The 56,729-nt window shown below is 39.9% G+C and overlaps 3 protein-coding genes and 1 pseudogene across 3 annotated transcripts; 1 reads left to right on the top strand and 3 right to left on the bottom strand.

Moving 5' to 3' along the window:
* Nucleotides 1-3,750: 3,750 nt before the first annotated feature.
* LOC122115418 (olfactory receptor 52D1-like) lies at nt 3,751-4,701 on the bottom strand. Its single transcript, XM_042688877.1, has one exon. It carries the CDS (start codon nt 4,699-4,701, stop codon nt 3,751-3,753), a length of 951 nt encoding a protein of 316 aa, XP_042544811.1.
* Nucleotides 4,702-16,759: 12,058 nt separating this feature from the next.
* LOC122115412 (olfactory receptor 52H1-like) lies at nt 16,760-18,308 on the bottom strand. The gene has a single exon (XM_042688865.1). The coding sequence runs from the start codon at nt 18,306-18,308 to the stop codon at nt 17,343-17,345; it is 966 nt and encodes a 321-aa protein (XP_042544799.1). The 3' UTR covers nt 16,760-17,342.
* Nucleotides 18,309-29,689: 11,381 nt separating this feature from the next.
* Nucleotides 29,690-47,620, top strand: LOC122114980 (tripartite motif-containing protein 5-like). Its single transcript, XM_042688253.1, has 8 exons — nt 29,690-29,794; nt 41,658-42,136; nt 43,140-43,244; nt 43,803-44,033; nt 44,711-44,733; nt 45,939-46,039; nt 46,174-46,200; nt 46,457-47,620. Exons 2-8 carry the CDS (start codon nt 41,660-41,662, stop codon nt 47,098-47,100), a joined length of 1,608 nt encoding a protein of 535 aa, XP_042544187.1. The 5' UTR covers nt 29,690-29,794; nt 41,658-41,659; the 3' UTR covers nt 47,101-47,620.
* Nucleotides 34,663-35,037, bottom strand: LOC122115004 (annotated as a pseudogene).
* Nucleotides 47,621-56,729: the final 9,109 nt, after the last annotated feature.

Here is a 56,729-nt window from a genome sequence, read left to right as displayed (position 1 = left end):
GTGAGACTCTTATCTCCAATAAACTACTCAGATAAAGCCAGAAGTGGTGCGGTGACTCAAGTGGTAGAATGCTAGCCTTGAGTACAAAGAGGCTTAGGGACAGTGGCCAAGGCCCTGAGTTCAAGCCCCAGGACTAGAGGAGGAGTGAGGAAGCTTGCTTGCTACCAGGAAGCAAAAAAATATGTTTTGGGAGGGAAGACAAAGGAGGAGGGGCATAAATGGTGGGAGAAAGAGTGAACAAATGCAGTCATTTATATTTAATGTACAGTATATAAAAATTGAACAACGTAACATGAGGGTAAGGATGGAAAAGAGAATGAAGGAGAATGATGGGAAGGTGACATTGATCAAAATGCATTGCATTTACAACCTGACTTGTGGAATTGTAACTTCTTTGTACAACTACTTAATAGAATTTTTTAAAAATTAAAAAGGTAGACTGGGAATGTGATTCAGTGGTAAGGTGCTTACCTAGCAAGCATGAAGCACTGGGTTTGATTCCTCAGTACCACATACACAGAAAAAGCTGGAAGTGGTGCTGTGGCTCAAGTGGTAGAGTGCTAGCCTTGAGCAAAAGAAGCTCAGGGACAGTGTCCAGGCTCTGAGTTCAAGCGCTAAGACTGGCAAAAAAAAAATTAAAAAGGTAACTTGCTAGAAGTACTGTAAAATTCACACAGGAAAAACAAAGCAAATGCAAAATCACTGAAATAACAGGTCTCACTCCTGTACAATTTATCAAAGGAATCTAAGTCAGCATACAATAGAAATGTCTGAACATCTTTGGTCACTATGGCACTATTCATTATAGTCAAGTTATGGAATCAGCCTAGAGGCCCACTGAACAATTAATAGATTCAGAAATTATGAAATATTTACACAGTTGAGTATTACTCAGAATAGCTAAAGCAAAAAAAAGCTAGGATTATTATTCATGTGGTAGAGTACTTTCCTACTAAGACTGAAACCATGAATTTAAATCCCAGTGCCATCAAAAAAAAGTATTTAAATAAACAAATGGGTCTTATTGCACATTTTTTCATACATGTATATAACATACTTTGATTATAATAGCCCCCCATTATCTTCCCTAGCCTTCCCAACAACTGTTCTTTTTCTTTTTCCAAATAGTACTACCCTCTTAATTTTGTGTATTTTTAACATCTTGATCCTGAGTATGTGATATTTCTTTCCTTGCTCTGGCTTATTTGTCTTAACTGATGCTCTCCAGTTCCATCCTTTTGCTTGTGAACACCATGATCTTGTTCTTCCCTGTGGCTGAATACTACATCATGTATCTGCATACCACATTTTCTTCATCCGTTCATCCCCTGATGGCTAGCTAGGCTGAGTAGAGGGATTACTAAGGAAGAATAAGTAGACTAGGAGAGGAAGAATAGTGAGGGACTAATAGAGGACAGTGGAAGGGATGGATTTGATCAAACCATGATGTATGTACATGTGAAAACGTTACAGTGAAACTCATTAATGTGCACAATTAATAAAACACAACATATGTGTAATCAGTTACTATGTGTTAATAAATTACTAAAAAAACTAACAAAAATAAAATACTAAGCCAAACATAAACTCCTCCTCAGTGACTCAGATATGTGGCCATTTTTTTCCCTTTTCATTTTCCTTTTAGATACAATAGAAATGTCTGAACATCTTTGGTCACTATGGCACTATTCATTATAGTCAAGTTATGGAATCAGCCTAGAAGCCCACTGAACAATTAATAGATTCAGAAATTATGAAATATTTACACAGTTGAGTATTACTCAGAATAGCTAAAGCAAAAAAAAGCTAGGATTATTATTCATGTGGTAGAGTACTTTCCTACTAAGACTGAAACCATGAATTTAAATATCAATGTATCAAATGTTTTATGTTTTTATACTTTTACTTTATATATATGTATATTTTATATTGCATTTATATTATATGTATGTTATATATTTATAATGTTTGTATACTTATATTCATATATTCTAAAATAAATATAGAGCACATTTTTATGCTTTATATAAATGATAAGTCATGTCATTCTTCTGCATTTTGAGTTTTGTTCAGCATTACATCTCTGAAACATATCTCTGTTCACATACATAGATCTGATCATATATTACTTCTATGAAGAATATTACACATTTTGGTTATGTCAGTTATAACTTCTTAAGATTATAAATTCAAACAATATAGACATTGTTTTATTTAATATATTGATAGTCTAAGCTAAAGTTGATAGATCTAAATTTATAATTTTATCATATATTTGTATGGTTTTATATATCTGTTTTTCTAAATACACATTTCTACTTGTATAAATGTATATTAAAATAATTTTGGTCAATTAATAATAAAGAAAATGATTTCATGATTAGAACGTATGGATCTTTAAAGATAGAGCTAGAAATATCAAGGGTATTATATATCTAGGTATCAATAGACAGATAGAGCCAGATTTATCTAGGTACATATGTGTCTATATAGAGATAGATATATATAGAGATATCTTTCTAAGTGGTACTAGAAAGTTTGGATGCAGAGCTTTGTGTTTGCTATACCTTCTAATACTTGAGCAATAGTCCCAATACATCTTGTTGTGTGTGTGGTCCCTGGGCTTGCTTGTTTGATCAGCTGGTTTCAAACCAAGATCCTCCAGAGCTCAGCATTTTGAGTAGTTAGGAGCACAGGTGTGAGCCACCAGCACCTGACTGACTTTATTTAGACCCCATCTCCTTAGGTAGAATAGGCTCCTCTTGCCTTAGGCTTCTAATGCTGAGTTTACAGACATGTATCGCTATCCCTGCCTTCTGTTTTTCTCTATTTAAATGCTGATTGACATAGTAAACTAACCAGAGATTTTTAGATTATAACCAAGAGGCCAAGTTCACTTTTTCTTTCCTTACTACCTGTTTGTCTACCAAATAGCCTTACAAGGAAGGACTTGGATACATTACAACTCCATAAGAACTCCCAGTTTAAGCTTTCAATGGCTGTGAATGTAATAGTTTTCACTTGAAAAGGGATAATGACAATATGTACAAGAATAAATTTCTTGGAGCCTAGCTGATTATTACAATACCAAAGAAATCTTCTTCAGTGAGGACCAAGAACAAGCTTTGTTTGGAAGTCAGAAGCCACAAACAATGGCTTTTGAAGTAACTGCATGAGAAACTTGTTCTGTGATTTTCCTACGCAATTGTCCTTGCAGATATCTCTGAATAGATCACCTAGCGGTCAGCCTCATCTATTTCAAACCTAATCCTACGTCCCAGAGGCCTGCATCTCACTGAGCTGTGGCTGACAGTCAGTGAAGACACTCTTGGTCTAAGAAAATGCTGGTATGAATGAGTGAATAGATGAATGAATGAATGTGTGTTTATTCTCAGTTCCTTGAGGTGAGAAGTTAAGAGTTGTTTTCTTCAGACATATCTCCTACTTTGACCACATGAGATTTCTGTACATGGAAAGAATAAATCTCCGTGGTTCTCACATTGCCACTGGACTTTGTCCTTTCAAGACTTTGCAGGTCCCTTAACGGGCTATATGGTAATATGACAGGAAAGTGGAATTCTGTAGACATAACATGTTTGAGTGCATTGCTCTAAATACTTAAAAATCTCAGATAATACACTATCCTGGCTTTTTGGGATTAGCTCCAGTACAAGGACAAGAGATACAGAAGAAGGTAAAATGTAAATTGTAACTTTTCCCTCTTGTTCCTTGAGTATGTGTGGAGTATGGTTATCTCCTCCTTGTAAGGCAGTCCAATATTCTCAGGCGGATCTGTTTGGTATTGATCCCATAGACCATGGGGTTGAGCACAGGAGGTACAAGCAGATAAAGATTCGCAAGTATAATGTGGACCTGAGGAGGTACGTGGTGGCCAAAACGGTGGGTGAAGAAGGAAAAAAAGGCAGGGATATAGAAGACAAGAATCACACAAATGTGGGCTCCACATGTGCTAAATGCTCGGAACTGGGCGTCCTTGGAGGGCAATCGCAACACAGCCTGCAAGATCAGGATATAGGAGGTAGCGATGAGAACCACATCCATGCCAGTGACAGAAAGCGCGACAGTAAGACCGTAAATGGTGTTGGGCTTGATGTTAGCACAGGCCAGTTTGGCTATGCCCATATGCTCACAGTAGGTATGGGGGATGACTTGATGCCCACAGAAAGGTAGCCGTTCGATGAGAATGACAAAGGGAAAAACAAAGACAAGGCCACGAATCACACATACCAGGCCAATCTTCCCAATCATGGTGGCATTGAGGATGGATGTGTAATGAAGTGGACGGCAGATAGCCACGTAGCGGTCGAAAGCCATGGCCAGCAGCACAGCTGACTCGGTAGCAAAGACTGCATGAACAAAAAACATCTGGGTGAGGCAGCCATGGTAGGAAATGACATGAGACTTAAGCCAGAATATTGTTAGCATTTTGGGCAGCGTTGTGGAACAGAGTACCAGGTCAGTAATGGAGAGCAGGCACAGGAAGAGGTACATAGGCTCGTGCAGAGATCGGTCTGTTACGATGATGTACAGGATGGTGCCATTGCCAACCAGAGCAAGGAGGTACATGGAGCAGAAGGGGATGGCGATCCACACGTGCTGGTCTTGCATGCCAGGGATTCCAAGTAAAATGAACGTGGAGGGATGGAAGGCCGTGTGGTTGGGGACAGAGGCAGAGAGCATGCTGAATGTAGAAGAGAGGTCTCTGTCTTCCTGAAAGTGGACAGAACATGAAATCGTGTCACTCAAAAAGCCATTCCTTTCCCCTTAATATCTGTTCAATGTCTTGTCTATCCTCTACACTCGTCAATTCTACTCAAATCCATGTCTTCTTCACTTCTTGTTTAGGTTATTAAAATGTTGTGTAATTAATAGTATTTATCTGTATATGTCTTCTGGTGGAGATTTTTCATTGCTTCCCAAAGAGTCTAACTGTATATCATCAACTGTAATACAGCAGTCTGATTTTTTTTTTTTAGCCTATGCTTTATAGAATAGTTTAAATTTAAGTCCTGTAGTCTATACCACTTTATATCATGTGTTGGATTCCACAACACTGACCTCTATAGATCCCACATCCACAAACTCCCTCACCCCATCACTGCCAATGGATTTGACAATAAGAAATACCAATGGGAAGTTAAATGGGGTGGACAGAAGGGTGAAGTCCGATGTTTATTCCTCCAGTTCCTTTTGAACAAAGTTGTTGGAAGTCCTGCATCCCTTTCTGAATAGGTTTTCTGGCTCTATTTTCTTGTCCTGATTTTATCTTCCCCCTGTCCCTTTAGTCCATGCATTTCAGAAGTGACTGCTTCACCTAGGGAACTTCACAAGCACTTGTGACTTCTTTACACATGCCCAATCCTTTTGCAAATGGTTTCCATATTACATTCTCAACAAATGATCTAAATTAAATCTGTTGCCTTATGAATGGAGCCATATCATTCTTTCTGACAGAAGCATAGAATTCCATTGTGTATATATACCACATTTTCCTGATCCTCCGTCAAGCCCCAGGATGGGCAGAAAGGAAAAAAAAAAAATGCAACATTAAATTCAAGCCCAAGTAACAACACCAAAAACAAAAGGAAATTTTCTCTTGGGAGATTTTCTTATAAATTAGGTGATATCTTACCTTGTGAGGACATGTTCTTTTCATTGTATTAAATACTCCAAGAGGTAATGTGGAATTGCATGCTTAATATTAATAAATTAATCATATACACCTTAGAAACTAGATTGAAAGGGGGGATCTTGGGAAAGAAGTAGATGAATGAAAATGAGAACAGGGGATAAATAGCTAAAATACTATGTGATAAAGGAAGTGGGAAATGGCTAATGAGTCTGGGGGAGGAAACAGATGGGATAGGCAGAATGATGGAAGGAGTGACTCTGATCAAGAAGGTCTAAACACTGAGATGGATATTGTAATCCCCTTGTATAAGCTCTTGAAGTTCAGAAAAGAAGGAGGAGGAGGAGGAGGAGGAGGAGGAGGAGGAGGAGGAGGAGGAGGAGGAGGAGGAGGAAGAGGAAGAGGAGTCATCGTCTACACAATGCATTTCTTCCTTAGTTTGATCATAAAACATCTCTGCCTTATTCTACTTTTCTGGCTTTAGAGTTTGGTACTTTAGAACAGTCAGTTCAGAGCCAGGAAGGTATGTGCTTCAGGAAATTGCCAAAAAGACAAAAAAAAAGTGTGTGTGTGGGGGGGGGGGGTAACAATGCTCAATAGGAAATGTACTCATTACCCTACTCATGTAACTGTAAACCCTCTGTACGGTATCTTTACAATAAAAATATATATTTTAAAAAGACATGGAGCTGGGAAGGTGGCTCAGTGGTAGTGCTTGCCTTGTATGCATGAGGCCCTGGGTTTGATTCCTCAGCACCACATAAGCAGAAAAAGCTGGAAGTGGTGCTGTGGCTAAAGGTGTAGAGTGCTAGCCTTGAGCTGAAGAGCTGAGGGACAGCACCCAGGCCCAGAGTTCTGGCCCCACAACTGGCAAAAATAAATAAATAAATAACCAAAAAAATGTCATGGGCAGTGACTGGGAGCCTTTCAGGGATGCATTAAATCAGAGATTCCTCAGAATACCTGTGGTATCCTTACATGGGGAGACCTCAGTATGTAAAACCCGAACAATGATTCTTACCTTGTCTCAGTCCAGCTTTAAGAGTCAAAAATTCTCATTATTTAGAATAATCCACATCAAGTTCATCCAGTCATTCTTCCCTGCAAAGAATTTTAGAATGTGGAACCACATACAGGATCAAATGCCTCTACGATAATATCAAAGAATGCTATTTTCCTTTAGTCTTTTGCTTATCTAAGACTGCATTTTAGAAGAGCACTATGGATCTTCCTAATTTGTAAGTGTCACATGTATTTTTTCATCTGCTAACTCAACTTTGTTCTGTCACTGTCGATTATATAGGTAATAATGTTATTCCAAGCTTTCATTTGTATTTTAAAATCATAATAATTGTTTTAATGCAGAGTTTACTGAAGTAGTGCATAGTCTTAAAAATTCAAAGGTTCAGTTACAATGAAAAATAAATAATTATAAACATATGAATGCCAATATTGGAAATGTATAAATGTTTGTTCTTTTATCTTAGTAATACAAACAAATGAAATCAACATGAATAATCTTGTTGAGAAGGTAAGTTACAAAGTATTTATGGTTCAATAAGTATATGATCCCTAACACCCAAATGTCTTAATCTGAAAACAATCTCAGGATAATTCTCTGTAGTAAGTGGCAACTTGTTTTCTAGAAGCAACCACTATTAACTTCAGTTGTGCTATGCTTGGCAATGTTTACCTTTTCATTTAGATAATGTCTATAATCACTATTATATATTATATATCACTATATAATGTCTATAAACATTATTATTTGTCTTCAATGTCTTATGTCCAATTTTACAAACATTTATTATTATATATTCTTTCTCAGGCTGCTCTTTTATTTCATTTTTGTCAAAAATATTTTTACTGACAGTCTACTATTTAGCAGTTATAGAAGAGAAGAACACGTTTGATGACATATTAAGCTTATGGACTAAAAAGAGAACATAATTAATCAAAGGCTCTCCAATATATGTGAAACTGCTGTATGGATGAATTCTATGAAAAGACACATGAGCCAGTATCTACTCACAGAAGGCCTTGTAGAGGAAATGATATTTAGTCTCCAAATCCAAGTTTTCCTCAAATGCTTCAAACATTTTTTGTACAACTAGACACCCAGTATTGGCACCCTGCTGAAGTTCTCCTTCCCGGTTATGGTCTGAAAAATGAGAGATCATGACCTAGATTTAGGCTGTCTGAGTTCATAACATGGCTGTATTTCAATTACTCCCCAACTATATGACCTTGAATAATTTTGATATTCCTCTCCATTCTAACATAAATTTCAGATGGTCATACTTTCCAGGATGCATGGTTAATTTAGAAAAGGCACATAAAACATACAATGAATAGTATTCCTAAGATTCTGATATCTCTAACCATCTACATATCTAACCATCTACATATATACTTCTAAAAGAAGGAAGAAATTCCATTTAGAAACCCTTAAGTTGAAAGACATATTGGCCTTTATTGAATCTATAATCAGAAGGTGAGAACACTGGGATTTCACCTGTTCTCAAGTACTGTCTTTGAAGATATCTTAGACTGGTCATCAATTAAATATATGTTTTGTGTGTGTGTGTGTGTGTGTGTCTGTGTGTGTGCGTGCACACGCGCATGCATGCACACACACACTACAGCTTAGTGATTCTAAAGCCTATGCAGGGATATCTACGAGAAGGAAGTTAACTTGGAGGTGTTTGTCAGCTGTGATGAGACACTTTGGAGACAGGAAGTCAGCTAACTTCCTATATTTCTGGGAGGTACTGTGCATGCTAGATATTCAGGAACAATGTCACTCCCTAATTAGTATACAGAGCTTCACTCATGCCTGCTTCATTTGACAAATTGGAAAGATGCAACTACTGTGCTTACTCTATTGGCTGTTTGACTATCAGTATCTTCATACCGTCATGTTCATACCTTAAATATGTTTGACTATCAATATCTTCACATCATCATGTTCATACCTTAAATACTATACTATGAAACTTATTTTTAAAACTCTTTTCCTTTATTTGTATTTTGGTGATGTCACTCCATAATAATATATATGAGAGACATTCACAAAAAAGTTTACAATATTTATTCAGATTAGGGTAGAAGTAGAGAGAGATAGATAACCCTTGAGAAAGACAATACTGATCAGGATTATACATATAAAATTATTATCATATATGCTAATATTTTAATTTTTATTGTTATTATAAAGTTGATGTACAGAGGGGTTGGAGTTACATAAGTCAGGTAATGAGTACATTTCTTTTTGTATAAAGACACCCCTTCCCTTGCTCTCGCCCAGTTTTTCCCTACCGTCCCCACCCACAAGTTGTGTAGTTCATTTTCAATAGTGTCTAGTGAGTACCACTGCTGCATTTGTTCACTCTTTGTCCCTCCATTTCTGTGTTTCCCCTTCCCCTCCCAAATGCAAGTAAATGAACAAACAAGACAAAAATAAAAGAAAAACAGCAACAAAGAAATAAAAACATTTGTTTTTATTTCCTTCAGTCCATTTCAATACATAGTATTTTATAGGATCAGATGAAATAATAATTTTTATTTTTAGTTGTATAGTAGGGTATATGGTGGTACTTATACACATGCACATAATATGCTTTGATCATTTTCACCACTAGTTTTATTTTTTTACCCACTTCCTTTTATTCTACAATTTTTGAAATCTAATTACTCTATTTTCCAAAGAAATGCTTACTTATTTATTTTGAGAAAGGCTGCTTCTAGAAATCTATCTGGCTTATCACAAGTCCACAAGGAAAATAACAAGAGACTAAGACCTCAGACTGCAACAAGGAGGGGTCAGCGATAGACAGAAAAGGTTATACCTGTGATAAATTCTGATATGCATTAAGGCTGACCAAACACCTGCAAGATCTGAGGAACCCTAGTTTCTCAGCAGAATGAAACAACCCCCACATTATTGATATTTTCAACTACCAATATCTCTTTTACTTTCATCTCTATTTCCTCTACATTTCTTTGTGGCTTTATAGAACTGTCTTTAACCTTATTTTTTTTTTTCCATCTTGGCCATTTAACACTCACCCTCGTCTCAGTGGCCAGAAGCAGTTGAGAAGACTTGACCCAGCCAGCACAAGTAGAACAGCTCCTGGATGGAGAAGTGAGCTCCCATTTATCACTACCATGTGACTGAGCTTTTGTCCAGAGAGACAGTGGTTAGCTCAGAGCACCAATGGTCTCCGCTGCTAAATATAGAGGTCAATCTTTACATATGATCTCTGGGGAAACATGACATTCCTGCCAGGACCTTCTGTTAAAGGTTGATCATATTCAATACAGGAGAGAGAATCATGAGGGCCCTGACTTAAGAGATTAATAGCAACAAGATTTCTTTTGTTGGGGGGGAGGGCAGGGAGAAACCAAATTTTCTTAGTCTTGTCAGAGAAAGCAATTAAGGAAGAAAGGAAGAGATATATAATAAGATGTACCTTGAATTGAATTTGTACAACTTCCTTAAGGTTTCTAATTTAGTACCACACATGTGATATGCATTATTTTACCATAATCCACTAACAAGTTAACATATTGGCAGTTGCTAATCCACAAGTCAGGAGTCTTCAGAAATGGTCCACAGTGAAGATATATATATTTATATATATTAACATATATGTTAATAATCATCATCGAGGGTGTCTTTTGACTCTATGAGGTTAAGTAGGCAAAAAGAAATAGATGTGTATGAAGAACATCAGAGATCATTTTATGTTATAAGTGATGAGGAAGAACCAGGGAAAGTCTAAGCACTTTCTAAAGTAAGCAGAGCATATCTTAGAAAGGAGGAAATATACATCAAATAATATAAAATGCTGCCAGCAGATTTCTAAAAGTAAGTGGATGCTGTTTTCATAGGCACATTCTAATTATTACAAATGAAGGAAACCAGGCAGCCTATGTTTCTTTGGGTCTAGCTTCCTTTGCTTAATACTTTTTCCAAGTCTTTCCATACTCTTACAAATGGGGCAATGCCATTCTTTCTGATGGGAGCATAGAATTCCATTATATATAATATATATATACATATATATATCACATTTTCTCATTCTCTTCACCCACTGAGAGGCATCTGGGTTAATTCCATAACTTAGCGATGGTAAACAATGCTGCACTGAACATGGTCATGCTTGTGGCTTCAGTATGGCCTGGTTTGTGGACATTTGGATAAATGCTCAGGAGTGAGATTGCTAGGTCATAGGAGAGCTCTATGTTTAGTCTTTTGAAGAACCTCCATAGTACTTTCCAGAGTGGTTGAACAAGTTTATGTTCCCACCAACAATGTAGTAGTGTTCCCTTTTGGTCACATCCCCACCAGCATCAAGTAAACCAAAAAAAAATTATACTGGAAAATGATTAATTCAACAGAACTCTAAACATTCACACAATGAGACCAAAGGAGAATATACTTAGGAGAGGGTCACAGCTCTGTGCATGTGATCATTAAAAAATGATGCTTATTGAAATGAACTCCAAGAAATAGAAACAAGAAGGGGTTTTAATTGTACTGTTTGTGGTCCTTTTTTCTTTTTTTTCTTGATTTCTCAGTTTATCTTTTTATTATTGAGTTGTAAGAGTTCTTTACATATTCTAGCTACAAGTCCATAATCAAGTCTGTAGAATTGTCTTTTTTCTCTTTGATTGTATCATTGGAAGCACAAAGTGTTGACAGTTTTTCTCCTTCAGTTTTATTCTGTTTTATTTTCTCCTTGTCACTTTTGCTTTCGGTGAAAGACAGCACTGCCTAATTCTAGGTCACAAGGTTTACAGCTATTTTCTTCTTCTTTTATATTTTTAGCATCTGTGTTTAAGTTTTTGACTCAATTTCAGTTCGTATTTATATAATTGCAAGCTGGGATCTAACTTCATTCTTTTGCATGTAGATATCAAATTGTTCCTAGAAGTTGCTGAAGGGACTGGATATTTTTTTGTTTTTGTTTTTGTTTTGTTTTGTTTTTTGGTCGTGGGGCCTGAATGAACTCTGGTCCTGGGCACTGTCCCTCAGCTCTTCAGCTCAAGGCTAGTCCTCTACCACTTAAGCCACAGTGCCACTTTGGGCGTTTTCTGTTTATGTAGTGCTGAGGAATTGAACCAGGGCCTCGTGCATGCAAGGCAAACACTCTACCACTGAGCCACCTTCCCGCCCTAGGGACTGGGGTTTTTTTTGTGATAAATGGTCTTGGCATTCTGTCAAAAACCAACTAAGGCCGGGTGCTGTTGGCTCATGCCTGTAATCCTAGCTACTCAGGAGGCTGAGATCTGAGGATCTTGACTCAAAGCCATCCTGGGTGGGAAAGTCCATGAGACCATTATCACCAATAAACCACTCAGAAAACCAGAAGTGGTACTGTGGCTCAAGTGGTAGAGTGCTCGCTCGCCTTGAGCTGAGGTTCTGAGGGACAGTACCCAGGCTCAGAGTTCAAGCCTCATGATGGACAAAAAATAAATAAATTAAGTGTGGATACATAGATTATTTTGGCACTCTCAATCTTATTCCATTTATTTCTGTATCTTTATTATAGTAACACATAATCTTGCTTATTGTCGATTTGTAGTATGTTTGAAATTGGGAAGTGGGAGCTCTTCAACTTTGTTCTTCTTTTCAAGATTATTTTTTTTTATTTACTTATTTTTTTAGTCAGTCATGGGGCCTGAACTCTGGGCTGGGCACTGTCCCTCAGCTCTTCAGCTCAAGACTAGTGCTCTACCACTTGAGCCACAGCGGCACTTCTGGTTTTTTCTGCTTATGTGGTGCTGAGGAATTGAACCCAGGGCCTCATGCATGCAAGGCAAGCACTCTACCACTGAGCCACCTTCTCAGCCCTCAAGATTATTTTTTATTCTTCTGTGTCATGAGTTTTACAGCAAGCTAGTCAATTTCTACAAAAATAAAGAAGGCAAGTAAATTTTTTTGTGGAAGGTGCACTGGATCAGTAGGTCATTTTGAGTAGTATTACATCATAACAATATTAATTTTTCTAACTCAGGAACATTGTATTCCCTTCCATGCATTTTGATCTTTAATTCCATTCAGTAATACTTCCTTTTTTCAGTATAGAAACTTGAGCTTCTTTTCTTAAATTTACCCCCAAATACTTTATTCTGTTTACAATAATTCTATTAGAAATGGAATTGTGTTCTTAATTTTACCTATGGATTATTTCTAGTGCATAGAAATACAACTGAGGGCTGGGAAGGTGGCTCAGTGGTAAAGTGCTTGCCCTGCATGCTTGAGGCCCTGGGTTCGATTCCTCAGCACCACATAAGCAAAAAAGAAAAAAGCCAGAAGTGGCACTGTGGCTCAAGTGGTAGAGCACTAGCCTTGAGCTGAAGAGCTGAGGGACAGCGCCCAGGCCCAGAATTCAGGCCCCACGACCAGACCCAAAAAAACCAAAAACTAGAAATACAACTTAATTCTTTATGTTGCTTTTGTATCCTGTGACTTTGCTGAGCTTTCTTGTTAGTTTTAATGGCTTTTTGTGTGGAGTTATGAAGTTTTTTTGTTTTTTGTTTTAGCATGGTATGTTACGTCATCTTCAAAGATAAACAGCTTCACTTCTACCTTTCCAATCTTTCATTTCTTTTCTTTACCTAGTTGCCCAATTAGCACCTCCACCATAGTATACACAGAAGGGGTAAAAATAGACATCATTGTCTTGTTTGTGTATGCAGGAAGATGCTTTATTTAGGATATTAATTATTATCCTATTAACTATAAATTTCTTGTAGACGTCCCTTACCAGCTTGAGGATGGTTCCTTATATTTCCAGATTTTTTTTTTTTTTATCACCAAAGGGGGTTGGATTTTGTCATATGCTTTCCTTTGAGATGATCATGTGATGTCTGTTTTATACTCTACTAACACCACATATTATATTGATTTTCAGATGTTAACCCAACTTTGCATTCTTACAATAAATCCCACTTGGTAAATCACATTGTAGATTGTTTTTCAGTACATAGGAACTCAGCCTAGGTACATACTAGGTAAGGGCTCTACTACTTGAACCTCATTAACTTTGTTCAGATCAGCTTCAAACTCATAATTTTCTTGAACCTATCTCCCAAGATACTGGGATTAAAGGTATATATCTCTGAACCTGGTCCTGTATAATTCTTTTTATCTGTTGCAAGATTTAGTTGGCAGCATTTTGTTGTTAAGTAAAGCATTCCTATGTAGACCAAGCTGAACTTCAGCTAGCATTCTCCTGCTGCAGCCTCCTGAGGACTTGTGATTACAAATGAATATCACCAAGACAGAAAGTTCACTGGAATTCTTTTTTTTTCTTTTTTATTATATTTTATTAACTTCAAGTAGTTCAACAAACCAATTTATAAGTGCAATGTATCTTGATCAATGTCATAATCAAAGGTAATTCTTTAAAAACAATCTGGGCTATCGTGTTAGTGTTGAAATTTGTAAAAACTGTATTATAATAAGTTCACTGGAATTATATTGAAGATTTTATTGCCAATATTCTTTTTTTAATGGCAATATTCTTTAGTTATTGTGTTCCATTTGTGGGGCATTAGGTCAACATAGGAATGCTAATATTTGATAAATGTTATCATATGTTCATATTGCATTGAGAAAGAACTAAAACCAAAAAGTGATCATTCAAGAATGAGGAGAGAACTGCTGGACTCATCACTACAGGTGCCATGTAGGTTTGGGGTTAACTTTAGAAGATTTTTGTGGCACCAAAAAATAATAAAATAATGAAATAAATGAAATAATAAAAATGCACATTAGGGAGAGTGAAGGGGGAGAGGAAGAGAATTTTTGTGTTAAAGATAGCTATAAGAATGAACTATAAAATTTATTCTGTCAAAGAGGAAAATTTAGAAATGAGAACAATGAATAAGTGTGAAAAGGCAATAAGAGAAATTTATTACTGAGGCCTTAGTATTCAAAGACATATTGTAATTCCAGAGAAAGGGATCTGGAAAATAAGAGGTGATGGACCAGAGACAAAATGCCTGGAATTTACAATAGTAATGATTTGTATATATTTGTGTAAGCATGTTAAGGCATTTCTAAGGACTTAAATAGCTGGAAGAGCACAGTCCAGATATTTGGAAGGAGGTTTAGAGTGTTGAAAACAAAATGAAGTCATCTACTGGTATAAACCGTTATCCCCAAGAGTAATGGCTTTAAAGAATCTATTATCATTTCTTACAATTCTAGGATCAAGTGGGAATTTCTGCTTTGTTTATCTTGCTCAGATGGCTGCAACCAGAGTTTTCATAGAGTTCTAGTAGTCTCTAAGCTTGATCAACATTTATGCGGTAGATGCTGATTGTTAACTAGAAGTTCAGCCAGGACTGTCCAACACATGACATGTGACTTGGAATTCTCAGTGTAGTGAGTAGATACTAGGAAGTATCCAAAAAGTAAATATTCAAAGATACCAATGAGGAAACTGTAAGGTCTCTTATAGCATTGCTTCAAATATTGTAAAATATCATTTCTATTTTTCAAGGAAATCAGGAAGGTTACTTCAGAAAAAAAAGAGAGACTATACTATAGCTATATGAGGCAATTAATTAATTAATTAATTAATTAATATAATTCTGAAATCCAGGCAGAAATAGGTCCTCATATTTAAAGGCCAGTGACTGCATGGTGGACTCCTGTCTCAAAGACCAGCAGCCACAAATATGATGCCAGAGAAGAAAGAAAGAACAAAAACAATACCGACAAACCAATTCACCTCCAATGGAGAGCTGAATTGGGACACCATGGTGACCAGAGAATAACCAGGAGACAGGACACGAACACGGAGACCTGTGGCAGGACATAATGGCACTGAGCTGGTATGGGCCTGAATAGAGTCAGGTCAGGGGGCAGGGTCACAAGAAACTCCCAGTCCCAGGCACTGGACTGACAGGTTTACTAACCAATCACCAAGTCCCTGTTCCTGCCTCCAGGGATTCAGGCAGGCCTATTAGCTGGGGAGGTGGGGGCTTTACCTTCCTGCACCATGAAGACAAGATACCAAGCCCTACCATCCACCATGTGGCCAAGATGGCACAGGCCAGACCTGACACCCCTATTTCAAAACCACCATCCTTATACCAAAAAAGAACTAATAAGAGAACTATAACAAATTTATCTAATCCAAGTTTCGCGTGACACAGAAGACTTCAGAAATCAAGAGCCAAAGATCCAAAGAAACCTGTAAATTTTTAAGCTTAGGTTTTGTGAAAAGAGTGAATGGCCATGTAGAAATGTGATTAAATGGTAAAAATATGATCTAATGGTAATAAGCTGAGGGGAATGCTACCAGGTCTGTTTGTTGAAATTCTTCTTAGATTCTCTGTGCAGTATTCTTTTCCCTTGGGTAATTGATAGGACCTCTCTAAAACTGATGGTCTTAAGGTCTACTTTTTTAATTTAAATTTTCGATTCCCTGAAATGATCTCAAGGAAGACCAGTATTTCTGCACTCAGTGGAGAATTTCAAGCTGAAAAGTAGCACAACTCTTTGTGATTTGCAAAATGTTCCCACTGGTTTTACAAAAGCCTTGAAGTAGAAGGAGAGAGGTTTCAACTCCAAGATGATTTTGAAGTAGCTGAGGGTATGTGGTACAAGTGGTAGAGTACTTGGCCCTGAGCTTAACCCCTAGTACTACCAAGAAGGAAATTACTTTGAGGTACTCTCAGAGAGAGAAAAAATAGATTATTACCTGCTCAAATTCAATTCCATAATAAAGGCAAGAATAGAAAGTATAGATCTACTGGAATGACTTATAAGCACCTTAAATTCAAATATTCAGTTCAAGTGCTGAGTCTATTTTGTTGAAAGGTAGCATAGAAGGAAAGAAAAGCTATGGGTTCAAAGCAATTCATGTTTTATTAATGTCACTAGCCACAAGAAAGAAAAAAAAACATTGTTTACAGAGAAAAATAGTTCGTTGCATGTCATATTTGAATAAATTAATTTATAGCAGTCATTTGTGGATAAAGATCTCTATGAAGAAATTGAACATAGAGTTCTGAGATCAGAATCATACACATTTGTGGTGAAATTCTTCATCTCAATTGTATTTCTGCTTTTGTTTATAATCTGAATTAACTAATATTATTCTCAATAGCTTAAGTAGATGTGGAAACAATGATAAAATTCACTTCAATTGGGATATATAAATAAGCAGTTTAGATTCTTCTCAGAGCATGCATTTGCAACCTGAAGGTCAGGAAAAGGCTGCAGGAAGAGACCACTGCAAAGTCTAGACTGCCTGCAGATGTGTGAGCCATGAGCTGGCAGCGGTAGTGGGAAGAACCCATAACCACTTGACAAAGAAAGCAGAGAACACTGGGATTCATCCAGACGCTGAGAAACACAAGGCAGGGTGAGTTCTATGTTAGAAAATATCTGTTCTTGAAACATCTGAAAAATTAGCAGTCACCAGAATTTTTAAAAATCTTAGTTTTGCCAGTTTTCTGTATTTATTATTAATATTCTCTTAACACAAATGTGATTAACACAAAACCAAGAAAACCCTGGATTTGTTTTTTCAGACATCTAGGAGATTATTTTCTTCCTCATCTTGGCCTATGCTACTTACATGGTACAAATGCTTGAGTTATCAACGAACACAGCTTAATTTTCTGTCTCTGTGTCTTATATAAAATGTTACCAGAGTGATATGACCTAAATGTCTCCTTCCATTTCCAGTCTCTGCATCTTTTTCAAAGAGATGAGAAGAAGAAATTTCTCCTGGATCTGCTTGGTCTTCACCCCATAAACCACGGGGTTCAGTGCAGGGGGGATGGCTACATAGAAGTTGGCAAAGAGGATGAGAACGTTCTTGGGGACCCTGTGCCCAAAGCGATGAGCCAGGATGGAGAAGAAGGCTGGGGTGTAAAACATGAGGATCACACAGACATGGGAGCCGCAGGTGCTCAGGGCCTTTTGGCGGGCACCCTGGGATGACAGGCGAAAGACAGCACACAAGATGAACACGTAGGAGACGGCGATGAGGATGACATCTGAGATGACAGTCATGAGAGGCACAGAAAACCCGTACCAGATGTTGATGGAGATGTCAGCAGAGGCCAGCCGAGCCACGCCTATGTGCTCACAGTAGGTGTGCGGGATGCTGTGTGTTCCACAAAACGGTAACCGCTTCAGCAGGAAAACATCTGGCAGGATGACAGAGAAGCTCCTTACCACGATGCTCACCACCAGCTTGACGATCACCTGTGGGGTGAGGATGGTGTTGTACCTCAGGGGGAGACAGATGGCCACATAGCGATCAAAGGCCATGGCCAGCAGGATAGCTGAGTCCACTACAAAGCTGAAGTGGAGGAAAAACATCTGAGCGAGACAGCCAGAGAAGGTGATTTCTTGGGAGCCAAGCCAGAGGTTAGCCAGCAGCTTAGGCACTGTGGTAGTGGATAAGATGAGGTCGGTGGAGGCCAGCAGAGAGAGGAAGAAGAACATGGGCTCGTGGAGGCTGTGCTCGGATGCAATGAGGTAGAGGAGGGTGCAGTTGCCCACGAGGGACACGGCATAGATGACACAGAAGGGAATTCCAATCCAGATGTGGAACTTTTCCAAGCCAGGGATCCCAACCAAGGTGAAGGAACTCGGGTTGTAACAGCTCAAGTTGTGCATGGTCTCTTCAGTCCGGGACCCACCAGGTCTTGATCCCTGGGGAAAAGCCCCTGTCAGAATTCACTGTGAAAGCACACATTTCCAGTGTGCTCCTGCTGAGCTGTGTAGGAGACAGCAGCTGCCACCCTCAGGACTTCTACTTTAGGAGCCTCCCAGGATTCCCCACTCCTCTTCTCTTAATGAGCTGAGTGGTATCGGACTAACTTGTTTCTGCCTCTTCCCCTGGACCTTGGCCCCATTCACGTCTTTGATATATTTACTAATCAACTATGTGAAGTGGTGACTCTTGCTAGTCAATAAATGTCTTGTGGAAAAAACAGTCGTAGTTCTTATTAGTTATTTAGAGTAGCCTCAGTTTCCTAAGAAGTCATGAAAGCATTTAAGTATGATAAGAGAAAGGATTGGGGGAAGTTAGTAAGAGAAAAAGCCTAATAAAATATTTCTAAAAATATTATATAGGGGAAGATGAACTATAAAGAAAGCAGAACTTGTCATTTTATAGAATACATATTATGAAAAAGAAGAGTAAATATTCCCTGGAAAACAAATGTGATCATTAACCTGAAGAATTTGACTAAAGGAAGAGAAACAAGAATGAAAGAGGGAGAGAAAAGAAAGGGCAGCTTGCAGTGCTCAGGCGAGTAGAGATTTTTGTTGCACTGTGATTAAAATATTGATTAGAACAGGATTTATCCTGTGTTTAGTTGATATGAATATAACAGGTAGCATTTATCAGAAAATACACAGGGTCAAGTGAACAACATTACTCTATATTCAGTGAACATAGAGGGTGATCTGGGAGAAAAGGTTAAACCCCAGAGGTTCTGAATTCTCTATTCTTACCAGGGGAGCTAACTCCACCTAGAGTCCGAATGTCACCATAAAAATAAACAAAAAAAAGTACAATTTGTCCTCACAAGTGCAATTTCATCCTGTAGAGATAAAATAAGGAATAATAATAATACACCTCTATCTCAAAGTTTTGACAAGATTTGGAGCCATCTATAGGAACCTCCTCTCAGTTTACAGTAAATACAGCTTGCTTTGGAGATGGGTTTTGTTTGAAATACTCTTTGAATTTTAACTCCACTTGTTAGAGTACTTTTGAAAGAAGGAAAGAGACCTAGGCACACTAATATCAGGATGCATTGGAGAATGGCCTCCTAGATTATGAGCCATCCTTAAATTTGTTTCAAAGAAACTTGGTTATTTTCTTCTCTAAAAAATTTATAAAGTCAGTCAAAAACGCTTTTTTGAGGGATGGGGATATTGGCTGAAGAGTTGGTGTTTGCCTAGCCTGCACTAGGCTCTCAGTTTGAGCCCCACTGCCTAGAGAAGGAAGGAAAGAGGAAGGAAAGAAGGAAAGGAAGGAAAAGAGGGAGGAAGGGAGGGAGGGAGGGAGGGAGGGAGGGAGGGAAGGAGGGAGGAAGGGAAGAAAAGAAGGAAGGAAGGAAGGAGGGAAGGAAGAAGGGAGGGAGAGGAGGAAGGAGGGGAGGAAGGAAGGAAGGAAGGAAGGAAAAGGAAGGAGGGAAGGAAGGAAGGTGGGAAGGAAAGAAGGAAGGAAGGGAAGGAAGGAAAGAAGGAAGGAAAGAGAGAAAGAAAGAGAGAAAAAAGAAAGAGAGAAAGAGAGAGGGAGGGAAGGAGGGAAGAAAGGAGAGAGGGAAACAGAAAGAGAAGAAAGATAAAGGAAGAATAAGAAGAGAAGGGAAGAGAAAGAGTGGAAGGAAGTAGAGAAGAAGGAGAAAGAGGGGGGAAAGAGGGGTATAGGTTAGAAAGAAGGGAGGGGAGAAAGGAAGGAAGGAAGGAAGGAAAGAATGAAAGAGATTTTTAAATGGGAAGTGGGCTTTCCAAACAAACTTGTATTTTGGTACATTTGACAGAAATCTGTAGTCTTGTGCACAAAAAAGAGTGAGTAGAGCCAAATAACATTTTCTATCTCTTCCAGGCCTCAGTCACAGCTTTATATAAGGACAATTTAAATATTTAGCTCTGTGAAAGTGCCTACCACATTTAGAAGGTTTACAGTTTCCATATATTTAACATTCCTGGCTATATAACAGACATTTGTCTTCTAATGCTTTTCTAATCCTTTAAAATAAAACATTGGGTGTTTATATTTAAAAAAAAATAAAAAAGAACACACATTTCCTCAACATCACAAGAAATACATCCCAATGAGAGAAAAGTAACCTCTAATTAGTAAAACTACAAATGACAGTCAAAAGAAAATATTCTAGCTGGATACTAGTTGCTTATACCTATAAATCCTAGCTACAGGAGTCATGAATCTGAGGATCACAGTTCAAAATCAGCACAGGCAAGAGACTCTTATCTCCACTCAATCACCAAAAAACAAAACAAACACACACACACACACAAAAAAAAAAAAAAAAAAACAGAAAAGGAGCTGTGGCTGAAGTGGTAGTGATAGCCTTGAGTGGAAAAAACTCAGAGAGATCACTCAGGCACTGAGTTCAAGCCCTAGGACTGGCACCAAAAAGAAAAAGAAGGAAAGCAGGAAGGAAGGAAGGAAAGCAGAAAGTGAGGAAGGGAGAGAGGAGGGAGAGAAGGAAGGAAAGAAGGAAGGAAGGAAGGAAGGAAGGAAGGAAGGAAGGAAGGAAGGAAGGAAGGAAGGAAGGAAGGAAGGAAAGAAGGAAGGAAGGAAGGAAGGAAGGGAGGGAGGAAGGAAAGAAGGAAGGAAGGAAGGGAGGGAGGGAGGGAGGGAGGGAGGAAGGAAGGGAGGGAGGGAGGGAGGGAGGGAAGGAGGGCAGGAGGGAAGGAGGGAAGGAGGGAAGGAGAGAAAGAAGGCAGACAAGCAAGAAAATATTCCGGAAGGGATGTGAAGGGTGAACAAAGGAGGAGGCTGCAATGCTTGGTAAGAAATGTATGCATTATCCTGCCCATGTAATTGTAACCCCTCTGTACAGTATGTTCACAAATAAAATAAAATAAAATAAAAAAAGAAAATATTCCAGGTAATAGGTACTTCTGTGCAAATGTTCTTTGGTCTTATTTCTTTTACCAGAAGAGCTCTTCTCTTCTTAATTCCTGGCTGTGTTGCTGGTCGTATCAGCTGGTCTGCACTTGAAATCAGTAGCCTCCAGACAGACTATATCCTGGTCATAAAATCATTAGTGCCAGGATTCCTGTCTCCCATGCACATGTCCTTCAGAGCACAATGCCTACTTTAGACACTGCTGAAAGAAACTAGAGGCTGCATTGCTTAAGAAAATCCCAGAGTCAGTGAAGTGTTTTCTGCCTCACTTATTGCCTGCAGTGTCTTACTTACCAGACTGTCTTCTGTCTCTAGGTGGACAAAGTTAGTGGCAAGTGTCCATTTGGGAGGAAGTGAATGTAATATCAGAGTGGAAAACAGTCTAGTAAGGGATAAAGGAAAACATTTATGTATTGCCCTGTATTCCCGGGAGGTAGTTCAGGTTAGATGAAGCCTTCAATGTCCATTTTCTTATGAGAGATGGGGCCGATCAGATTACATCATTTCTCCTGGGATGGAATATAATTTGGGGTGTTTAATGGCCTGCAGAGACTGGATCCCTGAGATACTAAGCCTTTGACAAGTTACATTGAGTAGAGGCACAAAGCCTAAGAATGTTCCTGTAGTTTCAGTGTTCTTAAGTCTACTTACATCCATTTGCACTAATACAACGCAAACTCAATTTAAATTTGCATGTTCTTCATACTAGAGCATAAGTTCTGCTGTTTTTGTCTTCAAAATTTTCTTAGTGATTCTCAATACTTTAATATGAAACTTACAGTTTTTCAGTTTACAAACATACACATAGACACATGCACATAATCACATACACATACAAACATAACTGTAAACAAACATTTGTCTACATTAAATCTATGTACCATAAGTTATATATTATAAATATTATGTAGCTCCTCATTAATGTAACTTCTTTAAATTTTCCAAATAATGGATTAAAATGTGTATATGTACTTAGAATACAAATATACAGTTTTGGATGAATAATATATTAGTGTCCTTTAGGCACTATTTAAAAAATTCCACAAACCATAGCTTTCAACAACAAAATTATGTTATGTGACAGTTTTGTTGTTCAGATATCCAAGCCACATAGGGATAAAAAGCCAAGTTAGTAAGAGATCTACATTTCCTTTGAGAAACTCTAGAGAGAAGCATTTCCTTGCTTTTCCAGATGCATAATTCTCCTTCTTGTCTTAGAATTCAAGGATATTATTTCTGCCTCTTTGCCATCATCACATTTTTTCTGTTCTATCTTCTTGTTCCACTTTTAAGAATGCTTGTGACTGCAATTGAGCTATCAGGATGTACCAAGACGACTTCCCTAGTTCAGCATCTATTGACTTTTTTTTTGGGGGGGGTGGGGGTCCGGTCGTGGGGCCTGAACTCTGGGCCTGGGTGCTGTCCCTCAGCTCTTCAGCTCAAGGCTAGCACTCTACCACTTGAGCCACAGCGCCACTTCCGGCTTTTTTCTTATGTGGTCCTGAGGAATCGAACCCAGGGCCTCTAGCATGCAAGGCAAGTGCTCTACCACTGAGCCACCTTCCCAGCCCCTGACTATTTTTTGTATATATTTTTTACTGTAAAGATATTGTACAGAGGGGTTACAGTTACGTGAGTAAGGTAATGAGTGTATTTCCTATAGAGCATTGTTACCTCCTCCTTTGTTTTCCCCCTACTATCCCTTCCCTCCCCACCTCCCCAACTCCTCCTCCCCGCCCCAAGTTGTAAAGTTCATTTTCAACATAGTGTCTTGCACATCTCATTGTTACAATGGGTTAACCTGTATCTTTGTTTCAGTATCTTGTTATTTCCCTTCCCCTCCCCAAATTAGAAAAATGTATATACAAGAGACAGTGCAACAGAGGTTATACCATGGGGGAAGAACATACAAAAGAAACAAAAAACACATAGTACATTATATATACACTAGAAGCAACAGCAAGAAAAATTGAACCTCTTATGCTCCTATCTTGGGGTTCATTTTGCTTAGAATCATCTTATCTAGTCATACGTACATAGCTTTTGACCTTTTCTGCTTGTCCTAGATATATACTAGTTATTGCAAATAAAGGAAACCATAGGACCTATGTTTCTTTGGGTCTGGTTTACTTCACTTAATATGATTTTTTTCCAAGTCTTTCCATTTCCTAACAAATATGGCAGTGTCATTCTTTCTGTGGAGGCATAGAATTCCATTGTGTGTGGGGGGGGGGGGGTGAGTGTGTGTGTATGTGTGTATGTATCACATTTTCTTTTTTTGGGGGGGGGGGGTCCGGTTGTTCGGTCATGGGGCCTGAACTCTGGGCCTGGGCGCTGTCCTTCAGCTCTTCAGCTCAAGGCTAGCACTCTACCACTTGAGCCACAGCACCACTTCTGGCTTTTTTCTTTTTGCTTATGTGGTGCTGAGGAATCGAACCCAGGGCCTCAGGCATGCAAGGCAAGCAGTCTACCACCGAGCCACCTTCCCAGCCCGTATCACATTTTCTTGATCCATTCATCTACTGAGGGGCATCTGGGTTGGTTCCATATCTTAGCTATAGTAAATAATGCTGCGATAAACATAATTGTGCTGGTAGCTTTAGTATGGCCTTGTTTGTGATTGTTTGGGTAAATGTCCAAAAGTGGGATTGCTGGGTCATAGGGGAACTCTATCTAGAGTCTTTTGAGGAACCTCCATACTGCTTTCCAAAGTGATTGAACAAGTTTACACTCTCACCAACAATGCAGTAGGGCTCCCTTTTGGCTACATCCCTTCCAGCATCTGTTGTTATTAGAGTTCTTGATTATAGCCATTCTAACTGGGGTGAGGTGGAATCTCAACATTGTTTTAATTTGCATTTCTTTTATGGCCAGAGATGTCGAGCATTTGTTCATGTGTCTATTGGCCATTCTTAGTTCCTCTTCAGAGAAGTTTCTCTTTAAGTCTTTAGCCCACTTATTAATTGGGCAGTTGTTTCTTTGAGGATTTGTTTTGGGGGGCGGACAAGGGTCTCATATCTAAAATACACTTGAAACTATTGACTAGTTTTATTAAATTATATTGAAAACTAAATTCCTTCCGTCATTGAACTTAACATTATCACAAGTTCTAGACTTTACTATGTAGAATATCCTTGGCAGAGCCATTCTTCTGCCTAGCACATAGCTTCATGATTTGTGTAAGTCATAAAAGGTGGACTTACTACTTCATTTTTGTGTGTATGCACATTTTTTGTAGGTGCATACTATACCACTGAGCCCCTGAACCGCTAAGCTTTACCTGCAGCCAGTTCACCACTCTTGATTAGTACTAATATGCTAGACAAATTAATAATAAAGTATGCATTTTTTTTTGGCTGGGGCTTGAACTCTGGGACTGGACACTGTCCTTGAGCATCTTTTGCTCAAGGCTAGCACTCTACCACTTGAGCCACAGCACCAACTTCTGGGTTTTTCTGTAATGAATTGGAGATTAGAGTTTCATGGACTTTGTTCAAGCTGGCTTCAAAATATGAGGCTCAGATCTCAACCTCCTGAGTAGTTAGGATTACAGGAGTGAGCCACCAGCAACTGGCAAGGGATGTATTTAAATGACTTTTTTTTTTATTTTTGTCAGTCATGGGCCTGAACTGTGGGCCTGGGCACTGTCCCTCAGCTCTTCAGCTCAAGGCTAGCACTCTACAACTTGAGCCATAGCACCACTTCCGGCTTTTTCTGCTTATGTGGTGCTGAGGAGTTAAACCCAGGGCCTCATGGATACAAGGCAAGCACTCTACCACTGAGCCACCTTCCCAGCCCTTAAATGACTTATTTTGTCCCTGCAGAGTGTAGCTCACGTAGTAATGTGTTTGATTAGTAAACACAAGACATAGCATCAATCTCTAGTACCAGGAAAAGCATTTTCTAAACAAGTGTCTCATTTTGTTTTTGTTAATTTCTCTTTGCTTCTTAGTGTTTTATAGATGAATTTTATACACACACATTATCTGCTTTCACGTATTCTAGTGGTTTTCAGATGGCTGATGAGTGGAAGACTAGCTTCCTGATGGTTCCACTGTATCCATACAGTCGGCTCTCCTTGGTGCTCTGACGTCAGGAGGCCAGAGTGGTCTACTTCAGGCAGGCATAATGAGCCACATGGACAATTTCAATGTCTTAGATCTGAGAGGAGGTTGTTTTAATAACGAAGAAACTCATGGTGCTTGTAGAAGGGAGTGATACACATCTCAATTTTATGCAGATTTCAGTATGAGAGATAGAATTTTCTCTTTATTGTTTTTGCTGCCATATAACACTGTCCAAGAGAATTCATAAGGTCCTTAACCATGCCTTAGTGGAATGTAAATTTTACTATAGCAGGAGACTTTGTCTATGTTGTTCTGTATTGTCTCTGACCTATTGTAAACACTTGCATGACACTTAAGCAGATAGACATACAATTACACAGCTATTGATTGATATAATGGTTTTTTTCTTTAATCTGAGATCCAGTCTTGAACTTGGTATCTGATGGTTTCACTTCTTGTCTAATACTCTACCACCTGAGTCATACCTCCAACCCTAATACAATCTTAATTGCTTAGAACATAGTGAAGATCTTTTCTAATGCTGGTGTTATAGTTAATATTATTGATGTGGGTTAGAAAACTATTCTGCTGTTAATCTGATATTAACATTGGCATGACCCCCTTTGTTAATAGTTTCCAATCCTTTATGTATGCTTTGAGAAGTTAGATCACCCTTGTAGATCACTTCTTAAATTTTCTTAGTTTCCTGCTATGTGCAATCTTTCATTTAACCTATTTAATAGTTTAAAGCTGCATTTATTGCACTTTATACTTACAGAATTTTTTTTATTATTGTTACTGGGGTAAGTTGGAATCTCAATGGTTTGATTTAAGCAGTTATACCTAGGGGTCTCAATTCAACATGTCAGTTTAGGAGTATAACGCGTTATCAATGTCACCCCTACCCTCACTCTCCCTCATCTCTCCCATCCCATCAATTTTCCTAGTTCAACTTTCATATATTTACATTGAATATTATGTCTATATTCTCTCACCCTTCCTCTCTCCATTCCACTATTCCCTCCCCCTCCTCTTGACACCACCTTCTCCGTAACAGCTCAGGTTCTAGATTCCTGCTATTCATTTTATTATACCATAGGTGAGTTGTTGAAAAGAGTTACATCACTGGGATTCATATGGACATTTAATCCATTACTGGGGAAATTTAACAGAAGCTACATTTATGAGGAGATATATAATATTTAAACATAAATATTCAATACCATAAATATTTCACTAGTTCCATATTGGTATATAGATTCATAGTCAAATATCCCAAAAGGGATATGTGTAAATTGAGAAATAACTTATAAAATTACAAAATTCATGTCAATGCAAAGTGCTGAGATTTTGAAAAATTTAAAGAAAAAATGGCAGAACTTACACCCTAGTATGAAGAACATAAAAATATACATTGAATTTGCCTTGCATTAGTACAAATATATACAAGTAGATTTAAGAACACTGAGACTACAGGAACATTCTTAGGCTTTGTGCCTCTATTGAATGTCTTACTTTTCTAGGGCTCAGTCTCTCAGAAGTCTGTGGCTATAAGCTATTAAATGCCCCAAACTACATTCCATCCCGGGAGAAATGATTATCTGATTGGCCCCATCCCTCATGAGGAAATGGACATCTTCATCTAACCTGAACTACCTCTTGGGAATACAGGGAAATGCATAAATGTTTCCATTTCTCTTACTAGAATGCTTCCCACTCTGATATTACATTCACTTCCTTCTAAATGAACATTTACCACTAACTTTGTCCAACTAGAGACAGAAGACAGGAAATATTTACATATGTAAAGATTATTATTTGAAAGTAATAATAATAGTCAATAATATTAGTAATATTAATGGGCATTATATTTTTTAAAAAAAGAAAAATTTCTAAAGACCACAGAAATACAATTAATAGAAACCTAGATTTCCAATGCAGGTGTGTATGATTCTGAACTCTCAGCTCTATATCCAATTTCTTCTTGGAAGTCTGTATCCACAAATGGCTTACAAATTACTGTAAACTAATTTCTCCAAATCTGTTGTAAAACTCACTATCTCTATAAGAAGTGTTCTTACTTGTGTTTTATTTTATCTGTCTTTTTTAAATGTCTAATTACACCAATAAAAGCATGGATGGGAAAGCCATAAACCTAGTTTCTCATTCATTCTCCTATATTACCTTCCAAAAAAATTAATCCAACACTTGAATATTTAAATTTGAAGTGCATATAAGTCATTCCTGTATATGCAGATATATACATATATGTATATATGCATAGATAGATAGATAGATAGATAGATAGATATAGAGAGAGAGCTATCTTGCCTTTACTATAGCATTGGCCTTGAACAGGTCTTAATCTATTTCCTGTCTCTCTGAGAGTATTTCAAAGTCATTTCTCTATTGAACTCAGGGCCAAGCTCTCTTCCACTTGAACCACACCTTCAACCACTTCAAAGTCATTGTGAAAGAGTTTTTAGTCTTTCTTCTCTAGTCCAGTTTTTGTGTACAATCCAAAGTGGACATTTTCCCAATCATATAGAATTGCTTCATGTTTCACTGTGAAATTCTTCAGTGATTCTATTGCCCTCAGGATCATACAAAAATCCTTTTCTTCCTTAGGCTCATTGAAGGAAATGGCAAACCTGAAATGAACTTCTCAGGACAGCTAAGAACCTTGAATTTTGTTCTTTTATCATTCATTACCACTTTCTTGATTATTTGAACAATAAATGTCACACTTATTGACCTGCTATTTTATGTAAGATAAACCATTGGTGTGTTTGCAATATGTGTTAGATGGAATTGTGTTAGAGGTATCCATACTCCTGTTAAGAAAGAGTCTTACCTTCTCCACTGAAATAATGTCATATATTGAATAACACTGAACATAACAAACAACCTGGGATTAAGCAAGAGTAAAATTAGCATTGTGACACAAACCCCCAAGTCAAGACTCAGAAAGCTGTTGCAGCTCTCCAAGGATCACTAACTTTTCTCATGTCTCCTACTCAAAAGCAGAACCTAGCCAACAGATGGGACGCACCTTTTCTGACTTGGTCGGGTGAAATGGACATTTCAGAAGAAGTGGTGTAACAATAAAATTCTGAGACACGTGAAGGTGCTCCTTTTTTCACTTAATAAGTTTTACTTACTTTTTTTCTTTCTTTAAAACAATTTTTAGTGGTTAATTTGTTCTTTAATTCATTTTTTGTGTATATAGTACCTGAAGGATCGACCCCCACCCTGTTTTCCCAGGCACACACGAACATCAGGCAAGCCACCAAAGATCTGTGCAGAGTGCCTGACAGCAGGCAAGACAATCTGAGCCTGGTTGTAAACATTCCATTGTGGGCCTAACCTGTAAGGCGCTGAGGCCAAGGTGTGAACCTGGAGAGGGTTAAGAGGTTGGAAGACAGAACTAGACCCTGTAAAGGTCAAACCATTTAGGCAAGACAGATGTAGAGCTGTCTGACTATTAAGAAAGCTTGAGACCTTGGATAAGGGATTCTCTGCCTGCATCTACAGTCACCTCCTACCTCTCCACCCCTATACTAAACTCAAGCAACCTCTGACTCCTTGCTCAGACTCCATAAAACCTTGACTCCGGCCCCACCCCTTGGACACAGCTCCCAAGCCCATAGAAAGGCTGTGTGGCTCGCTGTTCCTCAATAAACAATACTAGTCTGTGGAAGATCAAGTCCAGATTGTTTCCTTCCTTTCTCTTCCCTTTTCCTAACAGTACCAATGAATCAAACCCAGGGCCTCATGCATCCTAAGCAAGCACTCTATCACTGAGCCACATTCCCCTCCTGTATTTACTTATTTCTGAGGAAGAGTTACATCACCCAGAATGGCTTAGAGCCCACTATGTCCCATGCTTGCCTCAAATTCCTGATCCACCTTACCACTGCCTCCTGGATGCTGAAATAAAGACATAGTTAAGAGTAAATTCTCGCTGGGCACAGATGGCTCACACCTGTAATCCTAGCTACTCAGGAGGCTGAGATCTGAGGACTGCAGCTCAAAGCCAGCCAGAGCAGGAAAGTCCATGAGACTCTTTAATCTCCAATAAACCACCAGAAAACCAGAAGTAGTGCTGTGGTTCAAGTGGTAGAGCGCTCACCTTGAGCTGAAGAGCTGAGGGACAGCGCCCAGGCCCAGAGTTCAAGCCCCACGACTGACAAAAAAAAAAAAAAGTAAATTCTCAGTAACAGCTCTCCTGTGAAAGAAATATGTGAGTCTCTAGCCCATTGATCTGTGGTTTCTCTTTCCCTTCCTTCTTTGCTCAAAGTGGACTTTGATTCTGAAGAGCAAATACTGACTTCCTGGAACCCTTCACTTCCCTCCATGGCATCTGAAAGCAACTGGAAGAGTCAGAGTTTGGGAAACTGTAGAAGAAAGGCACTGAAGCTTGGGTGAGTTTAATTATTTGTCAGGCCAGTTGCTCTGAAGAGAGGGGGAGCCCAGCCAGCAGGCTTCCTGTGAGAGCGCAGACTGTGAGCAGTGCCTGTGGAGGGGAGGCCTGGGGAGAAAAAGGGGGTTAAAGGTGGCCAAAGGCTGCTTCCTGAGGGGAGAGCGACTTTCCCAGATGCAGTCTTCTGCCATCTCTTCTGTACTCTGTAATTCTGAATTGCTCCTTGGTGAAGGGAGTCCGCGTGATCTCTCCCTGCCAGCAACAGGTGCCAAGCCAGAAGGATCTTTGAAAAGGAATGAAGGGCTGGGAAGGTGGCTCAGTGGTAGAGCGCTTGCCTTGCATGCCTGAGGCCCTGGGTTTGATTCCTCAGCACTACATAAACAAAAAGAAAAAAGCTGGAAGTGGCACTGTGGCTCAAGTGGTAGAGCGCTTGCCTTGCATGCCTGAGGCCCTGGGTTTGATTCATAGCACCACATGAACAAAAAGAAAAAAGCCGGAAGTGGCGCTGTGGCTCAAGTGGTAGAGCACTAGCTTTGAGCTGAAGAGCTGAGGGACAGCGCTGTCAGGCACTCTGCACAGATCTTTGGTGGCTTGCCTGATGTTCGTGTGTGCCTGGGAAAACAGGGTGGGGGTCGATCCTTCAGGTACCACATACACAAAAAATGAATTAAAGAACAAATTAACCACTAAAAATTGTTTTAAAGAAAGAAAAAAAGTAAGTAAAACTTATTAAGTGAAAAAGGAGCACCTTCACGTGTCTCAGAATTTTATTGTTACACCACTTCTTCTGAAATGTCCATTTCACCCGACCAAGTCAGAAAAGGTGCGTCCCATCTGTTGGCTAGGTTCTGCTTTCGAGTAGGAGACATGAGAAAAGTTAGTGATCCTTGGAGAGCTGCAACAGCTTTCTGAGTCTTGACTTGGCCCAGAGTTCAGGCCCCACGACCGGACCCAAAATAAATAAATAAATAAATAAAACTTACCTATTGAAGGATTTATTACAGGTGGATTTTGACCAATCCCCCCCATTCAAATAAACAAATGAAAGTTAAGAAGGATCAAACTCAGAAGTGTACCCTTTGCACAGTTCAATACTTGGAGAGAAGCTCCCAGTCGGTGTGGCTTTGTAGTCACTTGTGTTTAAATCGTTATCAAACTTGCCAAATGTTTTCCTGCTCTTAATTTTGTGACAATATGCCTTTCAAAGAGCAAGTGTCCCTTCCCCCGCCTCCCACCCCCCCATGAACCGAAAGTTTAAAAGTCCTTAAGGGAAGTGGAAAGTGAAACTTAGATTTGTCTTTACGGGAAATTGAGCAACCTTTCTGGAAAGCACCCATGATTCTCCAGATAAAGAGCAAGAGAAAGATTTTGTTTTGGGTGAGCAATATTAATGTGTTCAGCAGCAATTTCCTGACAACTATATGACCAATCCATTCAGTTTCAATTTCTGGATATTCCTGTACACAGGGAATAGGTAAATTGGAGTAACTCCAGTGCTGCACTCGAACCTGAGCATTGCTAGTTTTTCCTCAAAGACATTCTCCATGGATATTGGAGTCTGCTCTGTGCCTCCTGCCCCACCCACAGAAGAGAACAGCTGATGTCCCACTTTATTAAATTTTGTTTTTAAAAAATTACTTGTGCCTAGGGGCACTAATAGGTCATACTTGTAATCCTAGCTGCTCAGGAAGCTGAAATCTGAGGACCCAGGTTTGAACCCATGCTGGGCAGGAAAGTCTGTGAGACTCTTCCCTGCAGTTATTCACCAAAAAGTTGAAAGAGAAGAGTCAGCGCCAAAGCCCTGAGTTCAAGCCCCAGGACCAGCACACACACACACACACACACACACACACAGACACACACACACAGAATCCTGCACATACTCACTAGGAGTAAAGTAAAACAATGTTATCTGTTACAAGAAAGATGAGCTTAGACCAAATCTCTTTTCTTTCCCTCAATTTTTTCACAACATATTAATTGTATAAATGAATGTCATTTTAAGATTTCTAAAAGACCTACAAGCAAATAATAATAATAATAAATTACTTCATTGTTGTTCATTCTGTTTCCTTGCATCCCTCCTTTTGAACAAATACTAGTGGGTTTGTATTCATCTGTTTTCACATATGCATATGAAGTACTAGATCATACTCTCCTCCTTCCTTTCACCCTCTTCTTCCACCCTCCCCCTCCCCATAGCATTAGTTCCTATCTCCAAATAGTCCTTCCTCTCCCATTTCATAATGTTGGCATTATTTTTTAGGTTTAGATTTGTATTCTCAGTGTGCCTTATTTCTTTAGACATGATACTCCATCCTAGCAATTTTCCTTACCATATAGAAGTTATGTTTTCTCAGCCCAATTTTCTGAAGAGATTGTCCTAGTGTCTTTGTAGTGTCTTAGCCAAAAATTACTTCAGTATATGTTTTAGGTTTATTTCTACTCTGTGTCTGTTTTCATGTCAGTATTGTTTTCTTTAACAGTGCTTTTCAACTTAGCCAGTGTGATACTTCTAGGCTTGCTTTTTTAGAATTACTTTGGCCACTTGCAAGGTTTTGTTATTTTATTTTATTTTATTTGTCGGTCGTGGGGCTTGAACTCTGGGCCTGAGCACTGTCCCTCTTCAGCTCAAGGCTAGCCCTCTACCACTTCAGCTACAGTGCCACTTCCGGTTTTCTGGTGGTTTATTGGAGATAAGATTTCACGGACTTTCCTGCCCGGGCTGGCTTTGAACTGCGATCCTCAGATTTCAGCCTCCTGAGTAGCTAGGATTACAGGCATGAGCCACCGGCTAGGTTTTGTCATTTTTAACAACGCTTTTCTTATTGTGTAAAGAGTATCACTGGAATTGACAAGAATTACACTGAATCTGTAACTGGCTTTGGACACATAAGGGTATTTTAACAATGGCAATTCTTTCAATCCATGAACATGGGGCGTATGCTATCTTTACATATATTTATGATCTCTTTAATTTCTTTCTTTTCATTAGTTATAGTTTCAGTGTGCAGATCACTTATCTATTTTGTTGAACTTATTCTCAACTATCTTTGTTTTGGATCTCTTTCTCTCCCTCCCTTCTTCCCTCTCTTCTTTCACAGCAACATACTGTATATTCCAGGCTGGCTTTTAACTCAAAATTCTCCTGCCTCAACCTCCCCAGTGCTGAGCCCTATCATGCCCATCTCTGGAATAGTTTTCTTTAATTCTTTCTCAAGTTGTTCATTATTTGTGTACAAAAATGTATGTAGGGGTTGGGGATTTAGGTCAGTGGAAGAGTACTTGCCTAGCAAGGGCAAGGCTCTGAGTTCGATCCTCAGCTCTGAAAAACAAACAAAGAAAAAGGTACTTAATTTTTCTATTTATTTATGTATTTATTTTTCTAGTCCTGGGGCTTGAACTCAGGGCCTGAGCACTGTCCCTGAGCTTATTTTGCTCAAGGCTAGCACTCTACCACCTGAGCCAAAGGGCCACTTCTGGCTTTTCCTGTTTATGCGATACTGAAGAATTGAACCACATTTCCAACCCTCTATTTTTATTTTCTTTTTTTTTTTTTTGAGAGATCATTCACATAACTTTTATTAAGTATCTTGCTCTAGTCTCTGCTGTACTATTGTTAATCTTCCTGTGCCTGTTTATAAACTGTACCATACACAAATTGAGGGAGAAGAGAAAACAAATACAGTCATTATAGTCCATGTACATTGTACATTATGCAAAAACTGAACAATGTAATGATGGTAGGGCTGAGAGTGGGAAAAGGGTAAGAACAGTGGAAGGGGTGATATTGCTCAAGAAGCACTTACTCATAACCTGACTTGTGGAACTGGGACCTCTTTAGAGAACTACTTAGTTTCTTTTTTAAAATGTATCATAGGGATGCATTATAAGAATGACTATTCAGTAATGACCATTGAGAAATGCTCTTTGAAGATAATTCCTGTGAGGACTACATACACTATAGTCGCTAGATCCAGTATGCTGTAACTATCTCAATGCCACACCTTTCAGCCACGTGAGTTTACTCCATGGACACCATAGTAACTGCTGATAGGAAGACTTACTTATGCTACTCTGCCTTTTCTTTCTGCAGACCCTACAGCTTCTTTGACCCTTTTTTCTTTCCGTATTACCTCCTTTTCATTGAATGTTTCAGTGAGATATTGTTACCCCATTCTTAGGGGCTCTCGCTGATTTTCCCACCATGTCCTCACCAAAACTCGTGACAGCCAGGGACCAGTGACTCATAGAGGCTGACGTTGGGAGGTTTGCGATTTGAGGTCAGCCCTAGCAGAAAAGTTCACAAAATAAATTTTGATTATATAACTTTACAACTAATGGTTAAATTAACTTTAACCTTCTAATGTACTAAGCTGTACAGACATCAGCGTGTTGGGTGGTAGTCAGGAAATGTCAACTGACCAGTAAATGTGAATGATGAATGAAGACATAGGACTTCAAACTAGGTACACTTGTTCATAGGTCCCCTCCACTCCACACCCCCCCCCCAAAAAAAAAATCATACCAGGTGCTGGTAGATTACACCTGTAATTCAAGCTACTCAGAGACAGATATGAGGACCTCAGTTTGAAGCCAGCACCTGCAGAAACGTCCACGAGACTCTGGTCTCCAATTCACTGCCCAAAAGCCAGAAGTGGAGCTGTGGCTCAAGAGGTAGAATGCTCATTCAGAGCAAAATAAAAAAAGCTCAGAGACAGCACTCAGGCCTGGCACACTGACCATGTACACCTATCTGGGCATTAATGGCTTCCTTTACTGACTGTCAGATGGACTTTCCCAGTTCACTGGCCCCTACTTCGGAAGACAGTTGCACAGCCCATCTGTTCTTGACACAGACTGAGGCGTCTAATCCCTCCGGCGGTGTCCGCACGGGGCAGTGCAGCACTTGTAGAAGGTAGTCATTGGCTCGCCCGCAGAGCGGGTCTGAAGCTGCATGAAGTAAGCGCGGGGATGTTCGCATTTGGGACACGGCTCTGCGGTGGAGTCCACGTTCTCCCAGGCAGCGGCTCCCCCCCGAGGACGTCATCCACTTCCTTCAGCTTCGGGTACTTCCGGTTTGTGACCTTGCGGGTGATATTGTGCACGTAGGGGCAAGTGTTGCAGGCGAAGCGGTGGCAACGCTGTCCCTCCTCCACTATCAGCCGGTTCCCGCAGCCGGGGCCGAAGAGCAACATCACCTCAGCCCTGCCGCGCGGACGGCACGGGCGCGCCAGCCTCTATTGTTATTTTCTATTTTACAACTTTACCGAAGTCGTTGGTTCTCACAATGGTTTACCATGTCTGGGGTTTTCTTTAGTAATTTCATTTATACAAGTGCAGTGTTTCTTTTACGATTTTCAAGTCTTTTTCTCCTCATTGCTTGTACTTGTTGGCACTTCAAGGGACAGAAAGTGAAGTGGGTATTCTTGTCTTCTGCTAGATTTTAGAGGAAAAGCTTTTTGGTTTTTTTCCATACTTATAATGTTAGCTATGGAATTTTCAGATATGGGCTTAATTATGCTGAGGGAAATTCTTTCTATACTTACATTATTTTAGAGTTGCAATTATGAAAGGAAATTAAACTTTATTAAATGTGCTTATTTTTTATCTTTTTTACTTTTTATTTTGCCAGTCCTGGAGCTGGAACTCATGGGTACTGTCCCTGAGCTCCTTCTGCTCCAGGCTAGCACTCTACCAGTTGAGCCTCAGCGCCACTTTCGGCTTTTTCTGTTTATGTAGTACTGAGGAATCAAACCCAGGGCTTCATGCATGCTAGGCTAGCACTCTACTACTAAGCCACATTCTCAACCCTCTTAATAATAGTTTTATATCTTTCATAACCCTATTGATGTGGTATGTTATATATTAATCTTGAATGCCACATATTAATCCCAATTGCTTTTTATTTATAATCTTTTTTTTTTTCTTTGTCTATCCTCAGGCTTGAACTCAGGGCCTGGGTACCTTCCCTGAGCTTCTTTGGGCTCAAGGCTAGCACTCTACTACTTGAGCCACAGCACCACTTTTGGGCTTTTCTGAGTATTTTTTTTGGGGGGAGGGGGGGAGTGGTCTGGTCGTGGGGCTTGAACTGTGGACCTGGGCACTGTCCCTCAGCTCTTCAGCTCAAGGCTAGTGCTCTACCACTTGAGCCACAGCGCTACTTCCGGCTTTTTTCTTTTTGCTTATGTGGTGCTGAGGAATCAAACCCAGGGCCTCATGAGTGCAAGGCAAGCGCTCTACCACTGAGCCACCTTCCCAGCCCTTTCCTGAATAGTTTTATTGGAGATAACAGTCTCACAGATTTTCCTGCCCAGGCTGGCTACAAACTGCAATTTGCAGATCTCAGCCTTCTGAGTAGCTAGGATTATAGGCACCCAGCACCCATCTTAATTATAATCTTTCTGGTAAGTTATTGAATTCAGTTTCCTGGTGTTTTGTTTATACGTGTTACTTTTTGAGTTCAACAGAGATGTTAACTCTATTTTTTTCATTACAGTGGCCTGTTTGTCTTTTGAAGCTATCTGATTCTAAGCTTTCCTACATTAAGAGGTTTTAATTATACTTTTTGTCTCCTTATTTTATTCATCTATTTGATTTTTACGTCTTCTTAATTCAGTCTTTGCAAGTTGTATTTTCAGAAATAATCAATTTCCTTTGTGTTATCCATTTATTTGTTCCTATTAGTCCTTTATGATCCATTTTAATTCTTTTTTTTTTTTTGTCGGTTGTGGGTCCTGAACTCTGGTCCTGGGCGCTGTCCCTCAGCTCTTCAGCTCAAGGCTAGCACTCTACCACTTGAGCCACAGCGCCACTTCTGGCTTTTTCTGCTTATGTGGTGCTGAGGAATCGAACCCAGGGGCTCATGCATGCAAGGCAAGCACTCTACCACTGAGCCACCTTCCCAACCCCCCATTTTAATTCTTGAAGCATTTATTATAAAGTGTCCACTTCTGCTTCAGATTTTATTCAAGTCATGTCAGTATTTTTAATTTGTATTTTAGTTGGAATTTGTTGTATTTATTTGATTAGAATTTATTGTATTTTTGGTTAGTATTTGGTTTTAGTTAAAAAATTGAAAATTTTGTTTAGTTTGAAAATAAACATTTTGGTTAATTTCTTTTGTGGTCTTTTGATATATATTTGTTCATTTTTTTCCTTCTGCTAACTTTCCATTTAGCTTTTTCCTTTCCTAATTCTAGAGGATTAGAACTAGGATATTTATCTGATATCCTGCTTCTTTTCTTAGTCTAATACTTTACTGCTATGAAATGCTCTCGTTAGTCCAGTACTGGTGGCTCACACTTGTAATCGTAGCTACTTAGGAGGCTGAGATCTGAGGATCACAGTTCAAAGCCAATGGGCAGGAAAGTCTGTGAGACTCTTATCTCCAATAAATCACTAGAAAAACAAAACAAAACAAGTGGCACTGTGACTCAAGTAGTAGAGTGTTTCCCTTGAGCTGAAGAGCTGAGGGATAGTACCCAGGCCCAGAGTTCAAACTCCATGACCAACAACAAAAATGCTCTTATTAATGCTTTTGCTTTGTGCTGTCAGCTCTGATTTCCTTTTTATTTCTGTTTTGAGTCATTGATGGTTCAAGAGAATGTTGTATAACTTCCAAATATTTGCGAGGTTTCCCCCAAGTCTTCCTTACTGTCCAATTCTAGTTTCACACTGTGTGATTAGCAAACATGCTTTAAATCATTTTGGTCTTATTGATCTTAGTGGGACTTGATTTGTGTCCTAATGGATAATCTGTCTAGGAAAATGTTCAAGGTGTGTTTTAAAAGATAAACTTATGTTTCTAGGCACGGGTGGCTCAAATATTTAGAAGCCTGAGATCTGAGAATCATGGTTCAAAGCTAGCCCAGGAAGGAAAGTCCATGAGACTCTTGGTTTCCATTAAACTTACCTCCATCCCTCCTTAACCCCTACCCCAAAGAAAGTAGAGCTGTGGCTCAAGCGGTATAGCACTAGCTTTGAGCAAAATGTTCAAAGACAACACCCAGGCCCTGAGTTCAAACACCAAGATCAGCACAAGCACACACACACACACACACACACACACACGATTGTGTGTGATTCCATGCATGCATCTGTGTTATCTCTTCTCAGCAAACACATGCATTCATGATTTTTGAAACCTATCAAGGGCTTTGAGTTTCTAGGCCAACTTAAATACCAACATTTACAAAATCAGATTCCTTGTACCTGCCACTGTTTAGAATCTACTTCCATACTTTTGTTGTTCTGGTATTCATTTTGTCTTTGTAAATTGAATCTTTTTGTCTTGATTAACTCTGTACAGGTATAGGATAGATCTCTGAAAGAGGAACCTGAACAGATTAAATTCATGCTAGCTCAATATATTGAAGATAACCTTTTAAAACAAATATGATCACTATTTGTATAACTAAAGAAAGAATTAACATACTGTGTGCATGCAGACAGGGAAATGTTTGTTGATTATGGAGTGGTAAGAAAAGAAATCCTTGCAAGCATCTGGCCATTGGTGATATTGTTTAAAAACCAGATGAAGTAGTCAGAACAGCTCTTTCTCATAAGGACAACCTGTAGAGAAAATACCAGAATGAATCTTACTAATTCAAAGGAAGCAATCCATGCTGAGAGCAGTGCAAATGTAAAAATCTTCATGAAGAAATTATTTGGTGCTTTAGGTCTTGGAAAGAAAAGACAAGAATAGATGTTTGATTACCTAAGAATCTTATGAGGCAGGGGATGGGGGAGAGCCGGGGAGGAAGGGGCTGGGAAGGTGGCTCAGTGGTAGAGTTCTTGCCTAGCATGCATGAAGCCCTGGATTCGATTCCTCAGTACCACATACACAGAAAAAGCCGGAAGTGGTGTTGTGGCTCCAGTGGTAGAGTGCTAGCCTTGAGCAAAAGAAGTTCAGGGATAGTATCCAGGCCCTGAGTTCAAGCCCTGGGACCAGGAAAAGAGAGAGAGAGAGAGAGAGGGAGAGAGAGAGAGAATCTCTTAGGTGGGATTCTCTTGCCTTCTTGCTCTTGGTAGGAATTGCAGTACTATATTGAATAGGAGTGGAGAGAGTGGGCATCCTTGGGCCCATTTGCTTAAAAGATTTTATTACAACCTTTCACTTTGAGACTGTGTCTGCTTTTGTTGGCAAGATGTGTCTCTTGTAGACAACAGATGGTCTAGTCTTTCTTGGATCCAAGTATCAGTCTATGTCTTTTAATAGGAAAGTTAAGTTCATGGATATTGAGGGTTAGGATTGAGAGGTGTCTGGTAATGCCTGCCAGTGATCTCCTTCTTTAGGGGCTGTGACTCTTCTATTCTTACTATATTTATCTGGCTCTCTGGTAAGGGACATTTTCTCTGCCAACATTGCATCCTTGTTGATTTATTATATGAAGGATATCTTTAAATATTTTTTGGCATGCTGGCTTGGTGGATATAAATTGTCTTAATCTTTGTTATAGCATGTTTTCATTTGTCCTTCAGTTATGAAGGAGCACTTCACTGGTGCAGTATGCTGGGTTAATCATTGTTTGATTTTAGGGTTTGGAATACATCATACCAGGCTCTTCTTGCTTTCATGGTCTCAGCTGAGAAGTCTGTGTTTATTTGGACTGTTGTTCCTTGGTAATCAAGCTCTCTGACAGCTTTTAGGATCCTTTGCTTGGTCTCTCTATTGATCCCATGTGAATTATAATGTGGCAGTAGGATGTTCTGCTCTGATCCGTGATGTTGGGTGTCTTAAATGCTTCTTGTATCTGAACAGGCCTTTCTTTTCGGACATTTAGGAAGTTCTCTGCTAGGATTCTGTGAAATATGTTTCCCATCCTCTTGACTATCTCCTCTTTCCATTCCTGAATACCTATTAGGCTTAAGTTGGATCTTTGATTGAGTCTCATAATTCGTGAAGGCTTCTTTCTTGTTTCTTGGGTTTTTATTATATAATAACTGCCTGTCATTCAATTTGATCTGTTCTGTCTTCTGGATCTAAGATTTTTGCCTTCTACTTTATCTATTCGGCCACAGAAGCTTTTTACTTCATTGTTTAATTCTCTGATTTCTGTTTGGTCTTTTCTGAGGGTTTCTATCTCTTTATTGAAGTCTTGTTTTAGGATTTTTAAGGACCTCTTTACATCACTAATTTGTTTGTATTTTTCTTAATCTCCTTTAACTGGGTGGCTACTTTCTCACTGAACTCCTTTGACATTTCTTGAACTTGATTTCGCTTTTTGTTTATGAGGGTAAAAGAATAATGGAAGAATTCATAGAGACCACAATGCTCACGAATTGTCTTATATATAATTTCAAATTATTCATTGCCAGGTACTGGTGGCTCACGCCTGCAATCCTAGCTACTCAGGAGGCTGAGAGCTGAGGGTCGCGGTTCAAAGCCAGCCTGGGCAGGAAAGTCCGTGAGACTGTTATCTCCAATAAACCACTAGAAAACCGGAAGTGGCTCTGTGGCTCAAGCAATAGAGCGCTCACCTTGAGCTGAAGAACTCAAGGACAGCGCCCAAGCACAGAGTTCAAGCTCCACAACCAACAAAAAAGAAAAAAAAATTCATTAATTAAATTTATCAGCAATGCTTTTAGTGCATTTTGTGAAATGTCTTCTAGGGCCCTATTTCCCTGCTCTGTTTGGAGTGATCATTGTATTTCCTTGGATTTGCATATTTCTAGTATTTCTGTGGTGTCTTCTGTCCATTTGAAGAACCTTTTGGTGTTATCTTTTGGGAATCTATGATCTTCTAAATAAGCTCTTCCTTGTGTTCTCGGATGACTAGGCAGCTAGAGTTCTGTCCCTTTATTGAGATTTACTTATCTGGGTTCAGGGCTTATAGGGATCATTCAGTGGAGATGTAGGACTCAGTTGTGTTGTGGAATTGTACTGTTATGTTTGACTCTCAGATGAAAGCATTGAGATTGTAAGGTAAGGTTAGGATGGGGAGGGCTAGTTTTCCAGGGTGTATTTGAATGAGAGGGGTACTAGTTTTAGGGGAGTGAGAGGAGAAAAGACAAGAGCAAGAGAGAGAATGAATGTGGTGGAGGATATAAATGAGGGAGAGGAAGGAGAAGAAGAAGAAAAAATAAAACAAAGGGAAAGGAAGGAGAAAAGAAGAAACAAAATACCCCTTGTAGTCTATGTTGTAGAAGAAAGGAGTCAAGTAAAGAGAAGGCACCCTGATAGTGTCTTCTGTAGAAGGCCTAAGGTAATTGCTACCTCCTGTCAAATGTAAGCTCTACTTTTGAAAAGAGAGAGGTGACATAAGGAAAAGTAGGATATTACATGGGTATATTGCAAATAACACATTATAAATTGCATAAATACATATTTCAAATCATCCTATCAGTAGACCCAGAACATTCAACTTGGAGATTTATGTTCTCTAAAAATGAATGAAGAGAAAGAAGAAAAAGAGAGAGAAAAAATAAACTATGTTCAAAAAGGAGGGAGGGGGAGGAGTGCCTCTCTGCTGTGTTGTCAGAGATCAGGGCTGTTCCATACCGCAGTTTCTATGGCAATAGCCTGAGTTAGGACTGTTTTAGAGAAAGAGCCTCAGTTCTGAGTTGTAATTTGATTAGAGTTGTTAATGGAGCTAGATGCATCTTTCCCATCACAGATACTGGAATGGAGAATGTTATGGTTTTCAGCCTTCTTTCCTGTGTAGGGGTGGGTCCTGATGTCGTTTTCCCAAGGTTCTTTCTAGCTGCATGCCTCTCCTAGGGGTGTGGCTCTCTGCCAGTGTGAGTTTTGGGGACAGTTGAGAGTTGTTGTTCACTGGCACAAGAACAGGTTCTGGAGTTGTTTTCCCAGGTGCCTCCGTGAGTGCATGTCTCTCTAATTTGCCCCCATTTTACCTTTCCAGTCATGCAGGAATCTGAACATCAGAAGCCTCAAAAGTCAGGACCTGCAGGAACAGGGAAACAGCCATCAATGGCTTCAGCAATCTTGGCCAACATAAAGGAGGAGGTGACCTGCCCCATCTGCCTGGAGCTCATGACAGAACCTATGAGCATAGACTGTGGACATATCTTCTGTCAAGCTTGTATCACCTCAAGCTATAAATTCAACATGGGCACAGGATCGGAGAGCAATTGTCCTGTGTGTCAAAGCCCTTACAACTTTGAGGACTTACGACCTCATCGACACATGGTCAACATAGTGCAGAGTCTCAAGAAAGCCACGTTGAGCTCAAAGGAGCAGAATGTGCATCATTGTCCACAGCATGGTGAGAAACTCCAGCTCTTCTGTAAGGATGATGAGGAGGTGATTTGCTGGCTTTGTGAGCGATCTCAGCAGCACCGTGGTCACAACACATGCCTCTTGGAAGAGGTTGCCCAGGAGCACCAGGTAAGAATCAGGGATGAGGGAAGACAGAGCACAGAATAGTCCCTAAGGGAAATCTCTACTGGGTAGCATTCATTGTAGTTTAAATACATCACCATCCTAGAACTGAGATGTGTGACTCTTTTCCACTCCATGTAGACTTTCTCAGGCCTAAAGGACATGTCTGTGCAATCTGCTGTCTTACAAGAGAAGGAGCCTAAATATGAACTCTTGGCAGCAGAAAATATTGCTCTACTGTATCTTCCATGGGTTGAAACTTGTTGACCAAGAATGTTCCTTTTAATGAAGCAATAATTGAAATGAATTCAGATGTAGACTATTTTCACTGGTGAGGACCAGAATTCTCTTCTGTATAAAAAGTATCCATTTATCCTGGTGTTGGTAGCTCATGCCTACAATAGTAGCTACTCAGGAGACTGAAATATGAGAATCACCATTCCAAGTCAGCCTAAGCAAAAATGTCCACAATGCTCTTAGTTCCATTGAATCAGCAAGTAACTGGAAGTGAAAATGTGGTTTATGTGGTTAGAGAACCAGCTTTGAGCAGGGAGGCCAGGGAGAAAGCTAAGCTAGAGCAAAAGGTACTGAGTTCGAGTTCCTATACTGTTACAAAACAAAACAACAATGAAGAATCAGTGTAAGTGGGTATGGTAGTACATGCCTCTAATGTAGGAATTACCACCATAGGAAGACTGAAGCAGGAAGATTCAGAGTTTTAGGTCAGCCTGGGCTACAAAGAGAGTTTGAGGCCAACTTGGGGCTGGCTCAAAACAAGCCATCAGAAAGAACCATTCTGTTGTTAATAAGAGGATTGTTATGTTATTACCTGAGACAGACTTCAAGAAGACTTTTGCCACCTCAGTTTTTCTTCCAACTGCTAGAAGTTAATTACAGTTCTCATCCTTTCTGTAAACTGGACTCTCTTCCTGATTTCTTCCATGTTATCCCTTGTGGAGAGGCTGAGAAAGTTCAGACAGTGACTCTGCCGTGGTTCCTTCCTTATTCACAGAACAAGCTCCTGGCAGCTCTGGACAAGCTGAGGAAGAACAAGGAAGAATCTGAGAAGTGGAAAGATGAACTCCAACAAGACAAAATTTCTTGGCAGGCAAGGAAAGACACTTCTGAAGGAGTTAGCCCAAACTGAGCAGAACAATGGGGAGGAGCTCCCTCCCGGCTTCTCTATTTCCTGAGGGTTGATAAGGCCCAAAGTCATTTGATTAGTCTTCTCCTTTTCCTATGTGGGGTGGGGGCTGCAGAGTGAGGAGATCACAGAGGAGCCCAACTTCCTGGGGGAAGCCATTGCTGTGATGCTGATGAGGAAAGGTATTTGGTAATGGATTATACTTCTGTCCTCAGTGTTTGAATTCTGAAGGAGAGTTCAGGAATGGGTTGAGGAGTGACAGAGATAACCGTGAATCTTGTGTTAAAGCTATGTCACACGCATTCATCCAGTTTTGTCTCAGGCTAGACTTTGATCATGCTGACTTAAGGTCCTTGGTTTGAAATGTCATGAAGGGAAAACATGGTTCCCTAAGAATTACTCTCTCCTTGAGCTTCCCTTCTCTATGAGACCTCCCCAAGCAATCTCCAGCCCTACCTGATACTCTGAATGCTTCTCTCTCTCTCACCCTCTCTCACCCCCCCACCTCTTTTGATTTTGAAGACTCAAATACAGGGCAAGATACAAAATGTTCAGGCTGATTTTACACAGTGGAGAGGTATCCTGGACACTGAGGAGGAGAAAGAACTCCAAAAGCTGAAAAAGGAGGAGGAAGATGGTTTGCAAACCCTGGCAGTGTCAGAAAATGAGCTTACCCAGCAGAGCACGCATGTGACTAAGCTCATCTCAGATGTGGAGCGTCTGTTAGAAGGGTCCACCATGGAGATGCTGCAGGTAAGTCTTTGAATAGTTCCCTATATCTAGATTCAGAAAATCTTCTCTTTTCTTTTTGCAGTGGCATGTGTGTGTGTGTGTGTGTGTGTGTGTGTGTGTGCATGCACACATGCATGCATGCACACGCGCATGCATGTACACATGTAGTGTATAAGGGCTATGAAGTCCTTCAGGCTTTGTAGTACCTCTTTCTGGAGTCACTTCAGATGCCACCTAATACTTGGCAAATACTGTTAGTTTATATTATCTGTTTAAAAAAAAGTGAGGGGCTAGGAAGGTGGCTCAGTGGTAGAGTGCTTGCCTTGCATGCCTGAGGCCCTGGGTTTGATTCCTCAGCACCACATAAGCAAAAAGAAAAAAAAAAAAGCCGGAAGTGGCGCTGTGGCTCAAGTGGTAGAGGGCTAGCCTTGAGCTGAAGAGCTGAGGGACAGCGCCCAGGCCCGGAGTTCACAACCGGACCCAAAAAAAAAAAAAAAAAAGTGAAAGACCCATGCATTGTTTAAATCACCTCCTAAGGAGATATGGAATGACTGTATTTAGTCTTCTCTTTCCATTTTTTTGTCTTTCATACTTGGGTCATTTCTAACCTCACCACATCAGAGTTTGGTGAGGCTCTGATGAAACTTTAAAAGAAAGTACAGCCTATTCTTAAATTATGTTGTCTCCTTTCTCCCTAGGATGTGAATACCATCATGAGAAGGTATGTGTGGGATACTAGGAGGGTCCTTTGTTTGGTAAGACAAGATTTGGAGATCTAGCTAGTGCACAATTATAGTATAACATCTCCTAGATCAGGAATATATGCCTGTAGTATTGTCTCAAGTTCTGGACATAAATCAGAGTTTGGATGTATTAGACTATTGGGAATAAATTAGATCCTCTGGTAGGGGTGAAGGCTATGAAAACTTACAATATGGATCAGGAAAGATATTGTGATATTGGGGATGAGATGATACGGTAGCAGACCCCTTGTGGCATAACCATTTATTCACCCAATGTGCCTGTATCAGCTCTGGTCCTGGATCTCATAGGTGCTTGATTGATTTTAAATAGAACAAATCTTCTTTATCTGCTTTAGACCCAGAATTCTCCACTAACAAACTTCCTATGTGTTTCCATGTTTCTCCTGAAAATAAGTAACCAGTTGCATATATGTTTTCGAAAATAGTCATCTTGACCTGTGAGAACAGGGTTTGGGCTCTGGTGCAAATGGTCCATGTGGCTCACAGACTTTACAAAAGTGAAGGAAGTGGCATCCTTGTGTCTAAGGATGCACAGCCACCTGGCAGCTCCCTTCGCCTGTCAATATCACCATATCTCCTCACTCATGGACTTCAGAGCAGCATTATTTTGGTGTTCATAAAGCCTCCTTTTCACCAATGTTTGTAATTTCCCTCTAGAGAATCTGAAGGCTAAGCAGTTCTCTGAGAGCCTCTGTAATAGTCAACTGGCTATGAAATTCTTGGGTTTCTCCAGATACGATTTTTACACTTTCTATGCCTTGAATATCCAGGAGGAACCATGTTTTGCCAACTTATTTTGTAACCATTTTTTCTAGGAACCCAGATAAGTGGCAGTCTTTCCTATATACTTATTTTCTTGTGATTTAAAACCCATGAGCTCATCATTTCTTGGGAATTTTGAGAGGTTGAGATGGAAAAGTTGACTGTTTCATTTTAGACAGGGGAAACTGCTTCAGAAAGTTTAAAGTCTTCTCTAAGTCACCCAGAGAGTCAATGAGAAGGTAGATGTATATATTATGACTTCAGCTACAGGCTATTCTTTCTTTTCTCAGGACCCCACTGTAGGTACATATAATGGTCAGTAGGGTGAAACAATAGGTAGTTTGGTGGTGATGAAGGTTATTAAGTCTGAGGTATAGAGGTTCATTCTTCTCATCCCTAGATGTGAACTCTTGACAATGAAGAAGCCAATACCTTTCCCCAAGAAAGAACAGACAGTGTTCCCAATAACTGGTCTGAGAGGAGTGCTGCAAGCGTTTCAAGGTGAAGTTAGGCGTGGTTGTGGGGGGTGTAGCTGTGGTGAGGGCTAAGTGGGGGCCGGTGTCATTTCTAGATGCGGCTTCTAGATGTGAAGGGTGGACACTGTGTGGTGATGTGATCTCTTGTTGTCATTTCAGAGCTGACTGATGCCCGCCAATACTGGGGTAAGAAGCAATCAAAGTTTCTTGCCATCTTTCAGAATTAGTTTTGTTACTGTGTCTTATGTTTTCAGACTTAGGTTTCTCTTTGCTACACACAAATAGAAATGATGCTTTTGCAGTGTCTTACCTTGCCTTATTTCCTTATGATTTCAAGTTCCTTCCAGTTATCTCTCCTATTCTTGTTGTAATTTGGCTTATAACCTCACAAAAAGAGTTCTCTTGTATTCCTTACCCAAACATGTCATTTTTTTTCCTATAGTGCACCTGAGAGTGACTACAAATGACGATTCAAGAATTGACATTTCTAAGGATCAAAGAAAAATAAGATACCAGTATACTCCTGTCTTTTTCACAGAAGAACCTTTTTCAATTTCTAGAGATCATTTTTTCCCCGCTCAGAAAGTTCATAAGAAAGTTTTAGGTTTTTCACAAAATGCATTTCAATTGCCAGGAAATAATTCACCTCTCCTAGGAGTCCTAGGTGCCCTCGTAATCACATCAGGGAAGCACTACTGGGAGGTAGATGTGTCTAAGAAAACATCCTGGCACCTGGGGTTAAGTGATGGAAGACACTTCAGACGCAGGCCAAGTCATAATCATACTATTTATGAAGTTCCTCGACCAAAACTTGGTTACTGGATTATAGGGATGGAGAATAAATCTGAGTATAAAGCTTTCGGGGAGGATCCTACCACCCATTCTCCTTTGTCCTTGCCCCTGTCTTTGCCTGTCGCTCTTGAACGTGTTGGGGTTTTTGTAGACTACCAGGCTGGCTCAGTCTCATTTTACAGCACTACATACAATGCATTTCTCATCTACAAGTTCACTAACTGTGCCTTTCCCCATGAAGTCTATCCATATTTCAATCCTTTACAATGTCCAGAGCCAATGATTCTATGCTGATCCAGCTCTTAAGCTTTTTTACCCCCTTTGACACTTCTGCGCACTGTCCCTGGCCCTGGTGTGTGTTCCATGCATCTGATCCCCTCTGTGCTTCTTGAAACATCTTCTCCTCCTTACTTGAGTCTTTCTGATTCAATGTCCTTCACTTATAACTAGGATGTACACCTTTCTATGGGCCAGATTCTTCCTGATACTGTGTTTGTTTGGGAGATAATCTTATTTCATCATTCCTAATATCACAGCCCTTTTCTCTCTGCCACTGACAGAAAATGCAGAGTTGTTTCAACAAGGTTTTTGTGTCATTGAAAGACTATATATATATAGGAATCACTCCCTTAAAGAAGGAGCCCTTAGCAGTGTCTTAGCTTTACTCTCAGACTCTTTATTCATCAAGGAGAAAAGTGTCACAAATGATCTAGACCAAGAAGCAGATTCTGTGTACATTGTGGTTTTAACTCATGTCCCCTCTCAAATGTATTTGCAGTGTAAACTGGATTAAAATATTGAAACGTTGTGTGTATTTTCTGGCAAGTTTCATATAAAGAATTTAACTTACACGTTAGAACTGTATAAGAAAGTAAGCTCTGTATTAAACATCTATTTAACTCTAAATAAATATGTGCTCAATTCATTACTGAAAACCAGGGGTTGTATCAGTGTTCAGAAAACTGGTTGTGCAAAATGAGAATCTGGAAATGACTTCACTCAAGAAGTATTCTATTTAGGTTCCAAGTACCACACTGTTCTACTTTGGAAACATGTGATTTATTTTTCTCTTGATAATTAGAATTGTTTTGGTGAAAATCCTGGTGTTTCCACTTATTAGTCTCTATCATGTAAACTAAAATTTATTGTATTCAAATTACCACTTATGTCAGGAGCTGGTGGCTCACGCCTGCAATCCTAGCTACTTAGGAGGCTGAGATCTGAGGATCACAGTTCAAAACCAGCCAGGCAGGAAAGTCCATGAGATTCTTATCTCCAATTAGCCACCAGAAAACTGGAAGTGATGCTGTGGCTCAAGTAGTAGAGTGCTAGCCTTGAGCTGAAGAGTGTATGGACAGCGCGTAGGCCCAGAGTTCAAGCCCCAAGACTGACAAAAAAAAATACTACTGAATAAAAAATTAAAAATAATAGTACTAATGATGAAGAGATGTAATGCATGTAGTGTTATGGACAGAAAATTTTTAATAACTTACTGTTTCTCATCTATAATCAATAACTCAATATCTTTTGTATTAATTTTTGGATTCTCATTGCTACAGAAGTGAATGTCAAGAAAATATACCAGTTCACTTTCAAGAACATTTCCCTATTTGCTTTATGGAATAGAATTGAAGAATATAGATTGAAGATTATTTGTAATATTTTAAGCAAGCCTTGTTTCTTTAAACAATAAATGATAGTGATTCTTAAAGAATATTAATATTGTTCTTTTATATTAAAAATAAAAATTAATCCTGTGATTCATCATTTCTTGCCATGTGCTCTAGGAAACTAAATTTAATTAAGTTTTGTTAACCTAATTATAAGAACATCAGTATGATAATGACATGTTATCTGGTTTCAGTGTGTAGTCTTCTTTTTTTTTTTTGGCTGGTTGTAGGGCCTGAACTCTGGGCCTGGGCACGGTCCCTCAGCTCTTCAGCTCAAGGCTAGCACTCTACCACTTGAGCCACAGCACCACTTCTGGCTTTTTCTACTTATGTGGTGCTGAAGAATCGAACCCAGGGCCTCATGCATGCGAGGCAAACACTCTACCACTAAGCCACCTGCCCAGCCCACTGTTCAGTCTTAACTATGCATGGTACACACCATTGACATGATATCACATTGAAAATGAGATGTAGCTAGTTGTGACCTTGATTTGCCATTACATTGTGTACACACATGTGTGTACATGTGTGTGTAAGTGTGAGTGTGAGTGAGTGTGGGGGGAGATGGTGGGCCTGTGCCCCTGCCCACGTTGTGCCAGTACTAGGGCTTGAACTCAGAGCCCTGTGCACTGAGTTTTTCTTACTCAACTTTCTTGCTTATACCTGGAACTTCACTAATTGACCTTACCTCTACCTAGCGTTTTTGGTGATAAATGGGACATAAAGTCTTGGGGACTTTTCTGTCTTTGAATAAAATCCACCAGGTCTCAGCCACCTGAGTAGCTAAGATTACACACGTGACCCATTGGCTCACTTAAGTTGGCATTTTATTTTTATGACGCTGAGTTCCACACAGTGATATTTAAATTTGGTGACATTTTTAAGTCCAAATTTGTATTTCAGAGAAGAAAAATAACCCTTAGAATTCATCATTATATAGCATATATTTAAAAAAGACAGGATTTGAACTCATTGTAGATGTAGTTCTTTACTAAATATATCTATTGTTGATATTTCCCCTGCCCCTTCTTTGATTACTCAATGACTCTAGTTGCTTATTTTCTATTCTTTATTTCTTGGTCAATCATGGTATTTGAACTCAGGGCTCAGGGGCTGTCTCTGAGCTTTTGTACTCAAGGCTCACACTCTACCACAGTGCCATTTCCAGTTTTCCGGTAGTCTAATTGGAGATAAGCAGTCTCATGAACTTTCCTGCCTGGATTGATTTCAAACCATGATCCTGAGATCTCAGCCTCCTCAGTAGTTAGGATTACAGGCATGAGACACTGGTGCCTGGCTGACTCTGCTTGTTGATGGTGGTGGTGGTGGTGGTGGTGCAGTGATTCTTAAGGATAGTTTCAGTCCAGGAAAATGTAGAGAAATGGGAGGACAAAGATGTTACATCAATACTGTTACTTCTTTAGAAGGCATTCGATATTTTGCTTTCAGAATGTGGAAAACACTCTCTAGGTACATAAGATAATGCATTGCAGCTCAAAGATGGGGGATGCTCTCCAGTACAGAAGGGAAGACAAGGACGAGGTAGTGATATTCTGAGACACAGGAGATGGCCCTCAAAACAAAGAGTGCTGTGAGACGCTACAAAACGATGAGAAAATTCAGAAGGCCAGTGGGCACAGGGTCATAGGGGCTGGAGAGTCTCAAGGATTGAAATATGGATAGGCAGGTTGAGAAAAACCCAGAGATATCAGAAGTGAGTTATTTTAATATGTCAACAAAATTAATAAGCTAGACTCATCACACCAAGAAACATGAAGATATCAGTAATTGGAAACAAGCAATGAAAAGCTGGAAGTAGAGTTGTGGCTCAAGTGATAGAGCATCAGTCTTAAGCTAAAAAGCCAAGTAAGGTCCTAGGGTCCTGAGTTCAAGTCCCAGTTCTGGCACAAAATAAAAAATAACTTACATGAAAATCTCAATGGATTCCAAGAGCACTGGACAAAATTACAGGCACTATAATGGTAAAAGTTGGCTGGGGGCCACGACTCAGCGGTAAAGCACTTGCCTAGCAAGCCTGAGGCCTGAGTTCAAGCCCCACTACATCAGATGCAGCTAACATCATACTTAATGGTGGAAAACGCAATGTTTCCATGACGATGAAGAAAAAATAAAAGGCCAGAATGGTTATTTTGATGATTTCTATCAACACAGAACATAATTATTTATTAAAAGAAAAGTAAGAACATCAGATTATCCTACCTGCAGCAGCTCTGTTGTTGACCACTGACTCCAGCGCTCCAGATCTGAGATGAGCTCTTTCACCAATTGGCTCTGCCGAGACAGCTCATCCTCAGACTGTGCCAAGTTATCCAACATCTCCTTTTCTTCTTTCTCCAATCTTTGCAGCTCCCTCTGCTCCTCATAGTCCAGGATTCTTCTAAGCTGCATAATTCCTCTTGATATCCCTTGTCTCTCAGTCTGTACTTGATTCTGAAAAGATGGACAAGAAACATGTAAATTAGTCTTGTCAGCAGCTAGACCTTCCATATAACCTTCTGTGTTCTGTTATTGTTGTTTTTTAAGGGTGGACACTGGTGACTCATACCTGTAATCCTAGCTATACAGAAAAAAGGCTGAGGATCTGGATTAGAAGTCAGCCTGGACAGACAAATCTGAGACCTTCATCTCTTACTAATCAGCAAAAATCAAAATTAGAGGTGTGGCTCAAGTGGTAGTGTTTCTGCTTTGGACAACAAAAAATCTAAGTGAGGGTGTGAAGACCCTGAGATCAAGCCCCAGCACTGGCACACAAAATAAATTAAAAAAAAAAAATTAATGAGAAACTTCAAGCTAAGAGCACATAGAAGCAGGAAGACAATTTCTTTTGGAGCAGCGGTTCATTTGTCCTGTGACTTTCCCTTCAGTGTCTAGAAGAACAATGTCCTCAGACATTTCTGAAGTGCTGCATAGCTAGCTCTCATAATGCCAAAAGCCTTGGGGCTCTCTGCAGACCAGACTCACTGGCAACTCAAACCTTAAAGAAGATATACTGTGTTTTCTCTCAATATGGCATTTGTGTATACAATTCCTTCTTTCTTTTATTTTTCTTTTTTTGTTGGTTGTGGGGCTTGAACACTGGACGTGGGTGCTGTCCCTCAGCTCTTCAGATCAAGGCGAGCACTCTACCACTTGAGCCACAGCACCACTTCCGGTTTTCTAGTGGTTTATTGGAGATAAGAGTCTCACAGACTTTCCTGCCTGAGCTGGCTTTGAACTGCAATCCTCAGATCTCAGCCTCCTGAGTATAATTCCTTCTATCTAAAGATGTGTTTCCCCTTTCTCATCCACATTCTCTTCTCATCATTCAGTTTTCCATTCAGCTCTTCCCTCTGAAGGAGGGTATCTTAGCTATTTTCTTGTATGGTACACTTTTGGATTTCCTCAAAACATGTTACTCTGCATGAAGTGTGTACTACACTTCACATTTTATAATTCTTTAAAAGGTTGCTTAATTAACATCTGCTATATTTAGGCCACTGTTGACTTCATTATTGTTAATATCATCTGTTTATATTCACCTTTAGATTTTAGTCCATTTCTTGGGTTTTAGTTACTGAACATAACCAATCTCCAGTAAAAACTTTCTGAGTGAAAAAAAAAATGAAGTACTGGCATATAATTTAAAACAGAACAGAATTTCATTTCTCCATAATTTGGTATCCCCTTGTATATTGGACCTGTTTGTTACGATAAATACCTACTTTATTAGAATTTCAATTTCTTACCTATCTAACAAGGATATGATTCTATGATTTATTTTCCTGTGTGGATGTGTGGGTGTCCACCCCTGTGCATACACATTCATGCATATGCTGATACTGGGACTTGAACTCAGGTTCTTGAGTTCTTGCTTGGCCTTTTAGCTCAAGGGTAGAGTGCTATCACTTGAGCTATACCTCCACTCTAGGTATTTTTTGTCAGTCATGAGTCTTAAACTCTGGGCCTGGGCGCTGTACCTGAGCTCTTCAGCTCAAGGCGAGTGCTCTACCACTTGAGCCATAGCACCACTTCCAGTTTTCTGGTGGCTAATTGGAGATGAGACTCACAGACGTTCCTGCCTGGGCTGGCTTTGAACTGCGAGCCTCAGATATCAGCCTCCTGAGTAGCTAGGATTACAGGGGTGATCCTCTGGTGTCCAGTTATAGTTTATCTTCACCGCATCTGCTTCCCCACAAATACATACTTTTTTGGGGGGGGGGGGGCAGTCCTGGTATTTGAACCTAGGGCCTGGGCACTGTCCCTGAGTTTCTTTTGCTCAAGACTAGCACTCTACCAGCACCACTTCGGGCTTTTTCTGTGTATGTGGTACTGAGGAATCCGACCCAGGGCTTCATGCACACTAGGCAAGCACTCTACCACTAAGCCACATTCCTAGCTCCACTTTTATAGGTTCCTGTCAACATCCTCAACATATTTCCAGGTGAAAATGAGATTCCAACATCTACAAACACAAAATCCTTCGTTTTCATCCTTTGATTATTGTCACTTCCTTGTAACCCACACTTCTCTTCCCTTCACCCTTTCTGAATTTTGAGTCTAGAGATATTTCCTCCCCTAGTCATGGGGTTTGAACTCTGAGCCTGGGCACCGTTGCTGAGCTTCTTTTTTGCTCAAGGTAAGAGCTTTACAACTTTACAGTTGTTTTTTTTTGTTTGGGTTTTTTTTTTGTTTGGGTTTATTGGAGCGAAGAGTCTCATAGAGTTTCTTGCCCAGGCTGACTTTCAACCGCAGTCCTCAGATATCAGCCTCCTGAATAGCTAGGATTACAGGGATGAACCAATGGCGCCTGGCTAGTATTTTTTTCTTTTAATATTTCTCCTTCAATTTATTCATTGGTCCATGAAATGTTTAAAGATATATATATATATATATATATATAATTTTTTTTTTTTTTGGTGGTTGTGGGGCTTGAACTCTGGGCCTGGGCTCTGTCCCTGAGCTCTTCAGCTCAAGGTTAGCACTCTACCACTTGAACCACAGCACCTCTTCCAGTTTTCTGGTGGTTAATTGGAGATAAGAGTCTCATGGGCTTTCCTGCCCAGCTGGCTTTGAACCTCGATCCTCAGATCTCAGCTCCCTGAGTAGCTAGGTTTACAGGTGTGAGCCATCGGTGCCCAGCTGAAGGTACATTATTTGAACTTCATGTGCTATATGCTTTCTGTAGTTTCTCTTCACTGACTTCTTGTTTCATTATGATCTGATAAGATATTGAAAATTATTTTAATGTTTTTGTTAAGACTAGCTTTATGTCCTAAAATATATTTATTTTGTAAAAGTTCTAAGGACAGCAACTGCTTCTTCTAGCCTCCCAGAATGACCTTCCGAAACTGATGGCTCCAAAGGAGAAGTGAATCCTTTCCCTTTTGGAGCTTCAAGGCTCGAATGATTCAAGATCTTTCCCCTGTAGCTAGACCAGCTGTTCAGGTGATTACCTCTTGGCTCAAGACTCTTACTTGAGGGTACCAGAGACAGGAAATCACAGACCTCTGACTTCTAAAGCCATGAACTTGGAAAGGACACACTTACAGCAGCTCCCCAAAGGCTGCAAGGAGAGAGCTCTCCCACTGTCAGACTGCTGTTCAGATTAGTTCTACAAAGAGGTTTCAGTAGAACATTTATTTCTATATATTCATGCAATGTATCCCAATCGACCTCACCCCCTTTATCACTCTGCCTTCCTTCAATTCTCCTTCTGAAACAATTTCTGCACATTTCATTGTTGTTTTTCACATATGCAAATGACTTTGACCATCTTTATCTTCTTCACCCCATTTGTTTGCATTGGCTGATATCTGCTCCCCAACAACAAAGACTGCCTTCCATTTCTGTCATTCATAACTTTTTTCAGTGTGCATTAATTGTATCAAGAAATTCCACCATGGTGTTTCAGATGTATATTTTAATCAAAATGTCACCAGACAGAGGTGAGGTTTAATGGAGCTCCTCTTTATAGGAACTCTTCACTTAGGGTCCTTGACTTCTATTGCAGAATAAGAATTTCTGGACAAGTCACAATGGCAAGAAAACTTGGCAGAGCTTTATTAAGTAAACAAGCAAGGAAACAGACAAAATAGCAGGCAAACAGAAGGGCAGGGGCACACTCTAGCAGAGTGTGGGTGCTCTCATAGGGACACAAAGACAGACACACACACACCCAAAGAGACACACAGCTCCTTGAGCTACTGGGTACTTACAGGGTAAAGACAGGGGGGTCTGGCTTTAAGGTATGCAAAACTAGGTGCTTTGTCTTTAACTACACCTAGTGTTTATTCTCTGAGTTTCCAGGTAAGAATGCATCCTGCCATAAAACAGATCCTTATCCTTGAAACAAGGAGACACCCTGCTATCCGCATTTTGTGGCACCCTGTCAGGCAGTTGTGAATTCTTGGGTAAGAAATGCATCCCTTAGGAAAGAATGCATTCAGTTGCCTCTCTGAAGCAAAGATAGCACTTCTAAGTTTCTAGATACCATATTTCTGAGTTGCCTACACCAAGCCTCAGTTTCCTTAAGTTATCCGGCTTCAAGATCTTTTCCTTCTGAGTAGCCAGGATTACAGATGTGAGCTATTGGCGCCTGGCATGCTCTAAATTTTTATGCTTTACTAGTTACACAGTAAAAACTTGTTCAAAATTTGTCAGTTTGTTCATTCTAAACAGTGCACTTTATTGCACGTAACATGCACCTCAATAGCACTGATTACAAAAGAAGATTAAGTTTTCTAGGTGACTCCTATGTGAATCTGAGGCTGAGGGCCATTGATTTTAAGTGGTAAGTCAAGTCATTGGTACCTTGGTTAGATAGAAAGGGGTACTTGGGGCCAAGTGCTGGTGGCTCATGGCTGTAATCCTAGCTACTCAGGAGGCTAAGATTTGAGTGAGGATCATGGTGCAAAGCCAGTCAGGGCAGGAAAGTCCATGAGACTCTTATCTCCAATTAACTGCCAGATAACCAGAAGTGGTCCTGTGGCTTAGAGTGATAGAGCGCTAGCCTTGAGCAAAAACACTCAGGGATAGCACCCAGGCCCTAAGTTCAAGCCCCACAACCAACAAGTCTCTCTCTCTCCTCTCTCTCTCTCTCTCTCCCTGTATGAGTGTATCTGTCCTGGGGTTTGAACTCAGGATCTCAGTGCTATCCTTAAGCTTTTTTTTTACTCAAGGTTAATGCTCTACCAATTGAGCTACAACTCCACAAAAAAAGTGGTAAATTTTTGTTGCTTAATTGGGAATAAGAGTCTCCTAGACTTTTCTGTCCTGGGTGGCTTTGGACTTTAACTATCTCCCAAGTAGCCAGGGTTATAGGCATGAGCTACAGGTGCCAGGAATAACAGGGGTCATCTTGAGACTTCACCTGAAGTGGAGGAACCTGGAACAGGAGATTCCCCATCAGAGTCCCCTCCCTTCTTGGGCATAGAACAATCCCATCACTGGGCCCACAGAAAGAGTATGCTGTTCCATGAAGAATGCAAGCTGATGGATTCATTTTTCCATGCTATGTGCAAGAAAATCTAGTAGGAATGTAGGTTGGTGGTGGAATGCTTGCCTAACACAAAAAAGACCCTGGGTTGGGTCTCCATGCCATACCAACCAACCAACAAACCAAAAGTTCTAGCTTCCTATCTCCTTTAGAATTCATCATGTAACCAAAAAGATACTGGAGATTATTTGGAAAATATTTGGCAAGGTATAATGTGTTAGGTTTTTAAAAAGAGGTAGCCAAGTAAGAACAGCACCAGCACGCACGTGGTATTCAGGTAAGGGATAGGTTTATTCTGTAGACCTGCTGGGACCAGGCAAGGTTGGCACTCCACATGGCTGGGAAAGGCCTGGGAATGAGAGAGAGCTGGGAAAGAAAGGAAAGAGCTAGAAAAGAGCAGAGAGAGGGGTAAGAATAGTAGCACTCACGTGGTATTCAGGTAAGGGGTAGGTTTATTCAGTAGACCTGCTGGGACCAGGCAAGGTTGGCACTCCACGTGGCTGGGAAAGAGAGAGGAAAGAGCTAGAGCAGAGAGAGCTAGAAAAGAAGAGCAAGAGAGCGTCTGGGCCTGGGCTAGGCCTTATGTACGGTATGGGCGGGGAAAGGTGTGGCCACATCAAATTCAGATGTGACCTCAGCGGATGCAGATGTGACCTCTTCCAGGTGTCCCAGTTGCCTAGGTAACGCAGGTAATGGGTGGAGACTTTGCTGCGAGGAGGGTGGAGTCTGCTAGCCATCCAGGAAAGGGACCTTACATA

Source organism: Dipodomys spectabilis, unplaced genomic scaffold (genome assembly GCF_019054845.1).
Source record: "Dipodomys spectabilis isolate Male_0828 unplaced genomic scaffold, ASM1905484v1 ptg000003l, whole genome shotgun sequence".
Taxonomy (NCBI): Eukaryota; Metazoa; Chordata; class Mammalia; order Rodentia; family Heteromyidae; genus Dipodomys; species Dipodomys spectabilis.
The sequence above is the reverse complement of the archived record's forward strand: the minus strand, read 5'-3'. Positions and strand labels throughout refer to the sequence as shown.

Bases quoted from the DNA above. Each gene is read 5' to 3' on its own strand.
- LOC122114980 (XM_042688253.1), top strand. From the start codon at position 41,660: ATGCAGGAATCTGAACATCAGAAGCCTCAAAAGTCAGGACCTGCAGGA. The intron at 46,040-46,173 runs GTGAAGTTAGGC...TTGTCATTTCAG, and splicing joins AGTGCTGCAAGCGTTTCAAG to AGCTGACTGATGCCCGCCAA. The intron at 46,201-46,456 runs GTAAGAAGCAAT...TTTTTCCTATAG, and splicing joins TGATGCCCGCCAATACTGGG to TGCACCTGAGAGTGACTACA.
- LOC122115418 (XM_042688877.1), bottom strand. From the start codon at position 4,701: ATGCTCTCTGCCTCTGTCCCCAACCACACGGCCTTCCATCCCTCCACG.
- LOC122115412 (XM_042688865.1), bottom strand. From the start codon at position 18,308: ATGCACAACTTGAGCTGTTACAACCCGAGTTCCTTCACCTTGGTTGGG.